This window comes from Nothobranchius furzeri, chromosome 6 (assembly GCF_043380555.1).
Source record: "Nothobranchius furzeri strain GRZ-AD chromosome 6, NfurGRZ-RIMD1, whole genome shotgun sequence".
Lineage (NCBI taxonomy): Eukaryota > Metazoa > Chordata > Actinopteri > Cyprinodontiformes > Nothobranchiidae > Nothobranchius > Nothobranchius furzeri.
This window is the reverse complement of record NC_091746.1, coordinates 7315593-7386164: the sequence shown is the minus strand read 5'-3', so window position 1 is coordinate 7386164 and position 70572 is coordinate 7315593. Positions and strand designations below refer to the sequence as shown.

Genomic DNA, 70572 nt, shown 5'->3' with positions numbered 1-70572 from the left:
ATTAGCACTTATGGTTTCTAAATGGCACCCAGGATTATGTTGCACGAAGCACAATTTGACATCATTCTGGGTTCATTTGTGTGAAAACAAGGTCCAATCAGGCTGAAACGTTACAAGAAGGTAGAATCTATTGAGTTGTAAGTTATCTGAACGTTTCATGATGATCGCACATTCCTATAGGGGGTCAAACCATGTCCCAAAGGTCACCAGGCCTGGTGTCACTTTAAAGAAGTAGTCCAGTTACACATTTGTGGGCTTATAACTTGGCTTCTGAATGTCCTAGAGAGATCAGGTTTGTTTTAGTGTACTCCAATCAACAGCCCCTACAACCACAAAAAGGAATGGAGTCATTAGCACTTATGGTTTGTAAATGGCACCCAGAATTATGTTGCACGAAGCACAATTTCACATCATTCTGGGTCCATTTGTGTGAAAACAAGGTCCAATCAGGCTGAACCGTTACAAGAAGGTAGAATCTATAGAGTTGTAAGTGATCTGAACGTTTCATGATGATAGCAATTTCTTAAGGGGGTCAAACCATGTCCCAAAGGTCACCAGATCTGGTGTCAATTTAAAGAAGTAGCCCATTTACACATTTGTGGGCTTATAACGTGGCTTCTGAATGTCCTAGAGAGATCAGGTTTGTTTTAATGTACTCCAATCAACAGCCCCTACAACCACAAAAAGGAATGGAGTCATTAGCACTTATGGTTTGTAAATGGCACCCAGAATTATGTTGCACGAAGCACAATTTCACATCATTCTGGGTCCATTTGTGTGAAAACAAGGTCCAATCAGGCTGAAACATTACAAGAAGGTAGAATCTATTGAGTTGTAAGTGATCTGAATGTTTCATGATGATCGCACATTCCTATAGGGGGTCAAACCATGTCCCAAAGGTCACCAGGCCTGGTGTCACTTTAAAGAAGTAGTCCAGTTACACATTTGTGGGCTTATAACTTGGCTTCTGAATGTCCTAGAGAGATCAGGTTAGTTTTAGTGTACTCCAATCAACAGCCCCTACAACCACAAAAAGGAATGGAGTCATTAGCACTTATGGTTTTTAAATGGCACGCAGAATTCTGTTGCACGAAGCACAATTTCGCATCATTCTGGGTCCATTTGTGTGAAAACAAGGTCCAATCAGGCTGAAACGTTACAGGAAGGTAGAATCTATTGAGTTGTAGGTGATCTGAACGTTTCTTGATGATAGCACTTTCCTAAGGGGGTCAAGCCATGTCCCAAAGGTCACCGGATCTGGTGTCAATTTAAAGAAGTAGTCCAGTTACACATTTGTGGGCTTATAACTTGGCTTCTGAATGTCCTAGAGAGATAAGGTTTGTTTTAGTGTACTCCAATCAACAGCCCCTACAACCACAAAAAGGAATGGAGTCATTAGCACTTATGGTTTTTAAATGGCACGCAGAATTCTGTTGCACGAAGCACAATTTCGCATCATTCTGGGTCCATTTGTGTGAAAACAAGGTCCAATCAGGCTGAAACGTTACAGGAAGGTAGAATCTATTGAGTTGTAGGTGATCTGAACGTTTCTTGATGATAGCACTTTCCTAAGGGGGTCAAGCCATGTCCCAAAGGTCACCGGATCTGGTGTCAATTTAAAGAAGTAGTCCAGTTACACATTTGTGGGCTTATAACTTGGCTTCTGAATGTCCTAGAGAGATAAGGTTTGTTTTAGTGTACTCCAATCAACAGCCCCTACAACCACAAAAAGGAATGGAGTCATTAGCACTTATGGTTTTTAAATGGCACCCAGAATTATGTTGCACGAAGCACAATTTCACATCATTCTGGGTTCATTTGTGGGAAAACAAGGTCCAATCAGGCAGAAACGTTACAGGAAGGTAGAATCAATTGAGTTGTAAGTGATCTAGAGCCGTTTAAAATAATCATATAATCGATGCATTGCGATGCGGACATAAATGATTATGCATCGATGCAGAAGCGCCCTATAATCGATTATAACATAATGTTTGTTTTCCAACCGCAACATGAATCTTTTAGCCTAGCATCGGCTGATTTTGTCCCTTACTTCAAACGTCATAATGGAGCGACGAATGCAGCTGCGCACTGGCGCCTTTGCGGTCATGGCGGAACTAAGCTCCGAGTTAGCGTTACAGATAAAAGACCCTCCAAAGACACTGAAAGCAGACATATGGAGCCGTTTTGGATTTTACCAACAATCAGGGAGACATGATTTGGACATGTCATATGCCGTGTGTAAAACCTGCCACAGCAAGATTAAATACGTCGGGAACACCACCAATTTAAGGAATCATTTTAGCCGTTTCCACCCTGAGTTGCTAACAATAACACCAGCTGTTGAACCGCCCAGCCCTGCGCAGCCAAAAATTAATGCGGCTCTCTCAATAATACCTCCCAACTCGGAAAAAGGGAAGAAAATAACCCAGGCTGTGGGGGCTTTCATTGCGAAGGATTTACGACCGTATTCTGTCGTGGAAAACCCTGGGTTCAAACACATGTTAAAGACACTGGAGCCACGATACAAGGTCCCTGCACGTAGCCACTTCGCAGAACAGGTAATTCCTGCACTGTATGATGAAACCAAAGCCAAGATATTAACCTCCATGAGCAAAGCTAATTTAGTAGCAATAACATGCGATTCCTGGACTTCAGTGGCAACAGAGTCCTATATTACAGTGACGGCACACTACATGAGCGAGGACTGGCAGATTATTTCCCTCGTGCTGCAGACGAGAGCTGTTTATGAGTCTCACACAGGTGCACATCTGGCAGAGCTACTTTCAGATGTTGTTTCAGAGTGGCAGCTGTCAGATAAAGATATTGTCCTGGTTACAGACAACGCTTCAAACATGATTCTTGCAGCTCAAATCAGAAAATTCAAACATGTCAGATGCTTTGCTCACACATTGAACCTGGCATCACAGCGTGGGCTTCGAGTTGCATCGCTTACCAGGCTTCTGGGAAGAATCAGACGTATATCCATATTCTTCCATCGTAGCACAACAGCAAGCCACTGTTTAAAGGTAAATCAGAAATGCTTGGGTCTGAAAAATCAAAAACTACTCACAGATGTACCAACAAGGTGGAACAGTTCCTACGACATGGTCCAGAGGTTTTTGGAACAGCAACCTGCCATTTGTGCCACCTTGTTGTCACCGGAAGTTAGAAAAGGAGAGTCTGACATCTGCACACTCAACGAGACAGATGTATCTAATGCTGAAGACGCTGTCAGTGCATTAAAAGCAATGAAAGATGCAACCACACTAATATCTGAGGAAAGCAATCCAACCATCTCCTTGATTGCTCCACTCAAGGCACAACTTCTCCAAAACATGACCAGCAGCATCAGCGACTCACCCATGATTCACGACATCAAGAATGCTGTCAGAACAGATCTCATGAACAGGTACAGCTCTGAGGCAGAGAAGAAAATGCTTTGTACAGCCTCGGCCCTGGATCCCCGCTTTAAGGGATTACCTTTCCTGACAGAGAAGGAGCGATCAGATGTCTACAGAGAAGTGACTGAGGAGGCAACATGTTTGGAGGTAAATTCATCACTTTCTTTTTGAATTAACATATACATTTCTGTATAATATTCTTAATAATTTGCCATGTTTGGTGCTGTAAGTAATTATTTACATTAGCATAAAATGAGTAAATCCACCGGAATGCTTTTATCATAATAAAAATAAATATTATGATAAGGTACATCAACATTTTCAAAAGTGTGATTAATCATTAAATATTTTAAAATATTGAAAGCCATACAATTTAGACAGACTAGTAAGTTCCCTATCAGATAAAATAATGATTTTTTATTTTTTCCCTAAACAGCAGGAGTGTATCCTGGCCATGCACCCAAAAGTTCCGGTGCAACCCGAAGTTCAGAAGGATGGAACCTCGGCAGACGATCCCTCGGCTGCTAAAAGAAAGCCTACATCATTACTTGTGAGCTTGCTGGGACAGTCTTTCAATGATGTTGAGGTTAGTGAAGAATCCAAGACCCCCTATGTCAGAGCTGAAGAGGAAATGGATAATTATTTGAAAACGTCATCATTGCCCCTGTCAGAGGACCCTTTAAACTGGTGGAGGGTACACAAGGTTACATTTCCTCTCCTGGCTCGACTGTCAAAACGATACCTTTGCATCCCTGGAACAAGTGTATCTGCAGAACGTGTTTTCTCCACTGCTGGAGACGTTATCACGGCCAAAAGATCTACTCTCAAACCACAGCATGTAGATCAACTGGTGTTTTTGCACAAAAACCTTCAACTTCCAAATGTTAACTAGTCATCATTATTACTTTTCAGTACATCTTCTTAAATTCAAACAAATGTTAAAATGTTTGCACTTTTTGTTGTCCCAAGGACTGTTATGTATTATTCGTGGGTTTTCCAAAATATGCCAGTATTGGTAGATTTTGCAAACATCTGAAGAACACGTTTCTTTCCCCCCACACAGCCTGAGAAGTGAATGTCAAATAAGGAGATATTTTTTTATGTTCTTAAGTCCTCTTAAATTTAAAGTTTTTCACTTTTGTATAAGGACTGTTATCACAGGAGAGAATACTTTCCAAATAATTATTTCTCATTTACGGTTGTTCAGAGTTGTTAAATATTTTGTTAGCATCTACAGAACATGTTTTTCCGACAGCCTGAGACATTATTGTTTAATGAGGAAAGAGATTTTTTTTTTGCTGTGCAATCCTCTTAAATGCAAACTAAAGCTTCAAATGTTTGGTACTTTTACACTGTCCCAAGGACTGTTATCAGAAAGCTGTTTACTGCATATTTATGCAAATAAAAGTTTTTGTTAAATAAAAAAGCAAATGTCTAACATATATTTATTGATGACATGAAATCCACATGAAATAATCGTGATGCATCGTGATGCATCGAGATATCGAATCGAATTGAATCGCTGACACAATAATCGTAATCGAATCGAATCGTGAGACTAGTGAAGATTCACACCTCTAAAGTGATCTGAACGTTTCATGATGATAGCACTTTCCTAAGGGGGTCAAACCATGTCCTAAAGGTCACCGGATCTGGTGTCAATTTAAAGAAGTAGTCCAGTTACACCTTTGTGGGCTTATAACTTGGCTTCTGAATATCCTAGAGAGGTCAGGTTTGTTTTAGAGTACTCCAATTCACAGCCCCCATTACCACAAAAAGGAATGGAGTCATTAGCACTTATGGTTTTTAAATGGCACCCAGAATTATGTTGCACGAAGCACAATTTCACATCATTCTGGGTTCATTTGTGTGAAAACAAGGTCCAATCAGGCTGAAACGTTACAAGAAGGTAGAATCTATTGAGTTGTAAGTGATCTGAACGTTTCATGATGATCGCACATTCCTATAGGGGGTCAAACCATGTCCCAAAGGTCACTGGGCCTGGTGTCACTTTAAAGAAGTAGTCAAGTTACACCTTTGTGGGATTCTAACTTGGCTTCTGAATGTCCTAGAGAGATCTATGGCGTTTAAAGCGTGCCACAACCCGTGCACGCGCATTGGGTCCACAGCGCGCGTGTGAACGGGACTCGCGAGCGAAAATATACATGGCAGCGCGCGTGTGAACGGGACTCGCGAGCGGAAATATACATGGCGAGAGGTCATTCGTGCACTGAGAGGGAGCAAACTGTGTCTGTGAGCGCACAAGGATGTGCACAAGTGACAAACCTGTGTGCGCGCGTTGTCAACGAGCACACGGCAGAGGAAAACGTGCGCGTGCGGCAGCCTATGTGCGCGCTCGGCAGCCTCTCTGCGCGCTCGGTTTCTGACTCCTGCTCGCTCGGCTGTAAGGGCTTTTGGCACTCTGGAGGCGTGGCCTGTGGCAGATCTTCTCTGTCCTCTGATTGGTTAGTGTACCCCGCACTTTACCCTCTACCTATCTATATAAAAAAGTCTGCTATTCAGTAGTTCCTGGCATAGCTCAGCTGGGAGAGTGGGTGACTCTCGCCCCGGAGGATCCGGGTTCGAGTCCGGGCAAAGGAAAATGCAGTAGATGTCTTGGTAATTTTCCTTAATTTCAGGTATTTTACAGTTGTGACCGTTCAACTGTCATTAAACGTCCGAATGTTTGCTGGGCAGTGTTTTAAAAAGTGCTCATAAGCTAGATGGTTTTAACCATATAAAATTACATTTTTTGTGATACTGGAAAAATACAAACTGAAATAAAACTACTGATTGAAAACATTATGACTGTGGTTGTACAATATATGACTCACTAATACACTGCAAACTCCCTTAGAGTGGGGCTTCCAGAGAGAGAGAGAGAGAGAGAGAGAGAGAGAGAGAAAGAAAAGTTCTTGCCTCATTAATGAATTGTTTATTTTTTTCAGTATTTAATTGACAAATTATCCTTTCAAATAATTAATTGATGAGTTACATAATTGTCCATTTAGAATTGTTGAATGGACTGAGTCAAGTTTGGTGCACTTTATATATTTCAAAACATGTTTTTTTTATGATGCATATAAATAATTTAAATGTTAATTTAATGAAATATTTCTATTTTTTCATTACCTCACCCTTGTTTTGACAAAAACGGGACCTTGCTGGATAATATCATGGAGAAACTATTTGTTCACAGTACATGGCTCAGTGAGGATCTGTGTACCAATGGAGGAGATACTCAGAAATCTGTCTGCAGATTGTTACAACCCAGACTGGAAGTGGTGGGCTGTAATAAAAAAGGAGACCAAACAGAGGAGTGGGGGTTCAACCAAGGCCGTCAGTTTGTTTTCCGAATTGCTGGGGACAATAACCATACACTTGAGTGGGGTTTAAAAATTGCTGGGGACAATAAAGTAGGCTAGCACAGGGGTCGGCACCCCGCGGCTCTGGAGCCGCATGCGGCTCCTCCATCCATCTGATGCGGCTCTCTGTACTTTTAAAATAATGAATGGATATTTAAATAAAATGCTTTATATTTTACTGCATTAATTTTACATCTGTATGCCAATTCTAAATGTAAAGATTGTCTGCGTGAACCTGAACAGGTCCAACCCGGTCTTACTGTGAGACCGGGTTGACGCGTCACGCTTGTGCGTAATCATATGCGCTTCTGAGCTGCTTTCTGACCTTCCCCACCTACAAAGTTTAATTACAACAATCAAACGTGACAGAGCCCGGATTTGTATTCTGAACAGTCTAAACATGTTTTAAAAAGAATCGCGTGACAAAAGTGGCACCTGCTCAGTAAAACCACCAACAGGGTGAAAAATATCAAAATATTGTCGGCAGAGACGGGCTACAGCTTCTGGATCCACTTTATATAAATCGTTTTATTGATTATCTTCTTACGAAAGATAACTTTGACGTACACGAGCGATCAGGCGCGTTGCAACCTTTTCAAAAGTGTGGGTGATATTGTCTGTGCCTAAAATAAGTTCATGCTATTCATCTTGTTAGTTTAATTTCCATAATAGCGGAGCAGGTGCGAATTTTAGACGCGTCACGCATGTCTCCGTTTTAAACATGTTTAAACTGTTCATAATCCAAATCCAGGCTCTGTCTCGTTAGATTGGTGTAACTAAAGTTTGTACTGAATGAAACTTTACATTAAACCATGTTGAAAAGAAAAGGATCCGATTAAATCGTTTCCCCCTCATTTACAGTCACGACGTACAGCGCAGTGCGCGTGGCTCTGGGGTTAATCAAGTTTAATTCTTTCTCTTTGCAACAATCTTCACAGGAAGGCAAAACAGTTAAATGACAGGTTACAGATATTTCCATTTGACTGTTTATTTTGACGGATATACTCAAGGATGTTCGTTGATTTCCTCCCACTGAAGCGGTCTGGAAACCCGGTCTCTCTGAGGGATGTCATTTGGAAAAATGTTATTTTTATGAAATTATGAAAGTTTGGCTGAACAGCGCTTGTTCCCGTCTCTAATATGGAGACGCATGACGCATCCAGTCGCCTCTTCAGCTCAGAAAGCACCTGTAGAGACATTTGATCACGCACAAAGTTTATGTGGAGCAGAAGCGGTCGGGCCACGGCAGGTGAAACGTTCCTAGCCTACATGAAGTGAAACTGTTTAATTGTAACATTAATATGTTACTGGACACGCAGGTCTGGTTGGTTAGACCAGTGTTTGAAGTGGAACACACACACACACACCAATTAAAATAATGCTGATAGCGTGGACTAGAAGCCAGGTGATGGTTTACGTGTTTAAATGATGATCAGGCTGCTGTAAAATGTAATCTCCATCCACATCCAGACACAATTATCCTCTATTCTTTCTCTATTTGCTCTGCTCTTGTCTGGGCTGATAGCTGACGGTGCGCGCGGCACGCCTAACTAGCGGCTGATGCACATTTTACGCATTTGGAGAGGTGGGCTGGATGCTTTGCGTTTACTGGAAGTTGGTCCACTTAACGTACTGGTGTAGACTACATATTAATGACAAATGAATGAAAATTAAATTGGGAGTTTTTACTTCATATTTTATAAATAAAAATGACGGGGGAACACATTTATGACGTCTTTTTAAACTAAATTTTCTAGCGCGACCTGCCTGCTTCACTTAAGGCACTGCTTATTACGGTCCATCCAGAATTACCGTGGCCCACCCAAAAATGAAAACCTGGCGCCGCGCCTATTATAAACCTCTGCAAATGGTTGTTCTTCACTTTATCAAACTCAGACTTTGTACAGCTAATATCAAGATGTAAAATTATTCAGTCGAGCTCTTCCGTCCCTCCCTCTCCTGCTCTCCTGGAAACCCGACATCGGCTGTCAGAAGCGGAGGTGAAGAAGGAGATGAGGCAAACAGAGTGAGTGTGACGTAAAGAAACCAGACTGGTGTGGAGGTGAGCAAAACAGCTGGAAAAGTGTGGGTGTTGAATCCCCCACGGGTGCGACGCCCATGGTACCGGCTGCTGTCACCTGTTGTGAGCAGCGCTCTGCTGTCTGAGGGTAGGCCCGCCCACAACGATGTGACTGCTGCGGTGTTTTCTTTACTATGGGAAATGGGTAATAATGGCTCTTTGATGGGAACAGACCCAGTGTTGACATGTGGCAAGACGCTCCTCGGGGCGCGTCTTGCTTGGGCCTCTCCCCTGGAGGTTCTCAGTCAGACCCAGTGTTGACATGTGGCAAAATGCTCCTCGGGGCGCGTCTTGCTGGGGCTTCTCTCATGGAGGCACTCAGTCAGACCCAGTGTTGACATGTGGCAAGACGCTCCTCGGGGCACGTCTTGCTTGGGCCTCTCTCCTGGAGGCGCTCAGTCAGACCCAGAGGAGAAATGTGTCAAGACGCTCCTCGGGGCGCGTCTTGCTTGGGCTTCTCTCCTGGAAGCCCTCAGTCAGACCCATTGTTGACATGTGGCAAGACGCTCCTCGGGGCGCGTCTTATTTGGGCCTCTCTCCTGGAGACCCTCTGTCAGACCCAGTGTTGACATGTGTCAAGACGCTCCTCGGGCCGCGTCTTGCTTGGGCCTCTCTCCTGGAGGCGCTCAGTCATACCGAGTGCTGACATGTGGCAAGAAGCTCCTCGGGGCGCGTCTTGCTTGGGCTTCTCTCCTGGAGGCCCTCAGTCAGACCCATTGTTGACATGTGGCAAGACGCTCCTCGGGGCGCGTCTTGCTTGGGCCTCTCTCCAGAAGGCCCTCAATCAGACCCAGTGTTGACACGTGGCAAGACGCTCCTCGGGGCGCTTCTTGCTTGGGCCTCTCTCCTGGAGGCGCTCAGTCAGACCGAGTGCTGACATGTGGCAAGACGCTCCTCGGGGCGCATATTGCTTGGGCCTCTCTCCTGGATGCCCTCTGTCAGACCCAGTGTTGACATGTGGCAAGACTCTCCTCGGGGCGCGTCTTGCTTGGGCTTCTCTCATTTAGGCCCTCAGTCAGACCCAGTGTTGACATGTGTCAAGACGCTCCTCGGGGCGTGTCTTGCTTGGGCCTCTCTCCTGGAGGCGCTCAGTCAGACCCAGTGTTGACATGTGGCAAGACGCTCCTCGGGGCGCTTCTTGCTTGGGCTTCTCTCCTGGAGGCCCTCAGTCAGACCCATTGTTGACATGTGGCAAGACGCTCCTCGGGGCACGTCTTGCTTGGGCCTCTCTCCTGGAGGCGCTCAGTCAGACCGAGTAGTGACATTTGACAAGACGCTCCTCGGGGCGCGTCTTGCTTGGGCCTCTCTCCTGGAGGCGCTCAGTCGACCCAGTGTTGACATGTGGCAAGACGCTCCTCAGGGCGCGTCTTGCTTGGGCCTCTCTCCTGGAGGTTCTCAGTCAGACCCAGTGTTGACATGTGGCAAGATGCTCCTCGGGGCGCGTCTTGCTGGGGCTTCTCTCATGGAGGCACTCAGTCAGACCCAGTGTTGACATGTGGCAAGACGCTCCTCGGGGCACGTCTTGCTTGGGCCTCTCTCCTGGAGGCGCTCAGTCAGACCCAGAGGAGACATGTGTCAAGATGCTCCTCGGGGCGCGTCTTGCTTGGGCCTCTCTCCTGGAGGCGCTCAGTCAGACCGAGTGCTGACATGTGGCAAGACGCTCCTCCGGGCGCGTCTTGCTTGGGCCTCTCTCCTGGAGGCGCTCAGTCAGACCCAGTGTTCACATGTGGCAAGACGCTCCTCGGGGCGCGTCTTGCTTGGGCCTCTCCTGGAGGCGCTCAGTCAGACCCAGTGTTGACATGTGGCAAGACGCTCCTCGGAGCACGTCTTGCTTGGGCCTCTCTCCTGGAGGCACTCAGTCAGACCGAGTGCTGACATGTGGCAAGACGCTGCTCGGGGCGCGTCTTGCTTGGGCTTCTCTCCTGGAGGCCCTCAGTCAGACCCATTGTTGACATGTGGCAAGACGCTCCTCGGGGCGCGTCTTGCTTGGGCCTCTCTCCAGAAGGCCCTCAGTCAGACCCAGTGTTGACATGTGGCAAGACACTCCTCGGGGCGCGTCTTGCTTGGGCTTCTCTCCTGGAGGCCCTCAGTCAGACCCATTGTTGACATGTGGCAAGACGCTCCTCGGGGCACGTCTTGCTTGGGCCTCTCTCCTGCAGGCGCTCAGTCAGACGGAGTAGTGATATGTGGCAAGACGCTCCTCGGGGCGCGTCTTGCTTGGACCTCTCTCCTGGAGGCGCTCAGTTAGGCCGAGTAGTGAGTAGTGACATGTGGCAAGACGCTCCTCGGGGCGCGTCTTGCTTGGGCCTCTCTCCTGGAGGCGCTCAGTCAGACCGAGTGCTGACATAAGGCAAGACGCTCCTCGGGGCGCGTCTTGCTGGGGCCTCTCTCCTGGAGGTGCTCAATCAGACCCAGTGGTGACACGTGGCAAGACGCTCCTCGGGGCACGTCTTGCTTGGGCCTCTCTCCTGGAGGAGCTCAGTCAGACCCAGTGGTGACACGTGGCAAGACGCTCCTCGGGGCGCATCTTGCTTGGGCCTCTCTCCTGGAGGCGCTAAGTCAGACCCAGTGTTGACACGTGGCAAGACGCTCCTCGGGGCGCGTCTTGCTTGGGCCTTTCTCCTGGAGGCGCTCAGTCAGACCCAGTGTTGACATGTGGCAAGACACTCCTCGGGGCGCGTCTTGCTTGGGCCTCTCTCATGGAGGCCCTCTGTCAGACCCAGTGCTGACATGTGTCAAGACGCTCCTTGGGGCGCGTCTTGCTTTGGCCTCTCTCCTGGATGCCCTCTGTCAGACCCAGTGTTGACATGTGGCAAGACTCTCCTCGGGGCGCGTCTTGCTTGGGCTTCTCTCATGGAGGCCCTCAGTCAGACCCAGTGTTGACATGTGTCAAGATGCTCCTCGGGGCGTGTCTTGCTTGGGCCTCTCTCCTGGAGGCGCTCAGTCAGACCCAGTGTTGACATGTGGCAAGACGCTCCTCGGGGCGCTTCTTGCTTGGGCTTCTCTCCTGGAGGCCCTCAGTCAGACCCATTGTTGACATGTGGCAAGACGCTCCTCGGGGCACGTCTTGCTTGGGCCTCTCTCCTGGAGGCGCTCAGTCAGACCGAGTAGTGACATTTGACAAGACGCTCCTCGGGGCGCGTCTTGCTTGGGCCTCTCTCCTGGAGGCGCTCAGTCAGACCCAGTGTTGACATGTGGCAAGATGCTCCTCGGGGCGCGTCTTGCTGGGGCTTCTCTCATGGAGGCACTCAGTCAGACCCAGTGTTGACATGTGGCAAGACGCTCCTCGGGGCACGTCTTGCTTGGGCCTCTCTCCTGGAGGCGCTCAGTCAGACCCAGAGGAGACATGTGTCAAGACGCTCCTCGGGGCGCGTCTTGCTTGGGCCTCTCTCCTGGAGGTTCTCAGTGAGACCCAGTGTTGACATGTGGCAACATGCTCCTCGGGGCGCGTCTTGCTGGGGCTTCTCTCATGGAGGCACTCAGTCAGACCCAGTGTTGACATGTGGCAAGACGCTCCTCGGGGCACGTCTTGCTTGGGCCTCTCTCCTGGAGGCGCTCAGTCAGACCCAGAGGAGACATGTGTCAAGACGCTCCTCGGGGCGCGTCTTGCTTGGGCCTCTCTCCTGGAGGCGCTCAGTCAGACCGAGTGCTGACATGTGGCAAGAAGCTCCTCGGGGCGCGTCTTGCTTGGGCTTCTCTCCTGGAGGCCCTCAGTCAGACCCATTGTTGACATGTGGCAAGATGCTCCTCGGGGCGCGTCTTGCTTGGGCCTCTCTCCAGAAGGCCCTCAATAAGACCCAGTGTTGACACGTGGCAAGACGCTCCTCGGGGCGCTTCTTGCTTGGGCCTCTCTCCTGGAGGCGCTCAGTCAGACCGAGTGCTGACATGTGGCAAGACGCTCCTCGGGGCGCGTATTGCTTGGGCCTCTCTCCTGGATGCCCTCTGTCAGACCCAGTGTTGACATGTGGCAAGACTCTCCTCGGGGCGCGTCTTGCTTGGGCTTCTCTCATGGAGGCCCTCAGTCAGACCCAGTGTTGACAAGTGTCAAGACGCTCCTCGGGGCGTGTCTTGCTTGGGCCTCTCTCCTGGAGGCGCTCAGTCAGACCCAGTGTTGACATGTGGCAAGACGCTCCTCGGGGCGCTTCTTGCTTGGGCTTCTCTACGGACCTGGCCCGCAGCGGAGCTCAGCAGCCTCCAGAAGCTGATGGCAGTGTGTGTTTAATCCCCTGCGGGGTGGAGAGGCGGAAACCTGGGTCGGACCTGGTCTGCAGCAGGGCTCAGCAGCCTCCAGAAGCTGATGGCAATGTGTCTTTAATCCTCTGCGGGGTGCAGGAGCAGGAACCTGGGTCGGACCTGGTCTATAGCGGAGCTCAGCAGCCTCCAGCAGCTGATGGCAGTGTGTGTTTGATCCCCTGCGGGGTGGGAGAGCTGAAACCTGGGTCGGACCTGGTCTGCAGCAGGGCCCATTACCACTCAGAAGCTGATGGCAGTGTGTGTTTAGGTCCCTGCGGGGTGGAGGAGCTGAAAGCTGGGTCGGACCTGGTCTTTAGCAGAGCTCAGCAGCCCCCAGAAGCTGATGGCAGTGTGTCTTTAATCCCCTGCGGGGTGCAGGAGCTGAAACCTGGGTCGGACCTGGTCTGCAGCAGAGCTCAGCAGCAAGCAGAAGGTGATGGCAGTGTGTGTTTAAGTCCCTGCGGGGTGCAGGAGCTGAAACCTGGGTCGGACCTGCTCTATAGTAGAGCTCAGCAGCCTCCAGCAGCTGATGGCAGTGTGTGTTTAAGTCCCTGCGGGGTGGGAGAGCTGAAACTTGGGTCGGACCTGGTCTGCAGCAGGGCCCATCACCCTCCAGCAGCTGATGGCTGCGTGTGTTTAAGTCCCTGCGGGGTGCAGGAGCTGAAACCTGGGTCGGACCTGCTCTATAGTAGAGCTCAGCAGCCTCCAGAAGCTGATGGCAGTGTGTGTTTGATCCCCTGCGGGGTGGGAGAGCTGAAACTTGGGTCGGACCTGGTCTGCAGCAGGGCCCATCACCCTCCAGCAGCTGATGGCTGCGTGTGTTTAAGTCCCTGCGGGGTGCAGGAGCAGAAACCTGCGTCGGACCTGGCCCGCAGCAGGGCCCATCCCCCTCCAGAAGCTGAAGGAAGTGTGTGTTTAGTTCCCTGCGGGGTGGAGGAGCAGAAACCTGGGTCGGACCTGGTCTGCAGCAGAGATCAGCAGCCTCCAGCAGCTGATGGCAGTGTGTCTTTATTTCCCAGTGGGGTGCAGGAGCTGAAACCTGGGTCGGACCTGGTCTATAGCAGAGCTCAGCAGCCTCCAGAAGCTGATGGCAATGTGTCTTTAATCCTCTGCGGGGTGCAGGAGCAGAAACCTGGGTCGGACCTGGTCTGCAGCAGGGCTCAGCAGCCTCCAGAAGCTGATGGCAATGTGTCTTTAATCCTCTGCGGGGTGCAGGAGCAGAAACCTGGGTCGGACCTGGTCTATAGCGGAGCTCAGCAGCCTCCAGCAGCTGATGGCAGTGTGTGTGTTTAAGACCCTGCCTGGTGGGAGAGCTGAAACCTGGGTTGGACCTGGTCTAAAGCAGGGCCCATCACCACCCAGATGCTGATGGCAGTGTGTCTTTAATCCTCTGCGGGGTGCAGGAGCAGGAACCTGGGTCGGACCTGGTCTATAGCGGAGCTCAGCAGCCTCCAGAAGCTGATGGCAGTGTGTGTTTAAGACCCTGCCTGGTGGGAGAGCTGAAACCTGGGTCGGACCTGGTCTATGGCAGAGCTCAGCAGCCTCCAGAAGCTGATGGCAGTGTGTCTTCAATTCCCTGCGGGGTGCAGGAGCTGAAACCTGGGTCGGACCTGCTCTATAGTAGAGCTCAGCAGCCTCCAGAAGCTGATGGCAGTGTGTGTTTAAGACCCTGCCTGGTGGGATAGCTGAAACCTGGGTCGTACCTGGTCTATAGCAGAGCTCAGCAGCCTCCAGAAGCTGATGGCAGTGTGTGTTTAATTCCCTGCCTGGTGGGAGAGCTGTAACTCGGGTCGGACTTGCTCTGCAGCAGGGCCCATCACCATCCAGAAGCTGATGGCAGTGTGTCTGTAATCCCCTGCGGGATGGAGGAGCAGAAACCTGGTTCGGACCTGGTCTGCAGCAGGGCCCATTACCACTCAGAAGCTGATGGCAGTGTGTGTTTAGGTCCCTGTGTGTTTAAGTCCCTGCCTGGTGGGAGAGCTGAAACCTGGGTCGGACCTGGTCTATAGCAGAGCTCAGCAGCCTCTAGAAGCTGATGGCGGTGTGTCTTTAATTCCCTGCGGGGTGGGAGAGATGAAACCTGGGTCGGACCTTGTCCACAGCAGAGCTCAGCAGCCCAGTTGCAGATGGCAGTGTGTGTTTAGTTCCCTGCGGGGTGCAGGAGCAGAATCCCGTGTCGGACCTGGTCTGCAGCAGAGCTCAGCAGCCAGCAGAAGCTGATGGCAGTGTGTTTTTAAGTCCCTGCGGGGTGCAGGAGCTGAAACCTGGGTCGGACCTGGTCTGCAGCAGAGCTCAGCAGCCCCCAGAAGCTGATGGCAGTGTGTTTTTAAGTCCCTGCGGGGTGCAGGAGCTGAAACCTGGGTCGGACCTGGTCTGCAGCAGAGCTCAGCAGCCCCCAGAAGCTGATGGCAGTGTGTCTTTAATCCCCTGCGGGGTGCAGGAGCTGAAACCTGCGTCGGACCTGGTCTGCAGCAGGGCTCAGCAGCCTCCAGTTGCAGATGGCAGTGTGTGTTTTGTTCCCTGTGGGGTGCAGGAGCAGAAACCTGGGTCGGACCTGGTCTGCAGAAGAGCTCAGCAGCCTCCAGAAGCTGATGACAGTGTGTGTTTAAGTCCCTGCCTGGTGGGAGAGCCGATACCTGGGTCGGACCTGGTCTACAGCAGAGCTCAGCAGCCCCCAGAAGCTGATGGCAGTGTGTGTTTAAGTCCCTGCGGGGTGCAGGAGCTGAAACCTGCGTCGGACCTGGTCTGCAGCATGTCTTAGCAGCATCCAGAAGCTGATGGCAGTGTGTCTTTAAGTCCCTGCGGGGTGGGAGAGCTGAAACCTGGGTCGGACCTGGTCTATAGCAGGGCCCATCACCGTCCAGCAGCTGATGGCTGCGTGTGTTTAAGTCCCTGCGGGGTGCAGGAGCTGAAACCTGGGTCGGACCTGCTCTATAGTAGAGCTCAGCAGCCTCCAGAAGCTGATGGCAGTGTGTGTTTGATCCCCTGCGGGGTGGGAGAGCTGAAACTTGGGTCGGACCTGGTCTGCAGCAGGGCCCATCACCCTCCAGCAGCTGATGGCTGCGTGTGTTTAAGTCCCTGCGGGGTGCAGGAGCTGAAACCTGGGTCGGACCTGCTCTATAGTAGAGCTCAGCAGCCTCCAGCAGCTGATTGCAGTGTGTGTTTAAGTCCCTGCCTGGTGGGAGAGCTGGAACATGGGTCGGACCTGGTCTATGGCAGAGCTCAGCAGCCTCCAGAAGCTGATGGCAGTGTGTCTTCAATTCCCTGCGGGGTGCAGGAGCTGAAACCTGGGTCGGACCTGCTCTATAGTAGAGCTCAGCAGCCTCCAGCAGCTGATGGCAGTGTGTTTTTAATTCCCTGCGGGGTGCAGGAGGCATAACCTGGGTCGGACCTGGCTTATAGCAGGGCTCAGCAGCCTCCAGTTGCTGATGGCAGTGTGTGTTTAATTCCTAGTGGGGTGCAGGAGCTGAAACCTGGGTCGGACCTGGTCCGCAGCAGGGCCCATCACCCTCCAGAAGCTGATGGCGGTGTGTTTTTAATTCCCTGCGGGGTGCAGGAGCCATAACCTGGGTCGGACCTGGTCTGCAGCATGTCTCAGCAGCCTCCAGAAGCTGATGGCTGTGTGTGTTTAAGTCCCTGCGGGGTGGAGGAGCAGAAACCTGGGTCGGACCTGGTCTGCAGCAGGGCTCAGCAGCCCCCAGAAGCTGATGGCTGTGTGTGTTTAAGTCCCTGCGGGGTGGGAGAGCTGAAACCTGGGTCGGACCTGGTCTGCAGCAGAGCTCAGCAGCATCCAGCAGCTGATGGCAGTGTGAGTTTAAGGCCCTGCAGGGTGGAGGAGCAGAAACCTGGGTCGGACCTGGTCTGCAGCTTGTCTCAGCAGCATCCAGAAGCTGATGGCAGTGTGGGTTTAAGTCCATGCGGGGTGGATGAGCCGAAACCTGGGTCGGACCTGGTCTGCAGCTTGTCTCAGCAGCATCCAGAAGCTGATGGCAGTGTGAGTTTAAGGCCCTGCGGGGTGGAGGAGCAGAAACCTGGGTCGGACCTGGTCTGCAGCTTGTCTCAGCAGCATCCAGAAGCTGATGGCAGTGTGTCTTTAAGTCCCTGCGGGGTGGAGGAGCTGAGACCTGGGTCGGACCTGGTCTGCAGCGGAGCTCAGCAGCCTCCAGAAGCTGATGGCAGTGTGTGTTTAATCCCCTGCGGGGTGGGAGAGCTGAAACCTGGGTCGGACCTGGTCTAAAGCAGGGCCCATCACCACCCAGAAGCTGATGGCAGTGTGTGTTTAGTTCCCTGCGGGGTGGAGGAGCAGAAACCTGGGTCGCACCTGGTCTATAGCAGAGCTCAGCAGCCTCCAGAAGCTGATGGCAGTGTGTGTTTAAGTCCCAGCCTGGTGGGAGAGCTGCAACCTGGGTCGGACCTGGTCTACAGCAGAGCTCAGCAGCCCCCAGAAGCTGATGGCAGTGTGTGTTTAAGTCCCTGCTGGGTGGCAGAGCTTAAATCCCGGTCGGACCTGGTCTGCAGCATGTCTCAGCAGCATCCAGAAGCTGATGGCAGTGTGTCTTTAAGTCCCTGCGGGGTGGGAGAGCTGAAACCTGGGTCGGACCTGGTCTATAGCAGGGCCCATCACCGTCCAGCAGCTGATGGTTGCGTGTGTTTAAGTCCCTGCGGGGTGCAGGAGCTGAAACCTGGGTCGGACCTGCTCTATAGTAGAGCTCAGCAGCCTCCAGAAGCTGATGGCAGTGTGTGTTTGATCCCCTGCGGGGTGGGAGAGCTGAAACTTGGGTCGGACCTGGTCTGCAGCAGGGCCCATCACCCTCCAGCAGCTGATGGCTGCGTGTGTTTAAGTCCCTGCGGGGTGCAGGAGCTGAAACCTGGGTCGGACCTGCTCTATAGTAGAGCTCAGCAGCCTCCAGCAGCTGATTGCAATGTGTGTTTAAGTCCCTGCCTGGTGGGAGAGCTGGAACCTGGGTCGGACCTGGTCTGCAGCAGGGCCCATCACCCTCCAGCAGCTGATGGCTGCGTGTGTTTAAGTCCCTGCGGGGTGCAGGAGCTGAAACCTGGGTCGGACCTGCTCTATAGTAGAGCTCAGCAGCCTCCAGCAGCTGATTGCAGTGTGTGTTTAAGTCCCTGCCTGGTGGGAGAGCTGGAACCTGGGTCGGACCTGGTCTATGGCAGAGCTCAGCAGCCTCCTGAAGCTGATGGCAGTGTGTCTTCAATTCCCTGCGGGGTGCAGGAGCTGAAACCTGGGTCGGACCTGCTCTATAGTAGAGCTCAGCAGCCTCCAGCAGCTGATTGCAGTGTGTGTTTAAGTCCCTGCCTGGTGGGAGAGCTGGAACCTGGGTCGGACCTGGTCTATGGCAGAGCTCAGCAGCCTCCAGAAGCTGATGGCAGTGTGTCTTCAATTCCCTGCGGGGTGCAGGAGCTGAAACCTGGGTCGGACCTGCTCTATAGTAGAGCTCAGCAGCCTCCAGAAGCTGTTGGCAGTGTGTGTTTGATCCCCTGCGGGGTGGGAGAGCTGAAACTTGGGTCGGACCTGGTCTGCAGCAGGGCCCATCACCCTCCAGCAGCTGATGGCTGCGTGTGTTTAAGTCCCTGCTGGGTGGCAGAGCTTAAATCCCGGTCGGACCTGGTCTGCAGCATGTCTCAGCAGCATCCAGAAGCTGATGGCAGTGTGTCTTTAAGTCCCTGCGGGGTGGGAGAGCTGAAACCTGGGTCGGACCTGGTCTATAGCAGGGCCCATCACCGTCCAGCAGCTGATGGTTGCGTGTGTTTAAGTCCCTGCGGGGTGCAGGAGCTGAAACCTGGGTCGGACCTGCTCTATAGTAGAGCTCAGCAGCCTCCAGCAGCTGATTGCAGTGTGTGTTTAAGTCCCTGCCTGGTGGGAGAGCTGGAACCTGGGTCGGACCTGGTCTATGGCAGAGCTCAGCAGCCTCCAGAAGCTGATGGCAGTGTGTCTTCAATTCCCTGCGGGGTGCAGGAGCTGAAACCTGGGTCGGACCTGCTCTATAGTAGAGCTCAGCAGCCTCCAGCAGCTGATTGCAGTGTGTGTTTAAGTCCCTGCCTGGTGGGAGAGCTGGAACCTGGGTCGGACCTGGTCTACAGCAGAGCTCAGCAGCCCCCAGAAGCTGATGGCAGTGTGTGTTTAAGTCCCTGCTGGGTGGCAGAGCTTAAATCCCGGTCGGACCTGGTCTGCAGCATGTCTCAGCAGCATCCACAAGCTGATGGCAGTGTGTCTTTAAGTCCCTGCGGGGTGGAGGAGCTTAGACCTGGGTCGGACCTGGTCTGCAGCATGTCTCAGCAGAATCCAGAAGCTGATGGCAGCGTGCCTCTAAGTCCCTGCGGGGTGGAGGAGCAGAAACCTGGGTCGGACCTGGTCTGCAGCAGGGCTCAGCAGCATCCAGCAGCTGATGGCAGTGTGTGTTTAATTCCCTGCCTGGTGGGATAGCTGAAACCTGGGTCGCACCTGGTCTGCAGCATGGCCCATCACCCTCCAGAAGCTGATGGCAGTGTGTGTTCAAGTCCCTGCGGGGTGGATGAGCTGATACCTGGGTCGGACCTGGTCTGTAGCAGGGCCCATCACCCTCCAGCAGCTGATGGCAGCGTGCCTCTAAGTCCCTGCGGGGTGGAGGAGCAGGAACCTGGGTCGGACCTGGCCCGCAGCGGAGCTCAGCAGCCTCCAGAAGCTGATGGCAGTGTGTGTTTAATCCCCTGCGGGGTGGAGAGGCAGAAACCTGGGTCGGACCTGGTCTGCAGCAGGGCTCAGCAGCCTCCAGAAGCTGATGGCAATGTGTCTTTAATCCTCTGCGGGGTGCAGGAGCAGGAACCTGGGTCGGACCTGGTCAATAGCGGAGCTCAGCAGCCTCCAGAAGCTGATGGCAGTGTGTGTTTGATCCCCTGCGGGGTGGGAGAGCTGAAACCTGGGTCGGACCTGGTCTGTGCAGGGCCCATTACCACTCAGAAGCTGATGGCAGTGTGTGTTTAGGTCCCTGCGGGGTGGAGGAGCTGAAAGCTGGGTCGGACCTGGTCTTTAGCAGAGCTCAGCAGCCCCCAGAAGCTGATGGCAGTGTGTCTTTAATCCCCTGCGGGGTGCAGGAGCTGAAACCTGGGTCGGACCTGGTCTGCAGCAGAGCTCAGCAGCCAGCAGAAGGTGATGGCAGTGTGTGTTTAAGTCCCCGCGGGGTGCAGGAGCTGAAACCTGGGTCGGACCTGCTCTATAGTAGAGCTCAGCAGCCTCCAGAAGCTGATGGCAGTGTGTGTTTAGTTCCCTGCGGGGTGGAGGAGCTGAAACCTGGGTCGGACCTGGTCTGCAGCAGGGCTCAGCAGCCTCCAGTTGCAGATGGCAGTGTGTGTTTTGTTCCCTGCAGGGTGCAGGAGCAGAAACCTGGGTCGGACCTGGTCTGCAGAAGAGCTCAGCAGCCTCCAGAAGCTGATGACAGTGTGTGTTTAAGTCCCTGCCTGGTGGGAGAGCCGATACCTGGGTCGGACCTGGTCTACAGGAGAGCTCAGCAGCCCCCAGAAGCTGATGGCAGTGTGTGTTTAAGTCCCTGCGGGGTGCAGGAGCTGAAACCTGCGTCGGACCTGGTCTGCAGCATGTCTCAGCAGCATCCAGAAGCTGATGGCTACGTGTGTTTAAGTCCCTGCGGGGTGCAGGAGCTGAAACCTGGGTCGGACCTGCTCTATAGTAGAGCTCAGCAGCCTCCAGCAGCTGATGGCAGTGTGTTTTTAATTCCCTGCGTTGTGCAGGAGGACTAACCTGGGTCGCACCTGGTCTATAGCAGGGCTCAGCAGCCTCCAGTTGCTGATGGCAGTGTGTGTTTAAGTCCCTGCGGGGTGCAGGAGCTGAAACCTGGGTCGGACCTGCTCTATAGTAGAGCTCAGCAGCCTCCAGCAGCTGATGGCAGTGTGTTTTTAATTCCCTGCGGGGTGCAGGAGGCATAACCTGGGTCGGACCTGGCTTATAGCAGGGCTCAGCAGCCTCCAGTTGCTGAAGGCAGTGTGTGTTTAATTCCTAGTGGGGTGCAGGAGCTGAAACCTGGGTCGGACCTGGTCGGCAGCAGGGCCCATCACCCTCCAGAAGTTGATGGCGGTGTGTTTTTAATTCCCTGCGGGGTGCAGGAGCCATAACCTGGGTCGGACCTGGTCTGCAGCACAGCTCAGCAGACTCAAGAAGCTGATGGCAGTGTGTGTGTGTTTAAGTCTCTGCCTGCTGGGGGAGCCGATACGTGGGTCGGACCTGGTCTATAGCAGAGCTCAGCAGCCTCTAGAAGCTGATGGCGGTGTGTCTTTAATTCCCTGCGGGGTGGGAGAGATGAAACCTGGGTCGGACCTGGTCTGCAGCAGGGCCCATTACCACTCAGAAGCTGATGGCAGTGTGTGTTTAGGTCCCTGCGGGGTGGAGGAGCTGAAAGCTGGGTCGCACCTGGTCTATAGCAGAGCTCAGCAGCCTCCAGAAGCTGATGGCAGTGTGTGTTTAAGTCCCTGCCTGGTGGGAGAGCTGAAACCCGGGTCGCACCTTGTCCACAGCAGAGCTCAGCAGCCCAGTTGCAGATGGCAGTGTGTGTTTAGTTCCCTGCGGGGTGCAGGAGCAGAATCCTGGGTCGGACCTGGTCTGCAGCAGAGCTCAGCAGCCCCCAGAAGCTGATGGCAGTGTGTGTTTAATTCCCTGCCTGGTGGAGGAGCAGAAACCTGGGTCGGACTTGGTGTGCAGCAGGGCCCATCACCATCCAGAAGCTGATGGCTGTGTGTGTTTAAGTCCCTGCGGGGTGGAGGAGCAGAAACCTGGGTCGGACCTGGCCCGCAGCGGAGCTCAGCAGCCTCCAGAAGCTGATGGCAGTGTGTGTTTAATCCCCTGCGGGGTGGAGAGGCAGGAACCTGGGTCGGACCTGGTCTATAGCGGAGCTCAGCAGCCTCCAGCAGCTGATGACAGTGTGTGTTTAAGTCCCTGCCTGGTGGGAGAGCTGGAACCTGGGTCGGACCTGGTCTATAGAAGAGCTCAGCAGCCTCCAGCAGCTGATGGCAGTGTGTCTTTAATTCCCTGCGGGGTGGGAGAGCTATATCCCGGGTCGGACCTGGTCTAAAGCAGGGCCCATCACCATCCAGAAGCTGATGGCAGCGTGCCTCTAAGTCCCTGCGGGGTGGAGGAGCAGAAACCTGGGTCGGACTTGGTCTGCGGCAGGGCTCAGCAGCCTCCAGAAGCTGATGGCAGTGTGTGTTTAAGTCCCTGCGAGGTGGAGGAGCAGAAACCTGCGTCGGACCTGGCCCGCAGCAGGGCCCATCACCCTCCAGAAGCTGAAGGCAGTGTGTGTTTAGTTCCCTGCGGGGTGCAGGAGATGAAACCTGGGTCGGACCTGGCCCGCAGCAGGGCTCAGCAGCCTCCAGAAGCTGATGGCAATGTGTCTATAGCATAGTCCGAAGGGCATAACCAGGTACTCCCAGTGGCCGGTGGGTGTTATGAATGCGGTCTTCCACTCATCCCCGGCCTTTATACGGACCAGATTGTAGGCGCTCCGGAGATCCAGTTTCGTAAAGATCCGTGCCTGGGAGATGGCATCCAGAGCGGTAGTGAGGAGCGGCAGAGGATGGCGGTCCTTGACCGTGATCTTGTTCAGACCCCGATAGTCTATGCAGGGGCGAAGATCGCCTTCCTTTTTCTTCACGAAGAAGAAGCCAGCGGCACCCGGAGAGGAGGAGGGTCAGATGAACCCCTGCTGGAGGGCCTGGGCGATGTATTCTTCCATCGCTTTGGTCTCGGGAGGCGCGAGAGAGAAAAGGCGCCCGCGGGGAGGACTGGTTCCGGGTAGCAGCTTGATCTCCATATTATATGGCCGGTGAGGTGGCAGGGAGGTGGCGCGCCGCTTGTCGAACACCGCGGCCAGGTCCCGATAGGGCAGCGGCAGGTGGGGCGGTGTGGAGCCAGGGCCCCCGTCCGGAAGACCCGCCGAGGATGGAGGAGGAACGAGGTGGGTCTGGCAAGAGGTCCCCCAGCCCAGCAGGCGGTTCTGGGACCAGGAAATATGAGGGTCGTGGAGACGGAGCCAGGGGAACCCCAGGATTAGAGGAGAAGAGGGAGCAGAAATGACCAGGAAATGGAGGGTCTCCTGGTGGCCTTGGGTGATCATACGGAGTGACTGGGTTCGGTCTCGGACTGGGTAGGGTAGGAGAGGCCTACCGTCCACCGAGGTCACTGGTATAACTCTCTCCAGGGGTTGTAGGGGGATCCGTAGGCGTTTTGCCAGATCTAGGTCCATGAAATTGTCCGCGGCCCCCGAGTCCACCAATGCATTTACGTGGAGTGAGGCCTCACCATGGAGGAGGGTGACAGGAATAAGGAGACGGTTAGTAGCGACAGGGGTAGAAGAAGACCCAGACTGAGCGACCCCAATACTCAGTGGGGCCCCCCGTTTTCCGATCGTAGCGGGCAGTCCGGGCGTCGGTGGTCGGGAGAGCCACAGTAGGCACAGAGGCCCTCGCGCCACCGTCGTTGTCTCTCCTCGGGGGGAAGGTGGCCAAGCTGCATGGGCTCCTCCGCCAGCATGGGTACAGGAGCTGGCGTGGGTGAACGAGGGCGAGGCACCGGCGTCCTGGGTGGACGCGTGGATAACTTGGGTCGAACCAGAACCCGCTGGTCGATGCGCAGCGCCAGATCAACCACCTCATCCAGGGTCTGAGGCACCTCTCTTCCCGCCAACTCATCACGGATGTAGGGTGCCAGCCCCTCCAGGAAGGCGGCCCGCAGAGCGGAGTCATTCCACTGCAGCTTGGCGGAGATGGTGCGAAACTCCGACGCATAAGCGCACACCGGGCGTTCTCGCTGGTGGAGTTTGAGAAGGCGTGTCTCTGCTCCCACTTCGCTGCTGGGGGGAACAAAGGTCTTCCGGAGAGCGGACACAAACGCAGCATAGTCGTTGCAGGCAGGGGATTTGGAATTGTAAAGCGCAGCAGCCCACTCCGCGGCGCGTCCGGAGAGCAGGGAGGTGAGATGCGCCACTCGGGAGCGCGCAGATGGGTAGCGTCCAGGTTGGCACTTGAACTGCATGTCCAGCGTGGCGAGCAGACCATCGGGGCTCCCCGTCTCCCCGTTCCACCTCTCCGGCAGGCTGAAGTGGGGCTCCTCCCTAGGAGCAGAGCGGGTTGGCTGCTGGAGTGCAGCGATCTGTTGCTGCTGATCGTTTGCCTGTTGTTGGAGAGCCGTGAGAGCCGTGGATAGACGCAGGGTGTGGTCGGACAAGGAGTTCACCTTGGTGTTGAGCTGATCTACCATGGAACGCAGCTGCACGTTCTCGTGGCGGAGACGATCGATCTCCGTCGAATCTACTCGGATCTCAGTCATCCTGTCAGGTTGATCAGACTGGATGAAGGAGACGAACAAGGTGAGACGTTTAACAGTTTTATTATTTCTCTGGTCGTATCACTGTGAGGAAGAAACGATGACTGAGATGAGAAGCCGGTCACGGCGTCTTCCATATATAGCCTTGCTTGGCTGTGACGTGGAGGGAATCCCCGCGAGGAGCACGCTGGGAGCTCCCCACGAGGGGCATGTCGGGAGTTGTGGTCCGAAGGTCAGCCGGGAGATACCTGAGTCCTGACACTTATAACTTGGCTTCTGAATGTCCTAGAGAGATCAGGTTTGTTTTAGTGTACTCCAATCAACAGCCCCTACAACCACAAAAAGGAATGGAGTCATTAGCACTTATGGTTTTTAAATGGCACACAGAATTATTTTGCACGAAGCACAATTTCACATCATTCTGGGTCCATTTGTGTGAAAACAAGGTCCAATCAGGCTGAAACGTTACAGGAAGGTAGAATCTATTGCGTTGTAAGTGATCTGAACGTTTCTTGATGATAGCACTTTCCTAAGGGGGTCAAACCATGTCCCAAAGGTCACCGGATCTGGTGTCAATTTAAAGAAGTAGTCCAGTTACACATTTGTGGGCTTATAACTTGGCTTCTGAATGTCCTAGAGAGATAAGGTTTGTTTTAGTGTACCCCAATCAACAGCCCCTACAACCACAAAAAGGAATGGAGTCATAAGCACTTATGGTTTTTAAATGGCACCCAGAATTATGTTGCACGAAGCACAATTTCACATCATTCTGGGTTCATTTGTGTGAAAACAAGGTCCAATCAGGCTGAAACGTTACAGGAAGGTAGAATCTATTGAGTTGTAAGTGACCTGAACGTTTCATGATGATAGCACTTTCCTAAGGGGGTCAAACCATGTCCCAAAGGTCACCGGATCTGGTGTCAATTTAAAGTAGTCCAGTTACACCTTTGTGGGCTTATAACTTGGCTTCTGAATATCCTAGAGAGGTCAGGTTTGTTTTAGAGTACTCCAATTAACAGCCCCCATTACCACAAAAAGGAATGGAGTCATTAGCACTTATGGTTTTTAAATGGCAGCCAGAATTATGTTGCACGAAGCACAATTTCACATAATTCTGGGTTCATTTGTGTGAAAACAAGGTCCAATCAGGCTGAAACGTTACAAGAAGGTAGAATCTATTGAGTTGTAAGTTATCTGAACGTTTCATGATGATCGCACATTCCTATAGGGGGTCAAACCATGTCCCAAAGGTCACCGGGCCTGGTGTCACTTTAAAGAAGTAGTCAAGTTACACCTTGGTGGGATTCTAACTTGGCTTCTGAATGTCCTAGAGAGATCAGGTTTGTTTTAATGTACTCCAATCAACAGCCCCTACAACCACAAAAAGGAATGGAGTCATTAGCACTTATGGTTTGTAAATGGCACCCAGGATTATGATGCACGAAGCACAATTTCACATCATTCTGGGTCCATTTGTGTGAAAACAAGGTCCAATCAGGCTGAAACATTACAAGAAGGTAGAATCTATTGAGTTGTAAGTGATCTGAACGTTTCATAATGATCGCACATTCCTATAGGGGGTCAAACCATGTCCCAAAGGTCACCAGGCCTGGTGTCACTTTAAAGAAGTAGTCCAGTTACACATTTGTGGGCTTATAACTTGGCTTCTGAATGTCCTAGAGAGATCAGGTTAGTTTTAGTGTACTCCAATCAACAGCCCCTACAACCACAAAAAGGAATGGAGTCATTAGCACTTATGGTTTTTAAATGGCACGCAGAATTCTGTTGCACGAAGCACAATTTCACATCATTCTGGGTCCATTTGTGTGAAAACAAGGTCCAATCAGGCTGAAACGTTACAGGAAGGTAGAATCTATTGAGTTGTAGGTGATCTGAACGTTTCTTGATGATAGCACTTTCCTAAGGGGGTCAAGCCATGTCCCAAAGGTCACCAGATCTGGTGTCAATTTAAAGAAGTAGTCCAGTTACACATTTGTGGGCTTATAACTTGGCTTCTGAATGTCCTAGAGAGATAAGGTTTGTTTTAGTGTACTCCAATCAACAGCTCCTACAACCACAAAAAGGAATGGAGTCATTAGCACTTATGGTTTTTAAATGGCACCCAGAATTATGTTGCACGAAGCACAATTTCACATCATTCTGGGTTCATTTGTGGGAAAACAAGGTCCAATCAGGCAGAAACGTTACAGGAAGGTAGAATCAATTGAGTTGTAAGTTATCTAGAGCCGTTTAAAATAATCATATAATCGATGCATTGCGATGCGGACATAAATGATTATGCATCGATGCAGAAGCGCCCTATAATCGATTATAACATAATGTTTGTTTTCCAACCGCAACATGAATCTTTTAGCCTAGCATCGGCTGATTTTGTCCCTTACTTCATACGTCATAATGGAGCGACGAATGCAGCTGCGCACTGGCGCCTTTGCGGTCATGGCGGAACTAAGCTCCGAGTTAGCGTTACAGATAAAAGACCCTCCAAAGACACTGAAAGCAGACATATGGAGCCGTTTTGGATTTTACCAACAATCAGGGAGACATGATTTGGACATGTCATATGCCGTGTGTAAAACCTGCCACAGCAAGATTAAATACGTCGGGAACACCACCAATTTAAGGAATCATGTTAGCCGTTTCCACCCTGAGTTGCTAACAATAACACCGGCTGTTGAACCGCCCAGCCCTGCGCAGCCAAAAATTAATGCGGCTCTCTCAATAATACCTCCCAACTCGGAAAAAGGGAAGAAAATAACCCAGGCTGTGGGGGCTTTCATTGCGAAGGATTTACGACCGTATTCTGTCGTGGAAAACCCTGGGTTCAAACACATGTTAAAGACACTGGAGCCACGATACAAGGTCCCTGCACGTAGCCACTTCGCAGAACAGGTAATTCCTGCACTGTATGATGAAACCAAAGCCAAGATATTAACCTCCATGAGCAAAGCTAATTTAGTAGCAATAACATGCGATTCCTGGACTTCAGTGGCAACAGAGTCCTATATTACAGTGACGGCACACTACATGAGCGAGGACTGGCAGATTATTTCCCTCGTGCTGCAGACGAGAGCTGTTTATGAGTCTCACACAGGTGCACATCTGGCAGAGCTACTTTCAGATGTTGTTTCAGAGTGGCAGCTGTCAGATAAAGATATTGTCCTGGTTACAGACAATGCTTCAAACATGATTCTTGCAGCTCAAATCAGAAAATTCAAACATGTCAGATGCTTTGCTCACACATTGAACCTGGCATCACAGCGTGGGCTTCGAGTTGCATCGCTTACCAGGCTTCTGGGAAGAATCAGACGTATATCCATATTCTTCCATCGTAGCACAACAGCAAGCCACTGTTTAAAGGTAAATCAGAAATGCTTGGGTCTGAAAAATCAAAAACTACTCACAGATGTACCAACAAGGTGGAACAGTTCCTACGACATGGTCCAGGGGTTTTTGGAACAGCAACCTGCCATTTGTGCCACCTTGTTGTCACCGGAAGTTAGAAAAGGAGAGTCTGACATCTGCACACTCAACGAGACAGATGTATCTAATGCTGAAGACGCTGTCAGTGCATTAAAAGCAATGAAAGATGCAACCACACTAATATCTGAGGAAAGCAATCCAACCATCTCCTTGATTGCTCCACTCAAGGCACAACTTCTCCAAAACATGACCAGCAGCATCAGCGACTCACCCATGATTCACGACATCAAGAATGCTGTCAGAACAGATCTCATGAACAGGTACAGCTCTGAGGCAGAGAAGAAAATGCTTTGTACAGCCTCGGCCCTGGATCCCCGCTTTAAGGGATTACCTTTCCTGACAGAGAAGGAGCGATCAGATGTCTACAGAGAAGTGACTGAGGAGGCAACATGTTTGGAGGTAAATTCATCACTTTCTTTTTGAATTAACATATACATTTCTGTATAATATTCTTAATAATTTGCCATGTTTGGTGCTGTAAGTAATTATTTACATTAGCATAAAATGAGTAAATCCACCGGAATGCTTTTATCATAATAAAAATAAATATTATGATAAGGTACATCAACATTTTCAAAAGTGTGATTAATCATTAAATATTTTAAAATATTGAAAGCCATACAATTTAGACAGACTAGTAAGTTCCCTATCAGATAAAATAATGATTTTTTATTTTTTCCCTAAACAGCAGGAGTGTATTCTGGCCATGCACCCAAAAGTTCCGGTGCAACCCGAAGTTCAGAAGGATGGAACCTCGGCAGACGATCCCTCGGCTGCTAAAAGAAAGCCTACATCATTACTTGTGAGCTTGCTGGGACAGTCTTTCAATGATGTTGAGGTTAGTGAAGAATCCAAGACCCCCTATGTCAGAGCTGAAGAGGAAATGGATAATCATTTGAAAACGTCATCATTGCCCCTGTCAGAGGACCCTTTAAACTGGTGGAGGGTACACAAGGTTACATTTCCTCTCCTGGCTCGACTGTCAAAACGATACCTTTGCATCCCTGGAACAAGTGTATCTGCAGAACGTGTTTTCTCCACTGCTGGAGACGTTATCACGGCCAAAAGATCTACTCTCAAACCACAGCATGTAGATCAACTGGTGTTTTTGCACAAAAACCTTCAACTTCCAAATGTTAACTAGTCATCATTATTACTTTTCAGTACATCTTCTTAAATTCAAACAAATGTTAAAATGTTTGCACTTTTTGTTGTCCCAAGGACTGTTATGTATTATTCGTGGGTTTTCCAAAATATGCCAGTATTGGTAGATTTTGCAAACATCTGAAGAACACGTTTCTTTCCCCCCACACAGCCTGAGAAGTGAATGTCAAATAAGGAGATATTTTTTTATGTTCTTAAGTCCTCTTAAATTTAAAGTTTTTCACTTTTGTATAAGGACTGTTATCACAGGAGAGAATACTTTCCAAATAATTATTTCTCATTTACGGTTGTTCAGAGTTGTTAAATATTTTGTTAGCATCTACAGAACATGTTTTTCCGACAGCCTGAGACATTATTGTTTAATGAGGAAAGAGATTTTTTTTTTGCTGTGCAATCCTCTTAAATGCAAACTAAAGCTTCAAATGTTTGGTACTTTTACACTGTCCCAAGGACTGTTATCAGAAAGCTGTTTACTGCATATTTATGCAAATAAAAGTTTTTGTTAAATAAAAAAGCAAATGTCTAACATATATTTATTGATGACATGAAATCCACATGAAATAATCGTGATGCATCGTGATGCATCGAGATATCGAATCGAATTGAATCGCTGACACAATAATCGTAATCGAATCGAATCGTGAGACTAGTGAAGATTCACACCTCTAAAGTGATCTGAACGTTTCATGATGATAGCACTTTCCTAAGGGGGTCAAACCATGTCCTAAAGGTCACCGGATCTGGTGTCAATTTAAAGAAGTAGTCCAGTTACACCTTTGTGGGCTTATAACTTGGCTTCTGAATATCCTAGAGAGGTCAGGTTTGTTTTAGAGTACTCAAATTCACAGCCCCCATTACCACAAAAAGGAATGGAGTCATTAGCACTTATGGTTTTTAAATGGCACCCAGAATTATGTTGCACGAAGCACAATTTCACATCATTCTGGGTTCATTTGTGTGAAAACAAGGTCCAATCAGGCTGAAACGTTACAAGAAGGTAGAATCTATTGAGTTGTAAGTGATCTGAACGTTTCATGATGATCGCACATTCCTATAGGGGGTCAAACCATGTCCCAAAGGTCACCGGGCCTGGTGTCACTTTAAAGAAGTAGTCAAGTTACACCTTTGTGGGATTCTAACTTGGCTTCTGAATGTCCTAGAGAGATCTATGGCGTTTAAAGCGTGCCACAACCCGTGCACGCGCATTGGGTCCACAGCGCGCGTGTGAACGGGACTCGCGAGCGAAAATATACATGGCAGCGCGCGTGTGAACGGGACTCGCGAGCGGAAATATACATGGCGAGAGGTCATTCGTGCACTGAGAGGGAGCAAACTGTGTCTGTGAGCGCACAAGGATGTGCACAAGTGACAAACCTGTGTGCGCGCGTTGTCAACGAGCACACGGCAGAGGAAAACGTGCGCGTGCGGCAGCCTATGTGCGCGCTCGGCAGCCTCTCTGCGCGCTCGGTTTCTGACTCCTGCTCGCTCGGCTGTAAGGGCTTTTGGCACTCTGGAGGCATGGCCTGTGGCAGATCTTCTCTGTCCTCTGATTGGTTAGTGTACCCCGCACTTTACCCTCTACCTATCTATATAAAAAAGTCTGCTATTCAGTAGTTCCTGGCATAGCTCAGCTGGGAGAGTGGGTGACTCTCGCCCCGGAGGATCCGGGTTCGAGTCCGGGCAAAGGAAAATGCAGTAGATGTCTTGGTAATTTTCCTTAATTTCAGGTATTTTACAGTTGTGACCGTTCAACTGTCATTAAACGTCCGAATGTTTGCTGGGCAGTGTTTTAAAAAGTGCTCATAAGCTAGATGGTTTTAACCATATAAAATTACATTTTTTGTGATACTGGAAAAATACAAACTGAAATAAAACTACTGATTGAAAACATTATGACTGTGGTTGTACAATATATGACTCACTAATACACTGCAAACTCCCTTAGAGTGGGGCTTCCAGAGAGAGAGAGAGAGAGAGAGAGAGAGAGAAAGAAAAGTTCTTGCCTCATTAATGAATTGTTTATTTTTTTCAGTATTTAATTGACAAATTATCCTTTCAAATAATTAATTGATGAGTTACATAATTGTCCATTTAGAATTGTTGAATGGACTGAGTCAAGTTTGGTGCACTTTATATATTTCAAAACATGTTTTTTTTATGATGCATATAAATAATTTAAATGTTAATTTAATGAAATATTTCTATTTTTTCATTACCTCACCCTTGTTTTGACAAAAACGGGACCTTGCTGGATAATATCATGGAGAAACTATTTGTTCACAGTACATGGCTCAGTGAGGATCTGTGTACCAATGGAGGAGATACTCAGAAATCTGTCTGCAGATTGTTACAACCCAGACTGGAAGTGGTGGGCTGTAATAAAAAAGGAGACCAAACAGAGGAGTGGGGGTTCAACCAAGGCCGTCAGTTTGTTTTCCGAATTGCTGGGGACAATAACCATACACTTGAGTGGGGTTTAAAAATTGCTGGGGACAATAAAGTAGGCTAGCACAGGGGTCGGCACCCCGCGGCTCTGGAGCCGCATGCGGCTCCTCCATCCATCTGATGCGGCTCTCTGTACTTTTAAAATAATGAATGGATATTTAAATAAAATGCTTTATATTTTACTGCATTAATTTTACATCTGTATGCCAATTCTAAATGTAAAGATTGTCTGCGTGAACCTGAACAGGTCCAACCCGGTCTTACTGTGAGACCGGGTTGACGCGTCACGCTTGTGCGTAATCATATGCGCTTCTGAGCTGCTTTCTGACCTTCCCCACCTACAAAGTTTAATTACAACAATCAAACGTGACAGAGCCCGGATTTGTATTCTGAACAGTCTAAACATGTTTTAAAAAGAATCGCGTGACAAAAGTGGCACCTGCTCAGTAAAACCACCAACAGGGTGAAAAATATCAAAATATTGTCGGCAGAGACGGGCTACAGCTTCTGGATCCACTTTATATAAATCGTTTTATTGATTATCTTCTTACGAAAGATAACTTTGACGTACACGAGCGATCAGGCGCGTTGCAACCTTTTCAAAAGTGTGGGTGATATTGTCTGTGCCTAAAATAAGTTCATGCTATTCATCTTGTTAGTTTAATTTCCATAATAGCGGAGCAGGTGCGAATTTTAGACGCGTCACGCATGTCTCCGTTTTAAACATGTTTAAACTGTTCAGAATCCAAATCCAGGCTCTGTCTCGTTAGATTGGTGTAACTAAAGTTTGTACTGAATGAAACTTTACATTAAACCATGTTGAAAAGAAAAGGATCCGATTAAATCGTTTCCCCCTCATTTACAGTCACGACGTACAGCGCAGTGCGCGTGGCTCTGGGGTTAATCAAGTTTAATTCTTTCTCTTTGCAACAATCTTCACAGGAAGGCAAAACAGTTAAATGACAGGTTACAGATATTTCCATTTGACTGTTTATTTTGACGGATATACTCAAGGATGTTCGTTGATTTCCTCCCACTGAAGCGGTCTGGAAACCCGGTCTCTCTGAGGGATGTCATTTGGAAAAATGTTATTTTTATGAAATTATGAAAGTTTGGCTGAACAGCGCTTGTTCCCGTCTCTAATATGGAGACGCATGACGCATCCAGTCGCCTCTTCAGCTCAGAAAGCACCTGTAGAGACATTTGATCACGCACAAAGTTTATGTGGAGCAGAAGCGGTCGGGCCACGGCAGGTGAAACGTTCCTAGCCTACATGAAGTGAAACTGTTTAATTGTAACATTAATATGTTACTGGACACGCAGGTCTGGTTGGTTAGACCAGTGTTTGAAGTGGAACACACACACACACACCAATTAAAATAATGCTGATAGCGTGGACTAGAAGCCAGGTGATGGTTTACGTGTTTAAATGATGATCAGGCTGCTGTAAAATGTAATCTCCATCCACATCCAGACACAATTATCCTCTATTCTTTCTCTATTTGCTCTGCTCTTGTCTGGGCTGATAGCTGACGGTGCGCGCGGCACGCCTAACTAGCGGCTGATGCACATTTTACGCATTTGGAGAGGTGGGCTGGATGCTTTGCGTTTACTGGAAGTTGGTCCACTTAACGTACTGGTGTAGACTACATATTAATGACAAATGAATGAAAATTAAATTGGGAGTTTTTACTTCATATTTTATAAATAAAAATGACGGGGGAACACATTTATGACGTCTTTTTAAACTAAATTTTCTAGCGCGACCTGCCTGCTTCACTTAAGGCACTGCTTATTACGGTCCATCCAGAATTACCGTGGCCCACCCAAAAATGAAAACCTGGCGCCGCGCCTATTATAAACCTCTGCAAATGGTTGTTCTTCACTTTATCAAACTCAGACTTTGTACAGCTAATATCAAGATGTAAAATTATTCAGTCGAGCTCTTCCGTCCCTCCCTCTCCTGCTCTCCTGGAAACCCGACATCGGCTGTCAGAAGCGGAGGTGAAGAAGGAGATGAGGCAAACAGAGTGAGTGTGACGTAAAGAAACCAGACTGGTGTGGAGGTGAGCAAAACAGCTGGAAAAGTGTGGGTGTTGAATCCCCCACGGGTGCGACGCCCATGGTACCGGCTGCTGTCACCTGTTGTGAGCAGCGCTCTGCTGTCTGAGGGTAGGCCCGCCCACAACGATGTGACTGCTGCGGTGTTTTCTTTACTATGGGAAATGGGTAATAAAGGCTCTTTGATGGGAACAGACCGAGTGTTGACATGTGGAAAGACGCTCCTCGGGGCGCGTCTTGCTTGGGCCTCTCCCCTGGAGGTTCTCAGTCAGACCCAGTGTTGACATGTGGCAAAATGCTCCTCGGGGCGCGTCTTGCTGGGGCTTCTCTCATGGAGGCACTCAGTCAGACCCAGTGTTGACATGTGGCAAGACGCTCCTCGGGGCACGTCTTGCTTGGGCCTCTCTCCTGGAGGCGCTCAGTCAGACCCAGAGGAGAAATGTGTCAAGACGCTCCTCGGGGCGCGTCTTGCTTGGGCTTCTCTCCTGGAAGCCCTCAGTCAGACCCATTGTTGACATGTGGCAAGACGCTCCTCGGGGCGCGTCTTATTTGGGCCTCTCTCCTGGAGACCCTCTGTCAGACCCAGTGTTGACATGTGTCAAGACGCTCCTCGGGGCGCGTCTTGCTTGGGCCTCTCTCCTGGAGGCGCTCAGTCAGACCGAGTGCTGACATGTGGCAAGAAGCTCCTCGGGGCGCGTCTTGCTTGGGCTTCTCTCCTGGAGGCCCTCAGTCAGACCCATTGTTGACATGTGGCAAGACGCTCCTCGGGGCGCGTCTTGCTTGGGCCTCTCTCCAGAAGGCCCTCAATCAGACCCAGTGTTGACACGTGGCAAGACGCTCCTCGGGGCGCTTCTTGCTTGGGCCTCTCTCCTGGAGGCGCTCAGTCAGACCGAGTGCTGACATGTGGCAAGACGCTCCTCGGGGCGCAAATTGCTTGGGCCTCTCTCCTGGATGCCCTCTGTCAGACCCAGTGTTGACATGTGGCAAGACTCTCCTCGGGGCGCGTCTTGCTTGGGCTTCTCTCATTTAGGCCCTCAGTCAGACCCAGTGTTGACATGTGTCAAGACGCTCCTCGGGGCGTGTCTTGCTTGGGCCTCTCTCCTGGAGGCGCTCAGTCAGACCCAGTGTTGACATGTGGCAAGACGCTCCTCGGGGCGCTTCTTGCTTGGGCTTCTCTCCTGGAGGCCCTCAGTCAGACCCATTGTTGACATGTGGCAAGACGCTCCTCGGGGCACGTCTTGCTTGGGCCTCTCTCCTGGAGGCGCTCAGTCAGACCGAGTAGTGACATTTGACAAGACGCTCCTCGGGGCGCGTCTTGCTTGGGCCTCTCTCCTGGAGGCGCTCAGTCGACCCAGTGTTGACATGTGGCAAGACGCTCCTCAGGGCGCGTCTTGCTTGGGCCTCTCTCCTGGAGGTTCTCAGTCAGACCCAGTGTTGACATGTGGCAAGATGCTCCTCGGGGCGCGTCTTGCTGGGGCTTCTCTCATGGAGGCACTCAGTCAGACCCAGTGTTGACATGTGGCAAGATGCTCCTCGGGGCACGTCTTGCTTGGGCCTCTCTCCTGGAGGCGCTCAGTCAGACCCAGAGGAGACATGTGTCAAGATGCTCCTCGGGGCGCGTCTTGCTTGGGCCTCTCTCCTGGAGGCGCTCAGTCAGACCGAGTGCTGACATGTGGCAAGACGCTCCTCCGGGCGCGTCTTGCTTGGGCCTCTCTCCTGGAGGCGCTCAGTCAGACCCAGTGTTCACATGTGGCAAGACGCTCCTCGGGGCGCGTCTTGCTTGGGCCTCTCCTGGAGGCGCTCAGTCAGACCCAGTGTTGACATGTGGCAAGACGCTCCTCGGAGCACGTCTTGCTTGGGCCTCTCTCCTGGAGGCACTCAGTCAGACCGAGTGCTGACATGTGGCAAGACGCTGCTCGGGGCGCGTCTTGCTTGGGCTTCTCTCCTGGAGGCCCTCAGTCAGACCCATTGTTGACATGTGGCAAGACGCTCCTCGGGGCGCGTCTTGCTTGGGCCTCTCTCCAGAAGGCCCTCAGTCAGACCCAGTGTTGACATGTGGCAAGACACTCCTCGGGGCGCGTCTTGCTTGGGCTTCTCTCCTGGAGGCCCTCAGTCAGACCCATTGTTGACATGTGGCAAGACGCTCCTCGGGGCACGTCTTGCTTGGGCCTCTCTCCTGCAGGCGCTCAGTCAGACCGAGTAGTGACATGTGGCAAGACGCTCCTCGGGGCGCGTCTTGCTTGGACCTCTCTCCTGGAGGCGCTCAGTTAGGCCGAGTAGTGAGTAGTGACATGTGGCAAGACGCTCCTCGGGCCGCGTCTTGCTTGGGCCTCTCTCCTGGAGGCGCTCAGTCAGACCGAGTGCTGACATAAGGCAAGACGCTCCTCGGGGCGCGTCTTGCTTGGGCCTCTCTCCTGGAGGTGCTCAATCAGACCCAGTGGTGACACGTGGCAAGACGCTCCTCGGGGCACGTCTTGCTTGGGCCTCTCTCCTGGAGGAGCTCAGTCAGACCCAGTGGTGACACGTGGCGAGACGCTCCTCGGGGCGCATCTTGCTTGGGCCTCTCTCCTGGAGGCGCTAAGTCAGACCCAGTGTTGACACGTGGCAAGACGCTCCTCGGGGCGCGTCTTGCTTGGGCCTTTCTCCTGGAGGCGCTCAGTCAGACCCAGTGTTGACATGTGGCAAGACACTCCTCGGGGCGCGTCTTGCTTGGGCCTCTCTCATGGAGGCCCTCTGTCAGACCCAGTGCTGACATGTGTCAAGACGCTCCTTGGGGCGCGTCTTGCTTTGGCCTCTCTCCTGGATGCCCTCTGTCAGACCCAGTGTTGACATGTGGCAAGACTCTCCTCGGGGCGCGTCTTGCTTGGGCTTCTCTCATGGAGGCCCTCAGTCAGACCCAGTGTTGACATGTGTCAAGATGCTCCTCGGGGCGTGTCTTGCTTGGGCCTCTCTCCTGGAGGCCCTCAGTCAGACCCATTGTTGACATGTGGCAAGATGCTCCTCGGGGCGCGTCTTGCTTGGGCCTCTCTCCAGAAGGCCCTCCATTAGACCCAGTGTTGACACGTGGCAAGACGCTCCTCGGGGCGCTTCTTGCTTGGGCCTCTCTCCTGGAGGCGCTCAGTCAGACCCAGAGGAGACATGTGTCAAGACGCTCCTCGGGGCGCGTCTTGCTTGGGCCTCTCTCCTGGAGGCGCTCAGTCAGACCGAGTGCTGACATGTGGCAAGAAGCTCCTCGGGGCGCGTCTTGCTTGGGCTTCTCTCCTGGAGGCCCTCAGTCAGACCCATTGTTGACATGTGGCAAGATGCTCCTCGGGGCGCGTCTTGCTTGGGCCTCTCTCCAGAAGGCCCTCCATTAGACCCAGTGTTGACACGTGGCAAGACGCTCCTCGGGGCGCTTCTTGCTTGGGCCTCTCTCCTGGAGGCGCTCAGTCAGACCGAGTGCTGACATGTGGCAAGACGCTCCTCGGGGCGCGTATTGCTTGGGCCTCTCTCTTGGATGCCCTCTGTCAGACCCAGTGTTGACATGTGGCAAGACTCTCCTCGGGGCGCGTCTTGCTTGGGCTTCTCTCATGGAGGCCCTCAGTCAGACCCAGTGTTTACAAGTGTCAAGACGCTCCTCGGGGCGTGTCTTGCTTGGGCCTCTCTCCTGGAGGCGCTCAGTCAGACCCAGTGTTGACATGTGGCAAGACGCTCCTCGGGGCGCTTCTTGCTTGGGCTTCTCTACGGACCTGGCCCGCAGCGGAGCTCAGCAGCCTCCAGAAGCTGATGGCAGTGTGTGTTTAATCCCCTGCGGGGTGGAGAGGCAGAAACCTGGGTCGGACCTGGTCTGCAGCAGGGCTCAGCAGCCTCCAGAAGCTGATGGCAATGTGTCTTTAATCCTCTGCGGGGTGCAGGAGCAGGAACCTGGGTCGGACCTGGTCTATAGCGGAGCTCAGCAGCCTCCAGCAGCTGATGGCAGTGTGTGTTTGATCCCCTGCGGGGTGGGAGAGCTGAAACCTGGGTCGGACCTGGTCTGCAGCAGGGCCCATTACCACTCAGAAGCTGATGGCAGTGTGTGTTTAGGTCCCTGCGGGGTGGAGGAGCTGAAAGCTGGGTCGGACCTGGTCTTTAGCAGAGCTCAGCAGCCCCCAGAAGCTGATGGCAGTGTGTCTTTAATCCCCTGCGGGGTGCAGGAGCTGAAACTTGGGTCGGACCTGGTCTGCAGCAGAGCTCAGCAGCCAGCAGAAGGTGATGGCAGTGTGTGTTTAAGTCCCTGCGGGGTGCAGGAGCTGAAACCTGGGTCGGACCTGCTCTATAGTAGAGCTCAGCAGCCTCCAGAAGCTGATGGCAGTGTGTGTTTAGTTCCCTGCGGGGTGGAGGAGCTGAAACCTGGGTCGGACCTGGTCTGCAGCAGGGCTCAGCAGCCTCCAGTTGCAGATGGCAGTGTGTGTTTTGTTCCTTGCGGGGTGCAGGAGCAGAAACCTGGGTCGGACCTGGTCTGCAGAAGAGCTCAGCAGCCCCCAGAAGCTGATGGCAGTGTGTGTTTAAGTCCCTGCTGGGTGGCAGAGCTTAAATCCGGGTCGGACCTGGTCTGCAGCAGGGCTCAGCAGCATCCAGAAGCTGATGGCAGTGTGTCTTTAAGTCCCTGCGGGGTGGGAGAGCTGTAACCCGGGTCGGACTTGCTCTGCAGCAGGGCCCATCACCATCCAGAAGCTGATGGCAGTGTGTCTTTAATTACCTGCGGGGTGGAGGAGCAGAAACCTGGGTCGGACTTGGTGTGCAGCAGGGCTCAGCAGCCACGAGAAGCTGATGGCAGTGTGTCTGTAATCCCCTGCGGGGTGGAGGAACAGAAACCTGGGTCGGACCTGGTCTGCAGCAGGGCTCAGCAGCCTCCAGAAGCTGATGGCAGTGTGTGTTTAAGTCCCAGCCTGGTGGGAGAGCTGAAACCTGGGTCGGACCTGGCCCGCAGCGGACCTCAGCACCCTCCAGAAGCTGATGGCAGTGTGTGTTTAATCCCCTGCGGGGTGGAGAGGCAGAAACCTGGGTCGGACCTGGTCTGCAGCAGGGCTCAGCAGCCTCCAGAAGCTGATGGCAGTGTGCGTTTAAGTCCCAGCCTGGTGGGAGAGCTGAAACCTGGGTCGGACCTGGTCTGCAGCAGGGCTCAGCAGCCTCCAGAAGCTGATGGCAATGTGTCTTTAATCCTCTGCGGGGTGCAGGAGCAGGAACCTGGGTCGGACCTGGTCTATAGCGGAGCTCATCAGCCTCCAGCAGCTGATGGCAGTGTGTGTTTGATCCCCTGCGGGGTGGGAGAGCTGAAACCTGGGTCGGACCTGGTCTGCAGCAGGGCCCATTACCACTCAGAAGCTGATGGCAGTGTGTGTTTAGGTCCCTGCGGGGTGGAGGAGCTGAAAGCTGGGTCGGACCTGGTCTTTAGCAGAGCTCAGCAGCCCCCAGAAGCTGATGGCAGTGTGTCTTTAATCCCCTGCGGGGTGCAGGAGCTGATACCTGGGTCGGACCTGGTCTGCAGCAGAGCTCAGCAGCAAGCAGAAGGTGATGGCAGTGTGTGTTTAAGTCCCTGCGGGGTGCAGGAGCTGAAACCTGGGTCGGACCTGCTCTATAGTAGAGCTCAGCAGCCTCCAGAAGCTGATGGCAGTGTGTGTTTAGTTCCCTGCGGGGTGGAGGAGCTGAAACCTGGGTCGGACCTGGTCTGCAGCAGGGCTCAGCAGCCTCCAGTTGCAGATGGCAGTGTGTGTTTTGTTCCCTGCGGGGTGCAGGAGCAGAAACCTGGGTCGGACCTGGTCTGCAGAAGAGCTCAGCAGCCTCCAGAAGCTGATGGCAGTGTGTGTTTAAGTCCCTGCGGGGTGCAGGAGCTGAAACCTGGGTCGGACCTGGTCTGCAGAAGAGCTCAGCAGCCTCCAGAAGCTGATGGCAGTGTGTGTTTAAGTCCCTGCGGGGTGCAGGAGCTGAAACCTGGGTCGGACCTGCTCTATAGTAGAGCTCAGCAGCCTCCAGAAGCTGATGGCAGTGTGTGTTTGATCCCCTGCGGGGTGGGAGAGCTGAAACTTGGGTCGGACCTGGTCTGCAGCAGGGCTCAGCAGCCTCCAGTTGCAGATGGCAGTGTGTGTTTTGTTCCCTGCGGGGTGCAGGAGCAGAAACCTGGGTCGGACCTGGTCTGCAGAAGAGCTCAGCAGCCTCCAGAAGCTGATGACAGTGTGTGTTTAAGTCCCTGCCTGGTGGGAGAGCCGGTACCTGGGTCGGACCTGGTCTACAGCAGAGCTCAGCAGCCCCCAGAAGCTGATGGCAGTGTGTGTTTAAGTCCCTGCTGGGTGGCAGAGCTTAAATCCGGGTCGGACCTGGTCTGCAGCAGGGCTCAGCAGCCTCCAGAAGCTGATGGCAGTGTGTTTTTAAGTCCCTGCGGGGTGCAGGAGCTGAAACCTGTGTCGGACCTGGTCTGCAGCATGTCTCAGCAGCATCCAGAAGCTGATGGCAGTGTGTCTTTAAGTCTCTGCGGGGTGGGAGAGCTGAAACCTGGTCGGACCTGGTCTATAGCAGGGCCCATCACCGTCCAGCAGCTGATGGCTGCGTGTGTTTAAGTCCCTGCGGGGTGCAGGAGCTGAAACCTGGGTCGGACCTGCTCTATAGTAGAGCTCAGCAGCCTCCAGAAGCTGATGGCAGTGTGTGTTTGATCCCCTGCGGGGTGGGAGAGCTGTAACCCGGGTCGGACTTGCTCTGCAGCAGGGCCCATCACCATCCAGAAGCTGATGGCAGTGTGTCTTTAATTACCTGCGGGGTGGAGGAGCAGAAACCTGGGTCGGACTTGGTGTGCAGCAGGGCTCAGCAGCCACGAGAAGCTGATGGCAGTGTGTCTGTAATCCCCTGCGGGGTGGAGGAACAGAAACCTGGGTCGGACCTTGTCTGCAGCAGGGCTCAGCAGCCTCCAGAAGCTGATGGCAGTGTGTGTTTAAGTCCCAGCCTGGTGGGAGAGCTGAAACCTGGGTCGGACCTGGCCCGCAGCGGACCTCAGCACCCTCCAGAAGCTGATGGCAGTGTGTGTTTAATCCCCTGCGGGGTGGAGAGGCAGAAACCTGGGTCGGACCTGGTCTGCAGCAGGGCTCAGCAGCCTCCAGAAGCTGATGGCAGTGTGCGTTTAAGTCCCAGCCTGGTGGGAGAGCTGAAACCTGGGTCGGACCTGGTCTGCAGCAGGGCTCAGCAGCCTCCAGAAGCTGATGGCAATGTGTCTTTAATCCTCTGCGGGGTGCAGGAGCAGGAACCTGGGTCGGACCTGGTCTATAGCGGAGCTCAGCAGCCTCCAGCAGCTGATGGCAGTGTGTGTTTGATCCCCTGCGGGGTGGAGGAGCTGAAACCTGGGTCGGACCTGGTCTGCAGCAGGGCCCATTACCACTCAGAAGCTGATGGCAGTGTGTGTTTAGGTCCCTGCGGGGTGGAGGAGCTGAAAGCTGGGTCGGACCTGGTCTTTAGCAGAGCTCAGCAGCCCCCAGAAGCTGATGGCAGTGTGTCTTTAATCCCCTGCGGGGTGCAGGAGCTGAAACCTGGGTCGGACCTGGTCTGCAGCAGAGCTCAGCAGCAAGCAGAAGGTGATGGCAGTGTGTGTTTAAGTCCCTGCGGGGTGCAGGAGCTGAAACCTGGGTCGGACCTGCTCTATAGTAGAGCTCAGCAGCCTCCAGAAGCTGATGGCAGTGTGTGTTTAGTTCCCTGCGGGGTGGAGGAGCTGAAACCTGGGTCGGACCTGGTCTGCAGCAGGGCTCAGCAGCCTCCAGTTGCAGATGGCAGTGTGTGTTTTGTTCCCTGCGGGGTGCAGGAGCAGAAACCTGGGTCGGACCTGGTCTGCAGAAGAGCTCAGCAGCCTCCAGAAGCTGATGGCAGTGTGTGTTTAAGTCCCTGCGGGGTGCAGGAGCTGAAACCTGGGTCGGACCTGCTCTATAGTAGAGCTCAGCAGCCTCCAGAAGCTGATGGCAGTGTGTGTTTGATCCCCTGCGGGGTGGGAGAGCTGAAACTTGGGTCGGACCTGGTCTGCAGTAGGGCCCATCACCCTCCAGCAGCTGATGGCTGCGTGTGTTTAAGTCCCTGCGGGGTGCAGGAGCTGAAACCTGGGTCGGACCTGCTCTATAGTAGAGCTCAGCAGCCTCCAGCAGCTGATTGCAGTGTGTGTTTAAGTCCCTGCCTGGTGGGAGAGCTGGAACCTGGGTCGGACCTGGTCTATGGCAGAGCTCAGCAGCCTCCTGAAGCTGATGGCAGTGTGTCTTCAATTCCCTGCGGGGTGCAGGAGCTGAAACCTGGGTCGGACCTGCTCTATAGTAGAGCTCAGCAGCCTCCAGCAGCTGATGGCAGTGTGTTTTTAATTCCCTGCGGGGTGCAGGAGGCATAACCTGGGTCGGACCTGGTCCGCAGCAGAGCCCATCACCCTCCAGAAGCTGATGGCGGTGTGTTTTTAATTCCCTGCGGGGTGCAGGAGCCATAACCTGGGTCGGACCTGGTCCGCAGCAGAGCCCATCACCCTCCAGAAGCTGATGGCGGTGTGTTTTTAATTCCCTGCGGGGTGCAGGAGCCATAACCTGGGTCGGACCTGGTCTGCAGCATGTCTCAGCAGCCTCCAGAAGCTGATGGCTGTGTGTGTTTAAGTCCCTGCGGGGTGGGAGAGCTGAAACCTGGGTCGGACCTGGTCTGCAGCAGGGCTCAGCAGCATCCGGTTGCAGATGGCAGTGTGTGTTTAGTTCCCTGCGGGGTGCAGGAGCAGAAACCTGGGTCGGACCTGGTCTGCAGCAGGGCTCAGCAGCATCCGGTTGCAGATGGCAGTGTGTGTTTAGTTCCCTGCGGGGTGCAGGAGCAGAAACCTGGGTCGGACCTGGCCCGCAGCGGAGCTCAGCAGCCTCCAGAAGCTGATGGCAGTGTGTGTTTAATCCCCTGCGGGGTGGAGAGGCAGAAGCCTGGGTCGGACCTGGTCTGCAGCAGGGCTCGGCAGCCTCCAGAAGCTGATGGCAGTGTTTTTAGTTCCCTGCGGGGTGGAGGAGCAGAAACCTGGGTCGCACCTGGTCTATAGCAGAGCTCAGCAGCCTCCAGAAGCTGATGGCAGTGTGTGTTCAAGTCCCTGCGGGGTGGGAGAGCTGTAACCTGGATCGGACCTGGTCTATAGCAGAGCTCAGCAGTCTCCAGAAGCTGATGGCAGTGTGTGTTTAAGTCCCAGCCTGGTGGGAGAGCTGCAACCTGGGTCGGACCTGGTCTAAAGCAGGGCCCATCACCACCCAGATGCTGAAGGCAGTGTGTGTTTAAGTCCCTGCGGGGTGGAGGAGCAGAAACCTGCGTCGGACCTGGCCTGCAGCAGAGATCAGCAGCCTCCAGAAGCTGACGGCGGTGTGTTTTTAATTCCCTGCGGGGTGCAGGAGCTGAAACCTGGGTCGGACCTGGTCTGCAGCAGGGCTCAGCAGCCTCCAGTTGCAGATGGCAGTGTGTCTTTATTTCCCAGTGGGGTGCAGGAGCTGAAACCTGGGTCGGACCTGGTCTATAGCAGAGCTCAGCAGCCTCCAGAACCTGATGGCAGTGTGCGTTTAAGTCCCTGCCTGGTGGGAGAGCTGAAACCTGGGTCGGACCAGGTCTGCAGCAGGGCTCAGCAGCCTCCAGAAGCTGATGGCAATGTGTCTTTAATCCTCTGCGGGGTGCAGGAGTAGGAACCTGGGTCGGACCTGGTCTATAGCGGAGCTCAGCAGCCTCCAGCAGCTGATGGCAGTGTGTGTGTTTAAGACCCTGCCTGGTGGGAGAGCTGAAACCTGGGTCGGACCTGGTCTAAAGCAGGGCCCATCACCACCCAGATGCTGATGGCAGTGTGTCTTTAATCCTCTGTGGGGTGCAGGAGCAGAAACCTGGGTCGGACCTGGTCTGCAGCAGGGCTCAGCAGCCTCCAGAAGCTGATGGCAATGTGTCTTTAATCCTCTGCGGGGTGCAGGAGCAGGAACCTGGGTCGGACCTGGTCTATAGCGGAGCTCAGCAGCCTCCAGCAGCTGATGGCAGTGTGTGTGTTTAAGATTCTGCCTGGTGGGAGAGCTGAAACCTGGGTCGGACCTGGTCTAAAGCAGGGCCCATCACCACCCAGATGCTGATGGCAGTGTGTGTGTTTAAGACCCTGCGGGGTGGGAGAGCTGTAACCTGGATCGGACCTGGTCTATAGCACAGCTCAGCAGCCTCCAGAAGCTGATGGCAGTGTGTGTTTAAGTCCCAGCCTGGTGGGAGAGCTGAAACCTGGGTCGGACCTGGTCTGCAGCACAGCTCAGCAGCCCCAAGAAGCTGATGGCAGTGTGCGTGTTTAAGTCTCTGCCTGGTGGGGGAGCTGAAACCTGGGTCGGACCTGCTCTATAGTAGAGCTCAGCAGCCTCCAGAAGCTGATGGCAGTGTGTCTTTAAGTACCTGTGGGGTGGGATAGCTGAAACCTGGGTCGTACCTGGTCTATAGCAGAGCTCAGCAGCCTCCAGAAGCTGATGGCAGTGTGTGTTTAATTCCCTGCCTGGTGGGAGAGCTGTAACCCGGGTCGGACTTGCTCTGCAGCAGGGCCCATCACCATCCAGAAGCTGATGGCAGTGTGTCTGTAATCCCCTGCGGGGTGGAGGAGCAGAAACCTGGGTCGGGACCTGGTGGGATCTGGTGAAGTTGCTTGTCACTAGCTTGCGCACATTTGATATGGCACTTTGCGCGTGACTCACACAACCTGCAGTGGTGACCGTCGCGTCAGTGCAAAGTTTTTCCGATATATCGCTCGCAACATCGTTTGTCATTTGCTGTACACTGCGCACACTGGCCGCGAGGTCACGGAGAGGGTCTTCGTTACGAGTTGTGTAATATCCGCTGACTTGCCGATTCAATTCTGGTGGCGCTGACCCAAACGAGAACGCTTTTAAGGCGCATGTCGTGGTAACTCTGGTAGCACCGTTGTTGACGAGGACGATCATCTTTAGCAATAGTTCATCTCGAAGCGCAACGATGGTGAGGGCGACGGGTTGGCCGGTTCCGCCTTCAGGCCACTCGGTTGCCGCTAGATTGCCCAATGCCACACACGCAGACGAACCCTGTATACACTCAATGACCCGTGTGCGATCGTTGATTTCTGCTAGTACGTTTGCTAGTTCTACGTGCTTCCACGGATCGGGCGTGGGCACGCGCTTGTTTTAGAGGCGTTTTCGCGCAGCCTCTACCCTGCACGACCGCTCGTGGCCGCACTAGCTATATTTATCTTTATTTGTTTCACACACACACACACACACTCACACACACACACACACACACACACACACACACACACACACACACACACACACACACACACACGCACACACACACACACACACACACACACACACACACACACACACAGGCCCTTGCGTGCAAACCCCGGTCAGGCCTGCAGTGTACACATCAGAGACATGATGTTCTTTCACAGAACTGAGGTTGTTCATTACTAAATGACTTTTACAGGAATATTGTTATTATACTATTCAACAGGTTGATCATAATAATGTGTATTAAACCCACAACCTAGCACTGAGGACAGAGGGACTTTATTTAAATTAATACTTAATGGAAACGATACATAATGATACATAAGAGCCATGTCATACATTCAGCCTAGGAATAGTAGCATTGTACACTATTAAAATTATACACATCAATTGCTTGAATCCCATTGTTGCAAAGTAAAACTCTAATAAAACTCCAGTCTGACATCAACAGAGAACACTTAGTGTATGTACTACAAATACAGCATTAGGATTTCGAGTGGACCGTGCACCTTGTGAACCATCAGAGGCTTATGACGCAACATATCTTCCAGTTGCTATTAGACAAGTTATAATTCTCGACCATTTTTCGGAACTGATTTCTTGGGTCCGTGAGTAAATGCCAAATGAGATGATAGTCCTTAAGTAAGTTCCTGGCGATCCCATGTCGAGTGCGAAGTCACGGTCGGCGGCGTGTTGTCCTTACTGTGCCCCATACAATGTGACGGTCCGTGTCACGGACCGGTGTGTTACGACCCGACTAACGAAACGTACCAGGTGATAACATTGCATCTGCCCATTACAGCGGAGCGAGCGTTTCGCCACACTCCCAAACCAAGGTTAATAGTTGTAGCGCACGCCCTTTCGGACCTCGGTGCACGCGAAACACTGGCGTACACTCACAACATCACGCTCGAGACAGCTCAAGCGTTACTCGAAACAAAGGACTTGTTCAAATCCATAGAGAATATACGGTCTTTAGCGTATGCGTATATAAAGAAGGTCGATGACATTTACAGACCCGGCGGCGTGGGCACCACAGTAGAACAACAAGGTGCTCTCAAGCGCACACAGATACTGGCGGCATTATCACTCGTGATGTCTATCCTGACATGCCCGTTTCTGATTTCTATATATATTAAATTATGACAAGAGCTACGGTGGTTACGATTACACTCTGACCACGTGCCTTAGTTTCTGCTAGTGACCTATAAATACATTTGACCACTTGCTCTCACTGCCATTAAAGCGGCTGTACCCACACGTACAACACCCAAGAAAAAAATGATCTCGCTGTCTGTACTGGGTGTACTCTCAGTAGTCGCAGTTGCTCAGGCCATGGTGGTACGCTCACATAACGCCTCTGAGATACGTCCCATCCCACCACCTCCTAGACAGGGAACTAAACACACACTGCCATCTGCAACCGGATGCTGCTGAGCCCTGCTGCAGACCAGGTCCGACCCAGGTCTCGGCTCCTCCACCCCGCAGGGACTTAAAGACACACAGCCATCAGCTTCTGGGGGCTGCTGAGCCCTGCTGCAGACCAGGTCCGACCCAGGTTTCAGCTCTCCCACCCCGCAGGGACTTAAACACACACAGCCATCAGCTTCTGGAGGCTGCTGAGACATGCTGCAGACCAGGTCCGACCCAGGTTCCAGCTCCTGCACCCCGCAGGGAATTTAAGACACACTGCCATCAGCTTCTGGAGGCTGCTGAGCTCTGCCATAGACCAGGTCCGACCCAGATATCGGCTCTCCCACCAGGCAGGGACTTAAACACACACTGTCATCAGCTTCTGGAGGCTGCTGAGCTCTTCTGCAGACCAGGTCCGACCCAGGTTTCTGCTCCTGCACCCCGCAGGGAACAAAACACACACTGCCATCTGCAACTGGAGGCTGCTGAGCCCTGCTGCAGACCAGGTCCGACCCAGGTTTCTGCTCCTCCACCCCGCAGGGAACTAAACACACACTGCCATCAGCTTCTGGAGGCTGCTGAGCTCTACTATAGAGCAGGTCCGACCCAGGTTTCAGCTCCTCCACCCCGCAGGGAACTAAACACACACTGTCATCAGCTTCTGGAGGCTGCTGAGCTCTTCTGCAGACCAGGTCCGACCCAGGTTTCTGCTCCTCCACCCCGCAGGGAACTAAACACACACTGCCATCAGCTTCTGGAGGCTGCTGAGCTCTACTATAGAGCAGGTCCGACCCAGGTTTCAGCTCCTGCACCCCGCAGGGACTTAAACACACACTGCCATCACCTTCTGCTGGCTGCTGAGCTCTGCTGCAGACCAGGTCCGACCCAGGTTTCTGCTCCTCCACCCCGCAGGGAACTAAACACACACTGCCATCACCTTCTGCTGGCTGCTGAGCTCTGCTGCAGACCAGGTCCGACCCAGGTTTCAGCTCCTGCACCCCGCAGGGGATTAAAGACACACTGCCATCAGCTTCTGGGGGCTGCTGAGCTCTGCTAAAGACCAGGTCCGACCCAGCTTTCAGCTCCTCCACCCCGCAGGGACCTAAACACACACTGCCATCAGCTTCTGAGTGGTAATGGGCCCTGCTGCAGACCAGGTCCGACCCAGGTTTCAGCTCTCCCACCCCGCAGGGGATCAAACACACACTGCCATCAGCTGCTGGAGGCTGCTGAGCTCCGCTGCGGGCCAGGTCCGACCCAGGTTTCTGCTCCTCCACCCCGCAGGGACTTAGAGGCACGCTGCCATCAGCTTGTGGATGCTGCTGAGACATGCTGCAGACCAGGTCCGACCCAGGTTTCTGCTCCTGCACCCCGCAGGGAACTAAACACACACTGCCATCTGCTGCTGGAGGCTGCTGAGCTCTGCTATAGACCAGGTCCGACCCAGCTTTCAGCTCCTCCACCCCGCAGGGACCTAAACACACACTGCCATCAGCTTCTGAGTGGTAATGGGCCCTGCTGCAGACCAGGTCCGACCCAGGTTTCATCTCTCCCACCGCGCAGGGAATTAAAGACACACCGCCATCAGCTTCTAGAGGCTGCTGAGCTCTGCTATAGACCAGGTCTGACCCAGGTTTCAGCTCCTGCACCCCACTAGGAATTAAACACACACTGCCATCAGCTTCTGGAGGCTGCTGAGCCCTGCTGCAGACCAGGTCCTACCCAGGTTTCTGCTCCTCCACCCCGCAGGGGATTACAGACACACTGCCATCAGCTTCTGGATGGTGATGGGCCCTGCTGCAGAGCAAGTCCGACCCGGGTTACAGCTCTCCCACCAGGCAGGGAATTAAACACACACTGCCATCAGCTTCTGGAGGCTGCTGAGCTCTGCTATAGACCAGGTACGACCCAGGTTTCAGCTATCCCACCCCACAGGTACTTAAAGACACACTGCCATCAGCTTCTGGAGGCTGCTGAGCTCTACTATAGAGCAGGTCCGACCCAGGTTTCAGCTCCTGCACCCCGCAGAGGATTAAAGACACATTGCCATCAGCTTCTGGAGGCTGCTGAGCCCTGCTGCAGACCTGGTCCGACCCAGGTTTCAGCTCTCCCACCAGGCAGGGACTTAAACACACACTGCCATCAGGTTCTGGAGGCTGCTGAGCTCTGCTATAGACCAGGTCCGACCCAGGTTTCAGCTCCTGCACCCCACTGGGAAATAAAGACACACTGCCATCAGCTTCTGGAGGCTGCTGAGCTCTGCTATAGACCAGGTGCGACCCAGGTTTCTGCTCCTCCACCCCGCAGGGAACTAAACACACACTGCCATCAGCTTCTGGAGGCTGCAGAGCCCTGCTGCAGACCAGGTCCGACCTAGGTTTCTGCCTCTCCACCCCGCAGGGGATTAAAGACACACGCCCATCAGCATCTGGGTGGTGATGGGCCCTGCTTTAGACCAGGTCCGACCCAGGTTTCAGCTCTCCCACCCCGCAGGGGATTAAACACACACTGCCATCAGCTTCTGGAGGCTGCTGAGCTCCGCTTCAGACCAGGTCCGACCCAGGTTTCTGCTCCTGCACCCCGCAGGGAACTAAACACACACTGCCATCAGCTTCTGGGGGCTGCTGAGCTCTGCTGCAGACCAGGTCCGACCCAGGTCTCAGCTCCTCCACCCCGCAGGGACTTAAAGACACACTGCCATCAGCTTCTGGATGCTGCTGAGACAAGCTGCAGACCAGGTCCGACCCAGGTTTCGGCTCATCCACCCCGCAGGGACTTAAACACACACAGCCATCAGCTTCTGGGGGCTGCTGAGCCCTGCTGCAGACCAGGTCCGACCCAGGTTTCAGCTCCTGCACCCCACTAGGAATTAAACACACACTGCCATCAGCAACTGGAGGCTGCTGAGCCCTGCTATAAGCCAGGTCCGACCCAGGTTATGCATCCTGCACCCCGCAGGGAATTAAAAACACACTGCCATCAGCTGCTGGAGGCTGCTGAGCTCTACTATAGAGCAGGTCCGACCCAGGTTCCAGCTCTCCCACCAGGCAGGGACTTAAACACACACTGCAATCAGCTGCTGGAGGCTGCTGAGCTCTACTATAGAGCAGGTCCGACCCAGGTTTCAGCTCCTGCACCCCGCAGGGACTTAAACACACGCAGCCATCAGCTGCTGGACGGTGATGGGCCCTGCTGCAGACCAGGTCCGACGCAGGTTTCAGCTCCTGCACCCCGCAGGGACTTAAACACACACTGCCATCAGCTTCTGGGGGCTGCTGAGCTCTGCTGTAGACCAGGTCCGACCCAGGTATCGGCTCTCCCACCAGGCAGGGACTTAAACACACACTGTCATCAGCTTCTGGAGGCTTCTGAGCTCTTCTGCAGACCAGGTCCGACCCAGGTTTCTGCTCCTGCACCCCGCAGGGAACTAAACACACACTGCCATCTGCAACTGGAGGCTGCTGAGCTCTGCTGCAGACCAGGTCCGACCCGGGATTCTGCTCCTGCACCCCGCAGGGAACTAAACACACACTGCCATCTGCAACTGGGCTGCTGAGCTCTGCTGTGGACAAGGTCCGACCCGGGTTATGGCTCTCCCACCCCGCAGGGACTTAAACACACACAGCAATCAGCTTCTGGATGGTGATGGGCCCTGCTGCACACCAAGTCCGACCCAGGTTTCTGCTCCTCCACCAGGCAGGGACTTAAAGACACACTGCCATCAGCTTCTGGAGGCTGCTGAGCTCTGCTATAGACCAGGTCCGACCCAGCTTTCAGCTCCTCCACCCCGCAGGGACCTAAACACACACTGCCATCAGCTTCTGAGTGGTAATGGGCCCTGCTGCAGACCAGGTCCGACCCAGGTTTCATCTCTCCCACCCCGCAGGGAATTAAAGACACACTGCCATCAGCTTCTGGAGGCTGCTGAGCTCTGCTATAGACCAGGTCCGATCCAGGTTACAGCTCTCCCACCAGGCAGGGAATTAAACACACACTGCCATCAGCTTCTGGAGGCTGCTGAGCTCTGCTATAGACCAGGTACGACCCAGGTTTCAGCTCCTGCACCCCGCAGGGAATTGAAGACACACTGCCATCAGCTTCTGGAGGCTGCTGAGCTCTGCCATAGACCAGGTGCGACCCAGGTTTCAGCTCCCCCACCAGGCAGAGACTTAAACATGCACACTGCCCTCAGCTTCTTGGTTCTGCTGAGCTGTGCTGCAGACCAGGTCCGACCCAGGTTTCAGCTCTCCCACCAGGCTGGGACTTAAACACACACTGCCATCAGCTTCTGGAGGCTGCTGAGCCCTGCAATAGACCAGGTCCGATCCAGGTTACAGCTCTCCCACCCCGCAGGGTCTTAAACACACACACTGCCATCAGCTGCTGGAGGCTGCTGAGCCCTGCTGCAGACCAGGTCCGACCCAGGTTTCTGCTCCTGCACCCCGCAGAGGATTAAAGACACACTCCCATCAGCTTCTGGAGGCTGCTGAGCCCTGCTGCAGACCTGGTCCGACCCAGGTTTCAGCTCTCCCACCAGGCAGGGACTTAAACACACACTGCCATCAGGTTCTGGAGGCTGCTGAGCTCTGCTATAGACCAGGTCCGACCCAGGTTTCAGCTCCTGCACCCCACTGGGAAATAAAGACACACTGCCATCAGCTGCTGGAGGCTGCTGAGCTCTGCTGCAGACCAGGTCCGACCCAGGTTTCAGCTCCTGCACCCCGCAGGGAATTAAAAACACACCGCCGTCAGCTTCTGGAGGCTGCTGATCTCTGCTGCAGGCCTGGTCCGACCCAGGTTTCTGCTCCTCCACCCCGCAGGGAACTAAACACACACTGCCTTCAGCTTCTGGAGGGGGATGGGCCCTGCTGCGGGCCAGGTCCGACGCAGGTTTCTGCTCCTCCACCCCGCAGGGACTTAAACACACACTGCCATCAGCTGCTGGAGGCTGCTGAGCTCTTCTATAGACCAGGCCCGACCCAGGTTCCTGCCTCTCCACCCCGCAGGGGATTAAAGACACACGGCCATCAGCATCTGGGTGGTGATGGGCCCTGCTTTAGACCAGGTCCGACCCAGGTTGCATCTCTGCCACCAGGCTGGGACTTAAACACACACTGCCATCAGCTGCTGGAGGCTGCTGAGCTCCGCTATAGACCAGGTCCGACCCAGGTTCCTGCCTCTCCACCCCGCAGGGGATTAAAGACACACGGCCATCAGCATCTGGGTGGTGATGGGCCCTGCTTTAGACCAGGTCCGACCCTGGTTGCAGCTCTCCCACCCCGCAGGGACTTGAACACACACTGCCATCAGCCTCTGGAGGCTGCTGAGCTCTGCTATAGACCAGGTGCGACCCAGGTTTCTGCTCCTCCACCCCGCAGGGACTTAAAGACACACTGCCATCAGCTTCTGGAGGCTGCTGAGCTCTGCTATAGACCAGGTCCGACCCAGCTTTCAGCTCCTCCACCCCGCAGGGACCTAAACACACACTGCCATCAGCTTCTGAGTGGTAATGGGCCCTGCTGCAGACCAGGTCCGACCCAGGTTTCATCTCTCCCACCCCGCAGGGAATTAAAGACACACTGCCATCAGCTTCTGGAGGCTGCTGAGCTCTGCTATAGACCAGGTCCGATCCAGGTTACAGCTCTCCCACCAGGCAGGGAATTAAACACACACTGCCATCAGCTTCTGGAGGCTGCTGAGCTCTGCTATAGACCAGGTACGACCCAGGTTTCAGCTCCTGCACCCCGCAGGGAATTGAAGACACACTGCCATCAGCTTCTGGAGGCTGCTGAGCTCTGCCATAGACCAGGTGCGACCCAGGTTTCAGCTCCCCCACCAGGCAGAGACTTAAACATGCACACTGCCCTCAGCTTCTTGGTTCTGCTGAGCTGTGCTGCAGACCAGGTCCGACCCAGGTTTCAGCTCTCCCACCAGGCTGGGACTTAAACACACACTGCCATCAGCTTCTGGAGGCTGCTGAGCCCTGCAATAGACCAGGTCCGATCCAGGTTACAGCTCTCCCACCCCGCAGGGTCTTAAACACACACACTGCCATCAGCTGCTGGAGGCTGCTGAGCCCTGCTGCAGACCAGGTCCGACCCAGGTTTCTGCTCCTGCACCCCGCAGAGGATTAAAGACACATTGCCATCAGCTTCTGGAGGCTGCTGAGCCCTGCTGCAGACCTGGTCCGACCCAGGTTTCAGCTCTCCCACCAGGCAGGGACTTAAACACACACTGCCATCAGGTTCTGGAGGCTGCTGAGCTCTGCTATAGACCAGGTCCGACCCAGGTTTCAGCTCCTGCACCCCACTGGGAAATAAAGACACACTGCCATCAGCTGCTGGAGGCTGCTGAGCTCTGCTGCAGACCAGGTCCGACCCAGGTTTCAGCTCCTGCACCCCGCAGGGAATTAAAAACACACCGCCGTCAGCTTCTGGAGGCTGCTGATCTCTGCTGCAGGCCTGGTCCGACCCAGGTTTCTGCTCCTCCACCCCGCAGGGAACTAAACACACACTGCCTTCAGCTTCTGGAGGGGGATGGGCCCTGCTGCGGGCCAGGTCCGACGCAGGTTTCTGCTCCTCCACCCCGCAGGGACTTAAACACACACTGCCATCAGCTGCTGGAGGCTGCTGAGCTCTTCTATAGACCAGGCCCGACCCAGGTTCCTGCCTCTCCACCCCGCAGGGGATTAAAGACACACGGCCATCAGCATCTGGGTGGTGATGGGCCCTGCTTTAGACCAGGTCCGACCCAGGTTGCATCTCTGCCACCAGGCTGGGACTTAAACACACACTGCCATCAGCTGCTGGAGGCTGCTGAGCTCCGCTATAGACCAGGTCCGACCCAGGTTCCTGCCTCTCCACCCCGCAGGGGATTAAAGACACACGGCCATCAGCATCTGGGTGGTGATGGGCCCTGCTTTAGACCAGGTCCGACCCTGGTTGCAGCTCTCCCACCCCGCAGGGACTTGAACACACACTGCCATCAGCCTCTGGAGGCTGCTGAGCTCTGCTATAGACCAGGTGCGACCCAGGTTTCTGCTCCTCCACCCCGCAGGGACTTGAACACACACTGCCATCAGCCTCTGGAGGCTGCTGAGCTCTGCTATAGACCAGGTGCGACCCAGGTTTCTGCTCCTCCACCCCGCAGGGACTTGAACACACACTGCCATCAGCCTCTGGAGGCTGCTGAGCTCTGCTATAGACCAGGTGCGACCCAGGTTTCTGCTCCTCCACCCCGCAGGGAACTAAACACACTGCCATCAGCTTCTGGCAACACATTCTCACACCCTAAGCGTCGGAAACAAACGCTTGGTCAGCCACCCTCCACGTCAGACCCCAGACGCCAAAAGTGCCCTTTTTCGTTACTTATGTGCGAAAAGGGTTTTCCCTTTTGTAACTGCAGATCCCAATGCAGCGTAAAACTGACGTGATTAGATATCCACTGATGCGGCACCGAACCAGCTCATTTAACCGATGCGGCACTGAACCACCTCGTTTAACCGCATCTAAACCTTAACGTTTCACTATTTATAACCTTCCCCTCTCCCTCATCCTAACCTTAACCCTCTTGCTACCTAAAACGTTACTCTCACTGCGATCAAGCTTTTGTTTCCATGCATTCTGACTCTGACAGTCAGAGTCTGACAGTGAATTTTCGTATTTGCCGCCCAAGGGGAACGTTAGAACATACCATCTGGCGAGGGGGAGGTTAGACATAACTGCTACTTTTAACCTCCACCTTGGTAGTTGAAACCTCCGCCTCGCGTTGACTCGGTCCAAACTCGACCAATGACGAGGCGGCTCCCTCCGTTCACTTCACAGAGCCGGCTTTTAGAGCGATCGACATGACTAACGTGTTCGCTAGCAAGATGGTTAAGGTTAGGATAGGGGTGAGGGGAAGGTTAAATAAGAAGACAAGGTTAAATAAGAGGATAAGGTTAAGGTGAGGTACAATGAGCTTGTTTGGTGCCCTGGCTGCGGACATTCCATCGCGTCAGTTTTACGCTGCATTGGGATCTGCAGTCAAATAAGGGAAAAACCCCTTTTCGCACATAAGTAACGAAAAAGGGCACTTTTGGCGTCAGGGGTCTGACGTGGAGGGTGGCTGACCAAGCGTTTGTTTTTGACGCGCTGGGAGTGAGAACGTGTTGCTTCTGGAGGCTGCCGAGCCCTGCTGCAGACCAGGTCCGACCCAGGTTTCTGCCTATCCACCCCGCAGGGGATTAAAGACACACGCCCATCAGCATCTGGGTGGTGATGGGCCCTGCTTTAGACCAGGTCCGACCCAGGTTTCAGCTCTCCCACCCCGCAGGGGATTAAACACACACTGCCATCTGAAACTGGAGGCTGCTGAGCCCTGCTGCAGACCAGGTCCGACGCAGGTTTCAGCTCCTGCACCCCGCAGGGGATTAAAGACACACTGCCATCAGCTTCTGGAGGCTGCTGAGCTCTACTATAAAGCAGGTCCGACCCAGGTTTCAGCTCCTGCAGCCCGCAGGGAATTGAAGACACACTGCCATCAGCTTCTGGAGGCTGCTGAGCCCTGCTGCAGACCTGGTCCGACCCAAGTTTCAGCTCTCCCACCAGGCAGGGACTTAAACACACACTGCCATCAGGTTCTGGAGGCTGCTGAGCTCTGCTATAGACCAGGTCCGACCCAGGTTTCAGCTCCTGCACCCCACTGGGAAATAAAGACACACTGCCATCAGCTGCTGGAGGCTGCTGAGCTCTGCTGCAGACCAGGTCCGACCCAGGTTTCTGCTCCTGCACCCCGCAGGGAACTAAACACACACTGCCATCTGCAACTGGAGGCTGCTGAGCCCTGCTGCAGACCAGGTCCGACCCAGGTTTCAGCTCCTGCACCCCGCAGGGAATTAAAATCACACCGCCGTCAGCTTCTGGAGGCTGCTGATCTCTGCTGCAGGCCTGGTCCGACCCAGGTTTCTGCTCCTCCACCCCGCAGGGAACTAAACACACACTGCCTTCAGCATCTGGGTGGTGATGGGCCCTGCTTTAGACCAGGTCCGACCCAGGTTGCAGCTCTGCCACCAGGCTGGGACTTAAACACACACTGCCATCAGCTGCTGGAGGCTGCTGAGCTCCGCTATAGACCAGGTCCGACCCAGGTTCCTGCCTCTCCACCCCGCAGGGGATTAAAGACACACGGCCATCAGCATCTGGGTGGTGATGGGCCCTGCTTTAGACCAGGTCCGACCCAGGTTTCAGCTCTCCCACCAGGTAGGGTCTTAAACACACACACTGCCATCAGCTGCTGGAGGCTGCTGAGCTCCTCTATAGACCAGGTCCGACCCAGGTTCTTGCTCCTGCACCCCGCAGAGGATTAAAGACACATTGCCATCAGCTTCTGGAGGCTGCTGAGCCCTGCTGCAGACCAGGTCCGACCCAGGTTTCTGCTCCTGCACCCCGCAGAGGATTAAAGACACACTGCCATCAGCTTCTGGAGGCTGCTGAGCCCTGCTGCAGACCTGGTCCGACCCAGGTTTCAGCTCTCCCACCAGGCAGGGACTTAAACACACACTGCCATCAGGTTCTGGAGGCTGCTGAGCTCTTCTATAGACCAGGTCCGACCCAGGTTTCAGCTCCTGCACCCCACTGGGAAATAAAGACACACTGCCATCAGCTGCTGGAGGCTGCTGAGCTCTGCTGCAGACCAGGTCCGACCCAGGTTTCTGCTCCTGCACCCCGCAGGGAACTAAACACACACTGCCATCTGCAACTGGAGGCTGCTCAGCAAGACGCGCCCCGAGGAGCGTCTTGCCACATGTGACTACTCGGTCTGACTGTGCGCCTCCAGGAGAGAGGCCCAAGCAACACGCGCCCCGAGGAGCGTCTTGCCACATGTCAGCACCCCGTCCGACTGAGCGCCTCCAGGAGAGAGGCCCAAGCAAGATGCGCCCCGAGGAGCGTCTTGCCAGATGTCAACAATGGGTCCGACTGAGGGCCTCCAGGAGAGAAGCCCAAGCAAGACGCGCCCCGAGGAGCGTCATCCCACATGTCACTAATCGGTCTGACTGAGCGCCTCCAGGAGAGAGGCCCAAGCAAGACGCGCCCCGAGGAGCGTCTTGCCATATGTAAACACTGGGTCTGACAGAGGGCCTCCAGGAGAGAGGCCCAAGCAATACGCGCCCCGAGGAGCGTGTTGCCACATGTCACCACTGGGTCTGACTGAGCGCCTCCAGGAGAGAGGCCCAAGCAAGACGCGCCCCGAGGAGCGTCTTGCCACATGTCAACACTTGGTCTGACTGAGCGCCTCCAGGAGAGAGGCCCAAGGAAGACGCGCCCCGAGGAGCGACTTGCCACGTGTCAACACTGGGTCTGACTGAGCGTCTCCAGGAGAGAGGCCCGAGCAAGACGCGCCCTGAGGAGCGTCTTGCCACGTGTCACCACTGGGTCTGACTGAGGGACTCCAGGAGAGAATCCCAAGCAAGACGCGCCCCGAGGAGCCTCTTGCCACATGTCAGCACTCAGTCTGACTGAACGCCTCCAGGAGAGAAGCCCCAGCAAGACACGCCCCGAGGAGCGTCTTGCCACATGTCAGCACTCAGTCTGACTGAGCGCCTCCAGGAGAGAGGCCCAAGCAAGATGCGCCCCGAGGAGCGTCTTGCCACGTGTCACCACTGGGTCTGATTGAGCGGCTCCAGGAGAGAGGCCCCAGCAAGACGCGCCCCGAGGAGCATCTTGCCACATGTCAGCACTCGGTCTGACTGAGTGCCTCCAGGAGAGAGGCCCAAGCAAGATGCGCCCCGAGGAGCGTCTTGCCACATGTCAACAATGGGTCTGACAGAGGGCCTCCAGGAGAGAGGCCCAAGCAAGACGCGCCCCGAGGAGCATCTTGCCACATGTCACCTCTGGGTCTGACTGAGCGCCTCCAGGAGAGAGGCCCAAGCAAGACGCGCCCCGAGGAGCGTCTTGTCACATGTCAACACTGGGTCTGACTTAGCGCCTCCAGGAGAGAAGCCCCAGCAAGACGCGCCCCGAGGAGCGTCTTGCTGGGGCTTCTGAATATCCTAAAGAGGTCAAGTTTGTTTTAGAGTACTCCAATTAAGAGCCCCCATTACCCCAAAAAGGAATGGAGTCATTAGCACTTATGGTTTTTAAATGGCACCCAGAATTATGTTGCACGAAGCACAATTTCACATCATTCTGGGTCCATTTGTGTGAAAACAAGGTCCAATCAGGCTGAAACGTTACAAGAAGGTAGAATCTATTGAGTTGTAAGTGATCTGAACGTTTCATGATGATCGCACATTCCTAAGGTGGTCAAACCATGTCCCAAAGGTCACCGGGCCTGGTGTCACTTTAAAGAAGTAGTCCAGTTACACATTTGTGGGCTCATAACTTGGCTTCTGAATGTCCTAGATTGATCAGGTTTGTTTCAGAGTACTCCAATCAACAGCCCCTACAACCACAAAAAGGAATGGAGTCATTAGCACTTATGGTTTTTAAATGGCACCCAGAATTATGTTGCACGAAGCACAATTTCACATCATTCTGGGTTCATTTGTGTGAAAACAAGGTCCAATAGGGCTGAAACGTTACAAAAAGGTAGAATCTATTGAGTTGTAAGTGATCTGAACGTTTCATGATGATAGCACTTTCCTAAGGGGTTCAAACCATGTCCCAAAGGTCAACAGATCTGGTGTCACTTTAAAGAAGTAGTCCAGTTACACATTTGTGGGCTTATAACTTTGCTTCCGAATTTCCTAGAGAGATCAGGTTTGTTTTAGTGTACTCCAATCAACAGCCCCTACAACCACAAAAAGGAATGGAGTCATTAGCACTTATGGTTTGTAAATGGCACCCAGAATTATGTTGCACGAAGCACAATTTCACATCATTCTGGGTCCATTTGTGTGAAAACAAGGTCCAATCAGGCTGAAACGTTACAAGAAGGTAGAATCTATTGAGTTGTAAGTGATCTTAACGTTTCATGATGATCACACATTCCTATAGGGGGTCAAACCATGTCCCAAAGGTCACCAGGCCTGGTGTCACTTTAAAGAAGTAGTGCAGTTACACCTTTGTGGGCTTATAACTTGGCTTCTGAATATCCTAGAGAGGTCAGGTTTAATTTAGAGTACTCCAATAAACAGCCCCCATTACCCCAAAAAGGAATGGAGTCATTAGCACTTATGGTTTGTAAATGGCACCCAGAATTATGTTGCACGAAGCACAATTTCACATCATTCTGGGTCCATTTGTGTGAAAACAAGGTCCAATTAGGCTGAAACGTTACAAGAAGGTAGAATCTATTGAGTTGTAAGTGATCTGAACGTTTCATGATGATCGCACATTCCTATAGGGGGTCAAACCATGTCCCAAAGGTCACTGGGCCTGGTGTCACTTTAAAGAATTAGTCCAGTTACACATTTGTGGGCTTATAACTTGGCTTCTGAATGTCCTAGAGAGATCAGGTTTGTTTTAGTGTACTCCAATCAACAGCCCCTACAACCACAAAAAGGAATGGAGTCATTAGCACTTATGGTTTGTAAATGGCACCCAGAATTATGTTGCACGAAGCACAATTTCACATCATTCTGGGTCCATTTGTGTGAAAACAAGGTCCAATCAGGCTGAAACGTTACAAGAAGGTAGAATCTATTGAGTTGTAAGTGATCTGAACGTTTCATGATGATCGCACATTCCTATAGGGTGTCAAACCATGTGTTCAAAGGTCACCGGGCCTGATGTCACTTTAAAGAAGTAGTCCAGTTACACCTTTGTGGTTTTATAACTTGGCTTCTGAATGTCCTAGAGAGGTCAGGTTTGTTTTAGTGTACTCCAATCAACAGCCCCTACAACCACAAAAAGGAATGGAGTCATTAGCACTTATGGTTTTTAAATGGCACCCAGAATTATGTTGCACGAAGCACAATTTCACATCATTCTGGGTTCATTTGTGTGAAAACAAGGTCCAATCAGGCTGAAACGTTACAAGAAGGTAGAATCTATTGAGTTGTAAGTGATCTGAACGTTTCATGATGATCGCACATTCCTATAGGGGGTCAAACCATGTCCCAAAGGTCACTGTGCCTGGTGTCACTTTAAAGAATTAGTCCAGTTACACATTTGTGGGCTTATAACTTGGCTTCTGAATGTCCTAGAGAGATCAGGTTTGTTTTAGTTCACTCCAATCAACAGCCCCTAAACCCACAAAAAGGAATGGAGTCATTAGCACTTATGGTTTTTAAATGGCACCCAGAATTATGTTGCACGAAGCACAATTTCACATCGTTCTGGGTTCTTTTGTGTGAAAACAAGGTCCAATCAGGCTGAAACGTTACAAGAAGGTAGAATCTATTGAGTAGTAAGTGATCTGAACGTTTCATGATGATCGCATATTCCTATAGGGGGTCAAACCATGTCCCAAAGGTCACCGGATCTGGTGTCACTTTAAAGAAGTAGTCCAGTTACACATTTGTGGGCTTATAACTTGCCTTCTGAATATCCTAAAGAGGTCAAGTTTGTTTTAGAGTACTCCAATTAAGAGCCCCCATTACCCCAAAAAGGAATGGAGTCATTAGCACTTATGGTTTTTAAATGGCACCCAGAATTATGTTGCACGAAGCACAATTTCACATCATTCTGGGTCCATTTGTGTGAAAACAAGGTCCAATCAGGCTGAAACGTTACAAGAAGGTAGAATCTATTGAGTTGTAAGTGATCTGAACGTTTCATGATGATCGCACATTCCTAAGGTGGTCAAACCATGTCCCAAAGGTCACCGGGCCTGGTGTCACTTTAAAGAAGTAGTCCAGTTACACATTTGTGGGCTCATAACTTGGCTTCTGAATGTCCTAGATTGATCAGGTTTGTTTCAGAGTACTCCAATCAACAGCCCCTACATCCACAAAAAGGAATGGAGTCATTAGCACTTATGGTTTTTAAATGGCACCCAGAATTATGTTGCACGAAGCACAATTTCACATCATTCTGGGTTCATTTGTGTGAAAACAAGGTCCAATAGGGCTGAAACGTTACAAAAAGGTAGAATCTATTGAGTTGTAAGTGATCTGAACGTTTCATGATGATAGCACTTTCCTAAGGGGTTCAAACCATGTCCCAAAGGTCAACAGATCTGGTGTCACTTTAAAGAAGTAGTCCAGTTACACATTTGTGGGCTTATAACTTGGCTTCCGAATTTCCTAGAGAGATCAGGTTTGTTTTAGTGTACTCCAATCAACAGCCCCTACAACCACAAAAAGGAATGGAGTCATTAGCACTTATGGTTTGTAAATGGCACCCAGAATTATGTTGCACGAAGCACAATTTCACATCATTCTGGGTCCATTTGTGTGAAAACAAGCTCCAATCAGGCTGAAACGTTACAAGAAGGTAGAATCTATTGAGTTGTAAGTGATCTTAACGTTTCATGATGATCACACATTCCTATAGGGGGTCAAACCATGTCCCAAAGGTCACCAGGCCTGGTGTCACTTTAAAGAAGTAGTGCAGTTACACCTTTGTGGGCTTATAACTTGGCTTCTGAATATCCTAGAGAGGTCAGGTTTAATTTAGAGTACTCCAATTAACAGCCCCCATTACCCCAAAAAGGAATGGAGTCATTTGCACTTATGGTTTGTAAATGGCACCCAGAATTATGTTGCACGAAGCACAATTTCACATCATTCTGGGTCCATTTGTGTGAAAACAAGGTCCAATTAGGCTGAAACGTTACAAGAAGGTAGAATCTATTGAGTTGTAAGTGATCTGAACGTTTCATGATGATCGCACATTCCTATAGGGGGTCAAACCATGTCCCAAAGGTCACTGGGCCTGGTGTCACTTTAAAGAATTAGTCCAGTTACACATTTGTGGGCTTATAACTTGGCTTCTGAATGTCCTAGAGAGATCAGGTTTGTTTTAGTGTACTCCAATCAACAGCCCCTACAACCACAAAAAGGAATGGAGTCATTAGCACTTATGGTTTGTAAATGGCACCCAGAATTATGTTGCACGAAGCACAATTTCACATCATTCTGGGTCCATTTGTGTGAAAACAAGGTCCAATCAGGCTGAAACGTTACAAGAAGGTAGAATCTATTGAGTTGTAAGTGATCTGAACGTTTCATGATGATCGCACATTCCTATAGGGTGTCAAACCATGTGTTCAAAGGTCACCGGGCCTGATGTCACTTTAAAGAAGTAGTCCAGTTACACCTTTGTGGTTTTATAACTTGGCTTCTGAATGTCCTAGAGAGGTCAGGTTTGTTTTAGTGTACTCCAATCAACAGCCCCTACAACCACAAAAAGGAATGGAGTCATTAGCACTTATGGTTTTTAAATGGCACCCAGAATTATGTTGCACGAAGCACAATTTCACATCATTCTGGGTTCATTTGTGTGAAAACAAGGTCCAATCAGGCTGAAACGTTACATGAAGGTAGAATCTATTGAGTTGTAAGTGATCTGAACGTTTCATAATGATCGCATATTCCTATAGGGGGTCAAACCATGTCCCAAAGGTCACCGGGCCTGGTGTCACTTTAAAGAAGTAGTCCAGTTACACATTTGTGGGCTTATAACTTGGCTTCTGAATGCCCTAGAGAGATCAGGTTTATTTTAGTGTACTCCAATCAACAGCCCCTACAACCACAAAAAGGAATGGCGTCATTAGCACTTATGGTTTTTAAATGGCACCCAGAATTATGTTGCACGAAGCACAATTTCACATCGTTCTGGGTTCTTTTGTGTGAAAACAAGGTCCAATCAGGCTGAAACGTTACAAGAAGGTAGAATCTATTGAGTTGTAAGTGATCTGAACGTTTCATGATGATCGCATATTCCTATAGGGGGTCAAACCATCTCCCAAAGGTCACCGGATCTGGTGTCACTTTAAAGAAGTAGTCCAGTTACACATTGGTGGGCTTATAAATTGGCTTCTGAATATCCTAGAGAGGTCAAGTTTGTTTTAGAGTACTCCAATCAACAGCCCCTAAACCCACAAAAAGGAATGGAGTCATTAGCACTTATGGTTTGTAAATGGCACCCAGAATTATGTTGCACGAAGCACAATTTCACATCATTCTGGGTCCATTTGTGTGAAAACAAGGTCCAATCAGGCTGAAACGTTACAAGAAGGTAGAATCTATTGAGTTGTAAGTGATCTGAACGTTTCATGATGATCGCACATTCCTATAGGGTGTCAAACCATGTGTTCAAAGGTCACCGGGCCTGATGTCACTTTAAAGAAGTAGTCCAGTTACACCTTTGTGGTTTTATAACTTGGCTTCTGAATGTCCTAGAGAGGTCAGGTTTGTTTTAGTGTACTCCAATCAACAGCCCCTACAACCACAAAAAGGAATGGAGTCATTAGCACTTATGGTTTTTAAATGGCACCCAGAATTATGTTGCACGAAGCACAATTTCACATCATTCTGGGTTCATTTGTGTGAAAACAAGGTCCAATCAGGCTGAAACGTTACATGAAGGTAGAATCTATTGAGTTGTAAGTGATCTGAACGTTTCATAATGATCGCATATTCCTATAGGGGGTCAAACCATGTCCCAAAGGTCACCGGGCCTGGTGTCACTTTAAAGAAGTAGTCCAGTTACACATTTGTGGGCTTATAACTTGGCTTCTGAATGCCCTAGAGAGATCAGGTTTATTTTAGTGTACTCCAATCAACAGCCCCTACAACCATAAAAAAGGAATGGAGTCATTAGCACTTATGGTTTTTAAATGGCACCCAGAATTATGTTGCACGAAGCACAATTTCACATCGTTCTGGGTTCTTTTGTGTGAAAACAAGGTCCAATCAGGCTGAAACGTTACAAGAAGGTAGAATCTATTGAGTTGTAAGTGATCTGAACGTTTCATGATGATCGCATATTCCTATAGGGGGTCAAACCATGTCCCAAAGGTCACCGGATCTGGTGGCACTTTAAAGAAGTAGTCCAGTTACACATTGGTGGGCTTATAACTTGGCTTCTGAATATCCTAAAGAGGTCAAGTTTGTTTTAGAGTACTCCAATCAACAGCCCCTATTACCTCAAAAAGGAATGGAGTCATTAGCACTTATGGTTTTTAAATGGCACCCAGAATTATGTTGCACAAAGCACAATTTCACATCATTCTGGGTCCATTTGTGTGAAAACAAGGTCCAATCAGGCTGAAACGTTACAAGAAGGTAGAATTTATTGAGTTGTAAGTGATCTGAACGTTTCATGATGATCGCACATTCCTAAGGTGGTCAAACCATGTCCCAAAGGTCACCGGGCCTGGTGTCACTTTAAAGAAGTAGTCCAGTTACACATTTGTGGGCTCATAACTTGGCTTGAGAATGTCCTAGATTGATCAGGTTTGTTTCAGAGTACTCCAATCAACAGCCCCTACAACCACAAAAAGGAATGGAGTCATTAGCACTTATGGTTTGTAAATGGCACCCAGAATTATGTTGCACGAAGCACAATTTCACATCATTCTGGGTCCATTTGTGTGAAAACAAGGTCCAATCAGGCTGAAACGTTACAAGAAGGTAGAATCTATTGAGTTGTAAGTGATCTGAACGTTTCATGATGATCGCACATTCCTATAGGGTGTCAAACCATGTGTTCAAAGGTCACCGGGCCTGATGTCACTTTAAAGAAGTAGTCCAGTTACACCTTTGTGGTTTTATAACTTGGCTTCTGAATGTCCTAGAGAGGTCAGGTTTGTTTTAGTGTACTCCAATCAACAGCCCCTACAACCACAAAAAGGAATGGAGTCATTAGCACTTATGGTTTTTAAATGGCACCCAGAATTATGTTGCACGAAGCACAATTTCACATCATTCTGGGTTCATTTGTGTGAAAACAAGGTCCAATCAGGCTGAAACGTTACATGAAGGTAGAATCTATTGAGTTGTAAGTGATCTGAACGTTTCATAATGATCGCATATTCCTATAGGGGGTCAAACCATGTCCCAAAGGTCACCGGGCCTGGTGTCACTTTAAAGAAGTAGTCCAGTTACACATTTGTGGGCTTATAACTTGGCTTCTGAATGCCCTAGAGAGATCAGGTTTATTTTAGTGTACTCCAATCAACAGCCCCTACAACCACAAAAAGGAATGGAGTCATTAGCACTTATGGTTTTTAAATGGCACCCAGAATTATGTTGCACGAAGCACAATTTCACATCGTTCTGGGTTCTTTTGTGTGAAAACAAGGTCCAATCAGGCTGAAACGTTACAAGAAGGTAGAATCTATTGAGTTGTAAGTGATCTGAACGTTTCATGATGATCGCATATTCCTATAGGGGGTCAAACCATCTCCCAAAGGTCACCGGATCTGGTGTCACTTTAAAGAAGTAGTCCAGTTACACATTGGTGGGCTTATAAATTGGCTTCTGAATATCCTAGAGAGATCAGGTTTGTTTTAGTGTACTCCAATCAACAGCCCCTAAACCCACAAAAAGGAATGGAGTCATTAGCACTTATGGTTTGTAAATGGCACCCAGAATTATGTTGCACGAAGCACAATTTCACATCATTCTGGGTCCATTTGTGTGAAAACAAGGTCCAATCAGGCTGAAACGTTACAAGAAGGTAGAATCTATTGAGTTGTAAGTGATCTGAACGTTTCATGATGATCGCACATTCCTATAGGGTGTCAAACCATGTGTTCAAAGGTCACCGGGCCTGATGTCACTTTAAAGAAGTAGTCCAGTTACACCTTTGTGGTTTTATAACTTGGCTTCTGAATGTCCTAGAGAGGTCAGGTTTGTTTTAGTGTACTCCAATCAACAGCCCCTACAACCACAAAAAGGAATGGAGTCATTAGCACTTATGGTTTTTAAATGGCACCCAGAATTATGTTGCACGAAGCACAATTTCACATCATTCTGGGTTCATTTGTGTGAAAACAAGGTCCAATCAGGCTGAAACGTTACATGAAGGTAGAATCTATTGAGTTGTAAGTGATCTGAACGTTTCATAATGATCGCATATTCCTATAGGGGGTCAAACCATGTCCCAAAGGTCACCGGGCCTGGTGTCACTTTAAAGAAGTAGTCCAGTTACACATTTGTGGGCTTATAACTTGGCTTCTGAATGCCCTAGAGAGATCAGGTTTATTTTAGTGTACTCCAATCAACAGCCCCTACAACCACAAAAAGGAATGGAGTCATTAGCACTTATGGTTTTTAAATGGCACCCAGAATTATGTTGCACGAAGCACAATTTCACATCGTTCTGGGTTCTTTTGTGTGAAAACAAGGTCCAATCAGGCTGAAACGTTACAAGAAGGTAGAATCTATTGAGTTGTAAGTGATCTGAACGTTTCATGATGATCGCATATTCCTATAGGGGGTCAAACCATGTCCCAAAGGTCACCGGATCTGGTGTCACTTTAAAGAAGTAGTCCAGTTACACATTGGTGGGCTTATAACTTGGCTTCTGAATATCCTAAAGAGGTCAAGTTTGTTTTAGAGTACTCCAATCAACAGCCCCTATTACCTCAAAAAGGAATGGAGTCATTAGCACTTATGGTTTTTAAATGGCACCCAGAATTATGTTGCACAAAGCACAATTTCACATCATTCTGGGTCCATTTGTGTGAAAACAAGGTCCAATCAGGCTGAAACGTTACAAGAAGGTAGAATCTATTGAGTTGTAAGTGATCTGAACGTTTCATGATGATCGCACATTCCTAAGGTGGTCAAACCATGTCCCAAAGGTCACCGGGCCTGGTGTCACTTTAAAGAAGTAGTCCAGTTACACATTTGTGGGCTCATAACTTGGCTTCTGAATGTCCTAGATTGATCAGGTTTGTTTCAGAGTACTCCAATCAACAGCCCCTACAACCACAAAAAGGAATGGAGTCATTAGCACTTATGGTTTTTAAATGGCACCCAGAATTATGTTGCACGAAGCACAATTTCACATCATTCTGGGTTCATTTGTGTGAAAACAAGTTCCAATAGGGCTGAAACGTTACAAAAAGGTAGAATCTATTGAGTTGTAAGTGATCTGAACGTTTCATGATGATAGCACTTTCCTAAGGGGGTCAAACCATGTCCCAAAGGTCAACGGATCTGGTGTCACTTTAAAGAAGTAGTGCAGTTACACCTTTGTGGGCTTATAACTTGGCTTCTGAATATCCTAGAGAGGTCAGGTTTAATTTAGAGTACTCCAATTAACAGCCCCCATTACCCCAAAAAGGAATGGAGTCATTAGCACTTATGGTTTGTAAATGGCACCCAGAATTATGTTGCACGAAGCACAATTTCACATCATTCTGGGTTCATTTGTGTGAAAACAAGGTCCAATCAGGCTGAAACGTTACATGAAGGTAGAATCTATTGAGTTGTAAGTGATCTGAACGTTTCATAATGATCACATATTCCTATAGGGGGTCAAACCATGTCCCAAAGGTCACCGGGCCTGGTGTCACTTTAAAGAAGTAGTCCAGTTACACATTTGTGGGCTCATAACTTGGCTTCTGAATGCCCTAGAGAGATCAGGTTTATTTTAGTGTACTCCAATCAACAGCCACTACAACCACAAAAAGGAATGGAGTCATTAGCACTTATGGTTTTTAAATGGCACCCAGAATTATGTTGCACGAAGCACAATTTCACATCGTTCTGGGTTCTTTTGTGTGAAAACAAGGTCCAATCAGGCTGAAACGTTACAAGAAGGTAGAATCTATTGAGTTGTAAGTGATCTGAACGTTTCATGATGATCGCATATTCCTATAGGGGGTCAAACCATGTCCCAAAGGTCACCGGATCTGGTGTCACTTTAAAGAAGTAGTCCAGTTACACATTGGTGGGCTTATAACTTGGCTTCTGAATATCCTAGAGAGGTCAAGTTTGTTTTAGAGTACTCCAATCAACAGCCCCTATTACCTCAAAAAGTAATGGAGTCATTAGCACTTATGGTTTTTAAATGGCACGCAGAATTATGTTGCACAAAGCACAATTTCACATCATTCTGGGTCCATTTGTGTGAAAACAAGGTCCAATCAGGCTGAAACGTTACAAGAAGGTAGAATCTATTGAGTTGTAAGTGATCTGAACGTTTCATGATGATCGCACATTCCTAAGGTGGTCAAACCATGTCCCAAAGGTCACCGGGCCTGGTGTCACTTTAAAGAAGTAGTCCAGTTACACATTTGTGGGCTCATAACTTGGCTTCTGAATGTCCTAGATTGATCAGGTTTGTTTCAGAGTACTCCAATCAACAGCCCCTACAACCACAAAAAGGAATGGAGTCATTAGCACTTATGGTTTTTAAATGGCACCCAGAATTATGTTGCACGAAGCACAATTTCACATCATTCTGGGTTCATTTGTGTGAAAACAAGGTCCAATAGGGCTGAAACGTTACAAAAAGGTAGAATCTATTGAGTTGTAAGTGATCTGAACGTTTCATGATGATAGCACTTTCCTAAGGGGGTCAAACCATGTCCCAAAGGTCAACGGATCTGGTGTCACTTTAAAGAAGTAGTCCAGTTACACATTTGTGGGCTTATATCTTGGCTTCCGAATGTCCTAGAGAGATCAGGTTTGTTTTAGTGTACTCCAATCAACAGCCCCTACAACCACAAAAAGGAATGGAGTCATTAGCACTTATGGTTTGTAAATGGCACCCAGAATTATGTTGCACGAAGCACAATTTCACATCATTCTGGGTCCATTTGTGTGAAAACAAGGTCCAATCAGGCTGAAACGTTACAAGAAGGTAGAATCTATTTAGTTGTAAGTGATCTTAACGTTTCATGATGATCACACATTCCTATAGGGGGTCAAACCATGTCCCAAAGGTCACCAGGCCTGGTGTCACTTTAAAGAAGTAGTGCAGTTACACCTTTGTGGGCTTATAACTTGGCTTCTGAATATCCTAGAGAGGTCAGGTTTAATTTAGAGTACTCCAATTAACAGCCCCCATTACCCCAAAAAGGAATGGAGTCATTAGCACTTATGGTTTGTAAATGGCACCCAGAATTATGTTGCACGAAGCACAATTTCACATCATTCTGGGTCCATTTGTGTGAAAACAAGGTCCAATTAGGCTGAAACGTTACAAGAAGGTAGAATCTATTGAGTTGTAAGTGATCTGAACTTTTCATGATGATCGCACATTCCTATAGGGGGTCAAACCATGTCCCAAAGGTCACTGGGCCTGGTGTCACTTTAAAGAATTAGTCCAGTTACACATTTGTGGGCTTATAACTTGGCTTCTGAATGTCCTAGAGAGATCAGGTTTGTTTTAGTGTACTCCAATCAACAGCCCCTACAACCACAAAAAGGAATGGAGTCATTGGCACTTATGGTTTGTAAATGGCACCCAGAATTATGTTGCACGAAGCACAATTTCACATCATTCTGGGTTCATTTGTGTGAAAACTAGGTCCAATCAGGCTGAAACGTTACAAGAAGGTAGAATCTATTGAGTTGTAAGTGATCTGAACTTTTCATGATGATCGCACATTCCTATAGGGGGTCAAACCATGTCCCAAAGGTCACCGGGCCTGGTGTCACTTTAAAGAAGTAGTCCAGTTACACATTTGTGGGCTTATAACTTGGCTTCTGAATATCCTAGAGAGGTCAAGTTTGTTTTAGAGTACTCCAATTAACAGCCCCTATTACATCAAAAAGGAATGGAGTCATTAGCACTTATGGTTTGTAAATGGCACCCAGAATTATGTTGCACGAAGCACAATTTCACATCATTCTGGGTTCATTTGTGTGAAAACTAGGTCCAATCAGGCTGAAACGTTACAAGAAGGTAGAATCTATTGAGTTGTAAGTGATCTGAACTTTTCATGATGATCGCACATTCCTATAGGGGGTCAAACCATGTCCCAAAGGTCACCGGGCCTGGTGTCACTTTAAAGAAGTAGTCCAGTTACACATTTGTGGGCTTATAACTTGGCTTCTGAATATCCTAGAGAGGTCAAGTTTGTTTTAGAGTACTCCAATTAACAGCCCCTATTACATCAAAAAGGAATGGAGTCATTAGCACTTATGGTTTTTAAATGGCACCCAGAATTATGTTGCACAAAGCACAATTTCACATCATTCTGGGTCCATTTGTGTGAAAACAAGGTCCAATCAGGCTGAAACGTTACAAGAAGGTAGAATCTATTGAGTTGTAAGTGATCTGAACGTTTCATGATGATCGCACATTCCTAAGGGGGTCAAACCATGTCCCAAAGGTCACCGGATCTGGTGTCACTTTAAAGAAGTAGTCCAGTTACACATTTGTGGGCTTATAACTTGGCTTCTGAATGCCCTAGAGAGATCAGGTTTATTTTAGTGTACTCCAATCAACAGCCCCTACAACCACAAAAAGGAATGGAGTCATTAGCACTTATGGTTTTTAAATGGCACCCAGTTTTATGTTGCACGAAGCACAATTTCACATCATTCTGGGTTCTTTTGTGTGAAAACAAGGTCCAATCAGGCTGAAACGTTACAAGAAGGTAGAATCTATTGAGTTGTCAGTGATCTGAACGTTTCATGATGATCGCATATTCCTATAGGGGGTCAAACCATGTCCCAAAGGTCACCGGATCTGGTGTCACTTTAAAGAAGTAGTCCAGTTACACATTTGTTGGCTTATAACTTGGCTTCTGAATATCCTAGAGATGTCAAGTTTGTTTTAGAGTACTCCAATCAACAGCCCCTATTACCTCAAAAAGGAATGGAGTCATTAGCACTTATGGTTTTTAAATGGCACCCAGAATTATGTTGCACGAAGCACAATTTCACATCATTCTGGGTCCATTTGTGTGAAAACAAGGTCCAATCAGGCTGAAACGTTACAAGAAGGTAGAATCTATTGAGTTGTAAGTGATCTGAACGTTTCATGATGATCGCACATTCCTAAGGTGGTCAAACCATGTCCCAAAGGTCACCGGGCCTGGTGTCACTTTAAAGAAGTAGTCCAGTTACACATTTGTGGGCTTATAACTCTGCTTCTGAATATCCTAGAGAGGTCAAGTTTGTTTTAGAGTACTCCAATTAACAGCCCCTATTACCTCAAAAAGGAATGGAGTCATTAGCACTTATGGTTTTTAAATGGCACCCAGAATTATGTTGCACGAAGCACAATTTCACATCATTCTGGGTCCATTTGTGTGAAAACAAGGTCCAATCAGGCTGAAACGTTACAAGAAGGTAGAATCTATTGAGTTGTAACTGATCTGAACGTTTCATGATGATCGCACATTCCTAAGGGGGTCAAACCATGTCCCAAAGGTCACCGGATCTGGTGTCACTTTAAAGAAGTAGTCCAGTTACACATTTGTGGGCTCATAACTTGGCTTCTGAATGTCCTAGATTGATCAGGTTTGTTTCAGAGTACTCCAATCAACA

The 70572-nt window shown here is 51.2% G+C and overlaps 2 protein-coding genes across 2 annotated transcripts; both read left to right on the top strand.

Annotated features, from left to right (window-relative positions):
* The first annotated feature begins 2063 nt into the window (after nucleotides 1-2063).
* On the top strand, nucleotides 2064-5192 carry LOC139070465 (E3 SUMO-protein ligase ZBED1-like). Its single transcript, XM_070552730.1, has 2 exons — nucleotides 2064-3548; nucleotides 3766-5192. Exons 1-2 carry the CDS (start codon nucleotides 2064-2066, stop codon nucleotides 4291-4293), a joined length of 2013 nt encoding a protein of 670 aa, XP_070408831.1. The 3' UTR covers nucleotides 4294-5192.
* Nucleotides 5193-26817: 21625 nt separating this feature from the next.
* On the top strand, nucleotides 26818-50515 carry LOC139070464 (E3 SUMO-protein ligase ZBED1-like). The gene is made up of 5 exons (XM_070552729.1): nucleotides 26818-27780; nucleotides 27883-28302; nucleotides 28592-28993; nucleotides 30466-30559; nucleotides 50409-50515. Exons 1-5 carry the CDS (start codon nucleotides 26818-26820, stop codon nucleotides 50513-50515), a joined length of 1986 nt encoding a protein of 661 aa, XP_070408830.1.
* Nucleotides 50516-70572: the final 20057 nt, after the last annotated feature.

Bases quoted from the DNA above. Each gene is read 5' to 3' on its own strand.
- LOC139070464 (XM_070552729.1), top strand. From the start codon at position 26,818: ATGGAGCGACGAATGCAGCTGCGCACTGGCGCCTTTGCGGTCATGGCG. The intron at 27,781-27,882 runs GTAAATCAGAAA...TTTTTGGAACAG, and splicing joins CAGCAAGCCACTGTTTAAAG to CAACCTGCCATTTGTGCCAC. The intron at 28,994-30,465 runs GTAGATCAACTG...GTTGTCAACGAG, and splicing joins CTACTCTCAAACCACAGCAT to CACACGGCAGAGGAAAACGT.
- LOC139070465 (XM_070552730.1), top strand. From the start codon at position 2,064: ATGGAGCGACGAATGCAGCTGCGCACTGGCGCCTTTGCGGTCATGGCG. The intron at 3,549-3,765 runs GTAAATTCATCA...AAATATTGAAAG, and splicing joins AGGAGGCAACATGTTTGGAG to CCATACAATTTAGACAGACT.